The 72,089-nt window shown below is 34.5% G+C and overlaps 4 protein-coding genes across 9 annotated transcripts; all 4 read right to left on the bottom strand.

Annotated features, from left to right (window-relative positions):
- Positions 1–28,481: 28,481 nt before the first annotated feature.
- LOC111886121 (protein ENHANCED DISEASE RESISTANCE 2) lies at positions 28,482–33,799 on the bottom strand. Its single transcript, XM_023882357.3, has 16 exons — positions 33,547–33,799; positions 33,109–33,183; positions 32,956–33,009; positions 32,811–32,876; positions 32,645–32,735; positions 32,415–32,556; positions 32,204–32,299; positions 32,038–32,102; positions 31,079–31,150; positions 30,754–30,903; positions 30,341–30,660; positions 30,093–30,245; positions 29,862–30,005; positions 29,439–29,531; positions 29,133–29,234; positions 28,482–28,858 (listed from the first exon to the last, which is right to left on the bottom strand). Exons 1-16 carry the CDS (start codon positions 33,706–33,708, stop codon positions 28,766–28,768), a joined length of 1,878 nt encoding a protein of 625 aa, XP_023738125.1. The 5' UTR covers positions 33,709–33,799; the 3' UTR covers positions 28,482–28,765.
- A 13,678-nt stretch (positions 33,800–47,477) lies between these two features.
- On the bottom strand, positions 47,478–53,237 carry LOC111886061 (uncharacterized). Of its 2 annotated transcripts, XM_023882303.3 has the most exons (14): positions 50,800–50,935; positions 50,077–50,232; positions 49,883–49,994; positions 49,582–49,800; positions 49,401–49,484; positions 49,213–49,328; positions 49,019–49,120; positions 48,825–48,938; positions 48,669–48,725; positions 48,517–48,583; positions 48,275–48,328; positions 48,047–48,121; positions 47,932–47,967; positions 47,479–47,821 (listed from the first exon to the last, which is right to left on the bottom strand). In XM_023882303.3, the coding sequence occupies exons 2-14, from the start codon at positions 50,094–50,096 to the stop codon at positions 47,729–47,731; spliced, it is 1,149 nt and encodes a 382-aa protein (XP_023738071.1). In that variant the 5' UTR covers positions 50,097–50,232; positions 50,800–50,935; the 3' UTR covers positions 47,479–47,728. The 2 variants fall into 2 exon arrangements, with proteins under 2 accessions (XP_042757621.1, XP_023738071.1); XM_042901687.2 differs by lacking the exons at positions 49,883–49,994; positions 50,077–50,232 and having other exon boundaries at positions 47,478–47,821; positions 50,800–53,237.
- Positions 53,238–53,389: 152 nt separating this feature from the next.
- Positions 53,390–55,627, bottom strand: LOC111886083 (vacuolar protein-sorting-associated protein 37 homolog 1). Its single transcript, XM_023882320.3, has 7 exons — positions 55,437–55,627; positions 54,784–54,996; positions 54,601–54,688; positions 54,355–54,394; positions 54,222–54,268; positions 53,872–53,989; positions 53,390–53,778 (listed from the first exon to the last, which is right to left on the bottom strand). The coding sequence occupies exons 1-7, from the start codon at positions 55,448–55,450 to the stop codon at positions 53,615–53,617; spliced, it is 684 nt and encodes a 227-aa protein (XP_023738088.1). The 5' UTR covers positions 55,451–55,627; the 3' UTR covers positions 53,390–53,614.
- A 3,011-nt stretch (positions 55,628–58,638) lies between these two features.
- On the bottom strand, positions 58,639–67,745 carry LOC111885987 (helicase protein MOM1). Of its 5 annotated transcripts, none has more exons than XM_042901681.2 (13): positions 67,383–67,745; positions 66,371–66,889; positions 65,707–66,010; positions 64,722–64,809; positions 64,408–64,617; positions 63,122–63,292; positions 62,137–63,028; positions 61,972–62,051; positions 61,790–61,894; positions 60,528–61,709; positions 60,018–60,431; positions 59,720–59,942; positions 58,639–59,641 (listed from the first exon to the last, which is right to left on the bottom strand). In XM_042901681.2, exons 2-13 carry the CDS (start codon positions 66,879–66,881, stop codon positions 58,848–58,850), a joined length of 4,974 nt encoding a protein of 1,657 aa, XP_042757615.2. In that variant the 5' UTR covers positions 66,882–66,889; positions 67,383–67,745; the 3' UTR covers positions 58,639–58,847. The 5 variants fall into 5 exon arrangements, with proteins under 5 accessions (XP_042757615.2, XP_042757614.2, XP_042757613.2 ...); XM_042901680.2 differs by having other exon boundaries at positions 65,707–66,013; positions 67,419–67,745; XM_042901679.2 differs by having other exon boundaries at positions 65,707–66,013; positions 67,383–67,744.
- Positions 67,746–72,089: the final 4,344 nt, after the last annotated feature.

Below are 72,089 nucleotides of genomic sequence, written 5' to 3'. Positions count from 1 at the left end.
CATCGTCTGCCGCCACAAGTGTGGTTTGGTGTGTGTATGTGTAATTTGTGTGTGTGCATTTATTTGGACAATTCAGTGTAATATTGTATTTTGACTAGAATAATTAAGGAAGGTCGCCGCTGTGAGCCGCCATTGACCACCACTACCCGAGGTGGTACTGGTGCTGGATTAGGTGTCCAAGCCCAAAACTATAATTGGTATGTATTTGACCCGGGAGTAGCATGGTCCATTTAGGTTGCATATCACCAGGGCAATTTGATAGGATGGACTTTTGAGAAAAGGTTATTTATGATTTATTAATATATTATAAGTTCTAATATATTAATATGAAATCATATGATTTAATTAGTATTGATCAAGAATTAATTTGGAATTAATTTAGTGATCAAAAGAGACTAATTAAAACTATGGGGACTAATTATGGTAATTAGTGAAACATATGGATTGGACTATTGATCCATGTTGGACTAAGTTTATGTAAGGATACATAAATAGTTGGGCCACATGAACCATGGATCATAAACCCATGGGTATGAATTAGGGTTTACCCATGACCCTTGGAATCCTACACATAAATATGTTGCTCCATAGCCAAAATCGACACCACATGTTATTGGAGTTCATGAGCCAATTTTGGTGCTAAAAATACTCTCTCAAAAGTCATTCTTTGTCCAAGGTGTGTTGTGAACCATTTGAGGTGCAACACTTGGGGCACTAAGTTTTTAAATGCCAAAACTACAAGCTACAACCAAGAGGTAACTCTATAACTCAATTCTATGCAGTTTATATCAATTGTATGTTAGTTGTAGGCTTAAATCTTTGGAAACAATATTGCATGTATAATTATAGAAAACATAGATCCAAAGCTTTTAGGGTTGTATGTGCACCATATGATGTTGTACTATACCAAAACCCAACAGTGGTATCAGAGCCATGGGTTGTTTTCTATTATATTTGATGCAAATGTGTTATTTTTCCATTACTAAAAAGTTGTTTGACAGTCCTACTCGATGAGTCCATGCTTGAACTCGACGAGTATGATGGTTTTAGGCATGGAATCGATGAGTCCAGTATGGGGCTCGACGAGTTGCATGTCCAGACAACAAATTTTTGAGTTTTTTTGGCCTGTTTTGGATTATGATCATTACCACAAAATCTTTTTGTTCATAAGATTTGATTTTGTTGCTATGATAATGATTTTCATCATCCAAATAAAAGATAATTGTCATAGTTTCAAGATTTGTATTAGTTTATATGTTAGGCTAATTTCTTGAAATGTGTTTGATATGAATTATCTTGACTTATGAGTTTAACTAGATCATAGACAAATTGTTTGATTTTGTTAGTTAGAATATTTAATCAAAATGTTTTTGATGATATCCATAAATTGTCCTCAAGTTATGGAAAATGAAAAGTCGCATTTTTAAAAGTCATCTTAAATGGTTTTAAAGTTTTGCATAACTTGTCCTCAAGTTATGGAACATGAAAAGGTTTTCATAAATGTTTTTATGAACTCCATAACTTGTCCTCAAGTTATGGAAAATCAAGAGTCTTTTCATAAAACCAATATTAAACTCATAAGTTATGGAAGCCAAAAGTTTTGAAAAGGTTTTAAAACTTGCCCTCAAGTTTTGTAATTTGTAAATGTAAAGTCTAACTTTTGAAACATTTAATTCCAAACCCTAGAATTTTAGAAGTTTAAAATTCAACCCTTATACTATTATAATATTATATGTTTAATATTTATATATGTATAAGAACAAAGTTAGTCTTACTGTTAGTAGGCCTCATTTACGAAGTCGGTCTATAAAGGGGGTATAAGGTTACTGCCTATAAAATGGCAGTTTAATGGGTGTCCACTCTCACCCACCGCTTCCTTGACTGGTGGAGGGTCGTTAGCCAAACAGGTAGGATATGACATTAATTCTCATTATAAGTTAATGATAATTATAAAACAACTAAACTTTATTAAAATTCTCAATCTTAGTTACTTTAGGAAAAATTGAATATGGTGCTATCCCATGAAATTGCACTTTGCACCTTGTTAAGTCGTTAATGGAGCATGTGTGGTTAACCGACACCCTAATCTGGGACTGAAAGTGTGTGATAAAGGGTAGTTTGATGTTAATCATAGATCAATGGAGCGCGTGTGGTTAACTGGCACATTGATTAGGTGGTTGTAACATTGAGTGTACCAAGCTAATTTGTATGGTTATTCACACCTTGTTTGTGATCCTCGGCATCCTAGTCACAAACTTGAAGGGCACAATCGAGATTTAAACATGCCATTGAAAAGTTAAAATAATCTCAAAGGATCTAAGAATTTCAAACCAATGAAGACTTAATAATCATTTCGTTTTTCATGGTGGAAATTGGTAATCGTCATTTATCTACCTTCGAATATTTTACAGTTGGATTACAACATCCCTCTTCCGAATTGTAAAATATTATGTTGGGTCCTAGCATTAATATTTCATTTGGGTGTTATATTAAGGACTTAAATCAACTAACTTGAATTTCTCCCTTGTAGATGTCTACTTCAGACAACTATGGACTTCCCAAATCTTTTGGAATAAGTTTTCCTATTGAAGATGATGTTCCACGGTTGGATCGTGGAAGTGGAAATCATACTTCACTTCCTCCACCTCCTCCAATTATTCTCCCTAACCCACAAGCTCTATGTCTTGAAAAGTTCAAGGTCACTCAAGCCCTACTTGCAATGAAACATCAAGATGGAAGACCTGTGTGTACTAATGTCTTGGAGATGAAGTCACATAGTGACAGGTTGAGAGTATTGGGTGTCGTTGTCTCAAGGAAGTTGGCTGTTGACTGGGTTCTTCAATATAAAGTGAGTTTATTAAGAACTACTATGTGACAGACCACGACATGACCCTTATTGATCTTACCTATTTGCTTCTTGCTGCTGAATCAGCAATGATTTGGCGCACTGGAAAAGAATATTTGATTGGAAGATCTACTTCTCAAACTTCCATGGATATTGACAATGGTATCATTAAAAGTCCAGAAAAGATTTCTCTTCCCAATGGCAATGGATCGGCCATAGTCAACCCGGTTGACCAAATGGTAAAGAGAAAGGCTAAGTCTGAGATTGTCTCATGTGCCATTGCAAAAGAAGCCATTTGTTTCTACTGCCATTTGAAGGGACATTGGAAGCGAAGTTGCCATGACTACCTAAAAAATCTAAGAGAAGGTATAATCAAAAAGTTTGACTCTGCTTCAGGTAAGTCTACTTTCTAACTCTATTAAGTTCCTAATTGCTGATTCTTAATACATTATGTGACAAGGTTGCATTTTGATTTTTTGTAGGATCATGCAAAAGGAAGGAAACTTAAAGGAAGAGTATGTTGAATCTGGTCGTGAAGATGGATTTCAATCGCATGGTTCGATGAACGGATTTTAAGCTACTGCTTAAGAGTTATGATAGATTTATTAGAAATATGTATTAACATAGTTTTCATTTGTAATTGTATTGTAAGGAAAAGTTTTTTTTTCGCTTTTTATAAATAAATAAAATTTTGTTTTATTTTTATTATTTCTCCTTGCAATGGCATTTTTGAAAGTTAATTTTTCTATGTTTCTATGTTAGCAATATGAATTTGATTCTTTCATTTGTGGTACTGTCGAGAATTTGCCAAATAATGAAAGATTCTCATCATCCAAGTTTCAGTTGGATAGAAACTTGGAATCATGCAACTTGTAGTGTGTGGTGAATGAGAACCTTTGTCTTTGGGAAATTAAGACTAATTCCTTGTTCACATGAATATGTGAGTCAAGTGAAGGACTAGAGATTGGGTACACTTGTTTGTGTGCTGGTCAGGTCCACCATAAAGATCGATAAGACTATTCGTCATGATTTACTAAAAGTAAGTAAATATGGTTATGCTTACAAGTTTAAGTATAATTCTAAAACATTGGGAAAGTTTCAATGTATGGAAGAACAAATGAGAAGAATCAAAGTAGGCAGACAGATAAAACTTTCTCCAATCTGAAAAGATAAGAGAGTGCCTTAGTATCGTGTTTTATGATAATCTTAATGATTATGGAAAACCATATCACAATTGATTCTCTTAGGATATCTTAGTGCATTTGCATGGCTAAGAAGAGGAATCATGAACTGTTTAAATGGTTAAATCAAGAAAATGAGTCATACTTCATTCCAAAAACAAGTCTTGAAGTCATACTCCAAGATTGTAACCTTGAGTGATGTAATCTTAAGAAAGGTTTATAACACTCATCAAATGTAGAGTAAAATATTTTTTCTCTTGTACATTTGAAATTGGTAAGTTGTGATGTTTTGGATAAAGCAAAGACCAACTAAGACCAATTGTGTGAAATGTTTGTCTTGATGAGAATTCACACTAACTCTTGAATATCTGTTTGTCAAGGAATAGTTCTTGACAAAATAATCTCATATGTCAAGAAGTCAGTGGGAGTCTTAAAGATCTTGGAAAAGTTTCACAGACTAATTAAGAATAAAACCTAATTATTTATCACTAGCACACGACTTGAGGTTTGTAACCTATCATGTTGACATATTTTTATTTCTGTGCTCATTCCAGTTAACTATGCATGTGAGTTCTATGAGTTCTCAATTGTTTGCATAAAGCAAAGCACCTGGATCAATGAAAGTTTCACCGATCAGTCAAGGTGAGCTGCTTAACAACTTGGAAGATATGGTAGGCCCTTGTGCTACCAAGTGGCAAGAAATTAAGATTGAACAAGTTCAGTCCATCTGAGTTTGGATTTGTCACTAACCTTGTCTTATGATTATGGGTTGACAAATTCACATGGATAGGAACATATACACCATAAAATCTAAGTGTCATAAGGTTTCTCTCCAATTCATGAAAATGATTGTAAGGAAAAACTTTCACTAAGTAGATTTTAATAGTTAGCAATTGTGACATTTGCATTCTCAAATTCGATTATGATTACGGTATCCCTCTTCATAGTTCGAATTATGAGAAATGGAAAAGGTCTAAACAATTGAGAGTTATTGTTGTAAGTTCTAAAATTGTTTAGACGCACATGTGAGCTATCTAAGGAAAGGTGTATGAGTTTGAGAAGCCTAGATAAAGTCTTATCGAAGCATCTCGTATCAGAAATCTGAACTTTGGAAAGGAAGTCAATAAGTATTGATTTTTAGAAGTCTAGTTGATTTCTGAATACATGTCAAAGCTAGTGGGAGCATAAGTGTTATGCCAGTAAGATAATAATTATTATGTTAGTGGGAGCATAATTATTATGGAAAGGTTTGCAAGTTAGCAATGCTAATTATAGAAAAAACAAAAGGTTTCAAATCGCAAAGTTGCAAGGTTTGAAAGTTGTTTTGCTATAATTAAGAGAGAGTAAATTATACTTCATTTCAAAATCTAAAAACTTAGATTGAGTTTTTTAATCAAATTTAGTCAAATATATATGAATGTTATGTTGGAATGGTTCGAACTAAGGAAATTCTATATATGGAAATGTTAATTGCGTTCTCAAAATTTGATTATGATTACGACATCCCTCTTCATAATTCGAATTATGAGAATATGGCAAATAGAAATATTGCATCAAAACACTGGTTAAGTATCATGTCTTTATGAATCGTGTCCAATATGTTTCGGGTATAAGATCGATTACATGTGCTATAATATTTATCCGTTCTAAATTTTCCAAATGCCTATAACATTAAGAGGGAAAAAGGACTAGAACCGGATATGACTAAAGTGGTTAACAGTTGTTAAGGACAATCTAAGGTTCGCCAAGGATTGGTCGCTTGTAGTTAGAAGTATACAAATGGATGGACCATATTGACATATTCTGAAAAGAGGCAACTCTTGTTCAGAAGTGATAGTCAAAATGGGAATGTGGAAATGTTTTCATAAGTGGAAGTTATTCTTTAGGGATAATTTCATATATGTCCTTCTTAAACATCCAAAATATCATATTTACCCAACTTAATTTTTAAATATCATATTTACCCTTCGTAAAATTTCTAAATATCATATTTACCTTTCATAAAATTTTAAAATATCATATATGTCCTTTTTAAACATCAAAATATCATATATGCCCTTCTTAAATATCAAAATATCGTATATGCACTTTTTAAACATCAAAATATCAATGGTAATATCTAAAGTATCCTCCATCTACAACATAATAATAATCAACAACAACAAAAACTAAACAATCAAAATATACATTTCATAAAAAGGGTTAAAGATGAATCTTTTTGTCTGTCAATAGGTCGTATTCCAACAAATTAGAAGTTTCACATTCCATTATCATTGACGTAAGGATGATATTGTTAAAATTCTTAATTATTATAATAATTCTAAGGTATAAAAAATGATTATAAAATATTAAAAACATTATAAAAAGGATTTGGGCAAATATGATATTTTGAAGGTTTATTAAGGGTAAATATGATATTGAGAAATTAAGCTAGGTAAATATGATATTTTGAAGTTTAAGAGGGGCATATATGAAATTCTCCACATTCTTTAAATATATGTAAGATTAGGAAACTTAATGCAAGAAGGATGTTCAAAGGAATGTACTTTGAATTTGAGACTTCGTTTCCATGGAATTGCTCTCCATTGCAATGCTTTGTAATGTCTGTTGCCAAGTCTCTGTGATTTTTGTGCATAGTCATTACAAGAGGATCATTGCATATAAGTTTAGAATCTAACAAATTACAATAAATGTCAATAATTTGATATTCTTACATTTACGGTAAGGATTTGGAATTGTGAATTGAGCATCATTGAAATGCTGTCAATTGATCTATTTCACAAAGTAAGGATCATAGATAAACATAGTGTGCATGCTTGGAGCATAGGACAACTATTGTTTTAATTCAAGTATTAAGTTGATTATTCGAAACATTATACAATGAATAATGAGTAATCAATATAACACTCAAACGTTTTGGGGCCATATAAGATTAGTATTATTCTTGTGTTTCACTTTGCATGTTTTGACTTCCCGAATAACTAGGTTATTCAAATCATCTACAATCGATCATACTTTGGAAGTAGGTATTGAGGCAAGACTGTCATGAATGGGTATGTAGTTTGTCTAGGTGTTTTAGACATAGCACAAGTTTGCTGCAGTGTTCATGAGTGCTCCTGGAATAAGATTTGAGTATTGGATTCAACCCACGCTCATCTGAATCACTTCATGGATTTTATCACGAGTGATTGTGAGATGATAATATCTTATTGTAACGTCCCAAAATTCAAGACTAAAAATTTCTTTTAATAAAACATTACGTTAAGCGAAAACATCATTTCAAAACATAAACAGAGTATTAGTTTCCAAAATACATGTTCGTTATCAGAGTCAACATTCCCAGGCTGTCTAACTATGGGGTGTGCCATGCGATCACCCCGAGCTCTTCCCTCCGCTACTGGAAGTACCTGAAACCAAAACTGAAAATCGTAAGCACGAAGCTTAGTGAATTCCCCACCCTACCACATACCATGCATAACCCCATACTGCACATACTGGGCCACGCCCGCTATCCTGGGCCTCGCCCACTACCTCGGGCCTCGCCCGCTACAACGGCCCCGCCTGGCTTTGAGCCCCGCTCGGATACAGATCTGTTTCACTTAGGCCTCGCCTGTCACAGGGCCTCGCCCACTAACATATAATAGCACATAAACATATCATATCACATCACATAAGCTAAACACATACTAACGGATTTGGTCCTAAGGCCTCGCCTATCTCTGGGCCACGCCCTTGTCCTGCTACTGATGAGTCATGGAACCCCGTCCATACTCCTGCTGATAGTGAGGTACGGGCCCAACCCACCCTCACTCCTTCCCTATCTTGGGCCTCGCCCCTGATCTGCTGCTACTGAGATGTGGAACTCCATCCACACTCTGCTATTGGTGAGATACGGGACCTCGCCCACACTCACCTCCCTACCAGGCACATACAAGTATCACATAGACAATATGTATAAACTATCACATAAACCAATCCTTAGGCACCCGCCCTCTATCATTGGACCTCGTCCCGAATATCATACTAGCATACTGTGCCTAGGGCTAACCCTCGGGTCTTCTACTCATAACTACATGGGCTGGCATTGTGGCCGTAGACCCATTCATACAAAGGGAAACTCACATGCACCGGCTGAACTGGCTGATAATCCACTAGCTGCTGCCCGACCACTCACTGAACTCCTGCTCTACTAGCTTCCCAAGCTATCAATATCAATGCAACACTTAGTCAAACTGACCACGACAGACAACCAAATCAACTCTGGTCTAAGTCAAAGTCCTGGTCAAAGTCAACCTTCCAGGTCAACCCTACTCGTCGAGTCCACCTACTGACTCGCCGAGTTCACATACTCAGGGTCCTTCCATTCGCGACATGACTCGCCGAGTCAGCCCCTGACTCGCCGAGTCTACTGATTCCTGATTCTTGTCCTGCCCAACTCATTGAGTCCTTGCTCGAATCGCTGACTCGAGTCTTAACTCGATGGGTTTGGGACTACGCGACCTGACTCGTCGAGTCCAAGAGCAGACTCGCCGAGCACAAGGAAATCTTCATCCAACTCGCCGAGTTCATGCCCATCTTCATCCGACTCGATGAGCTGTTCATCCCACTCGTCGAGTTCCTTCTCATCTTCATGCTACTCGCCGAGTCCACTCGAAGGACTCGCCGAGTCTATTCAGATCTACATACATGCAGAGGACTTTTGAGTCATGCATGGACTCCAAACTATAGATATACCCTTCCCAAGCATATTCCCCACGCAAAGTTGAAAACTTTACGTGTAGAGATGGAGATCTAGGCAAAATGCACCATAAACTAGGGTTTAAGGCCAAGGGGCTTCAAAATCGACTCAAGGGCTGAAACTTTATGCTTCTCCAGTCCGTAACACACTTGGATCTGAAGTAGCAACTCCAGATCCGGCTTCTAACTCAAAATAATAACATTATGGCTAAAAGCCCCAACAACCACACATAGATCAAGGTGCAAAAAGGGTCCAGGAACTAGTTTATACCTCCAAAAGCTCAGAAATGTCTTCCCAATCCCGGATCTACAGCCCCCTTCTTGCACTCTCAAGATTCTTCTTCTTCCTCCGAGCTTAATGCACTCTTGAAGGCAATAAATGGCTCAATCAATGGATATGACGGCTAGGGTTTGGTATCCAGGGCTAAAGAGGCAGTAAGGAACCCTAGGAAGAAGATTAAGACGTTTATATAGGCTCCAAGTTCCGAATTTAGGGTTTTCCACGCACAGACCAGACTCGCCAAGTCACCTTGGCCGACTCGCCGAGTCGGTCACTTACTCCTCGACCCGGATCCCGCTCTGACTCGCCGAGTTCCTCCTTGAACTCGCCGAGTCGCCCCTTAAAATTAAGGTTTTCTTTCCTTTCTTGGCCTTCAAAACTTTGGGTGTTACAACTCTCCCCCACTTAAACTAAACTTCGTCCTCGAAGTTTGCTATGGCCCACCGCCTGCGATCTGCCTGCAATACCCAGCCAATTATCCCAACACTAGCTGCCTTCCTTCGCTGGCCTACCACCCGATCATTCTGACTAGCATCAAATCTTGCGGATAACCATCTCGGGTCAACCCTGACCCTGAACATTCTGGAAATACAACTTACTCAACCGATAATCCGTCGGGTACTCACAGAGTACTGCACTGAACCTATAGAGGTTCACCCCTTCTTCTTCTTGCATAATTCCTTGCCTTCCCAAGGCAAAACCCCATAACCAACTATTCATTCTGTCATTGTGAAGGCCCTATCCTCCACCAACTCCATCACCCCCGCTTTTACCAGTACGGGTCATTATCACCAGTATCCACTGGGCATTTCTTTCTACTATGGTTTGGTGCCGAGCACCTCATGATCAACTAACTGAATCCCACCATACGTTGCATACTCGCACTGCCCCTGACTGGCAATTCTGCTGCTCCTCTTCTGACTTCGGACGAACTGAGACCACCCTGGTCTCTACCACCCTATCAATGTCTGGGTTACCGGCTCCCACCGGTAGCTAGTCCCAACACCACCACTAGTTGCTCCCAGCGAATTCCGAAGAAGCTTCGACCCCTAAAACTGCTCAATCTATTCTGCTATTCAAGCACTACAAACCTGGGATCACCGATCCCCTAACTTGACACTAAGGTCCCTACTAGGTCCCACCTGTGCTGCTAAACTCACGGGCCTCGCCCACGGGTCCCACCCGCCTCTAACCTCCTAGTCGCACTAGTCTAACCACTCTCGCTCGGGCCTCGCCCACGGGTCTCACCCAACCATATCCTGGAGCGGCCTCTCCCAAGGTCTCACCTCTCTAGGGCTATATAGGCAAACTCCCTATCATTCTCATCCACTACCCATTCCTGACCCCTATCTGATCACTAGGAGATAAGGGCCTCGCCCCAACTCCGCTAACGAAGCTACTAAGGAATGCTACGGCTTACCCATAGTCTTACATCACCATCCATTGCTGTCTGCTAGTGAATGCTACGGCTGCCCCGTAGTCTTACAACACTTCCACCTAACTGCTAGTACAAAGGCACCCATGTGCCATCAGCTCTCAAGATCCTCACTCCGACTCCCTCGAGTCCTTCGGGCAATCCACAACCCGAATTCCCAATCACCCATTAACCATTACCGACACACGCAATAAATGATGGGGAGTTTCTCAAACTCCCAACCCTGAATCCTCAAACCATCAAACGCTGAACTACTTCCTTTCTTCTCGGAGGTCACGTACTCATTCTGGGTATGCGTGCTCCTACCTTTACACACTTGGAGGATTCTCCCCACTTCGATCCTGCTTACCCCTTCTTGCTCAGTACTCAAAAAGAAATCCCAAACCTTGCTACCATTCCATAATCGATCTTCTGAGGAACCCAAGCTCACCATAGCTAGGGATCTAACCAATCCATCTCTAACACTATACGACTCCGATCTAGCGAGACATACCAAGTCCCTCCCAGACATGCTACAGTTACTGCATCCTAGGCAACCTTCTCCAATAGAACCCATCCCTTAACTACCCATCCAATATCCAAGGTATGCAGATGGCATATAACTCGATCACAATCAATTGCTCAGAAATAAAATACTCATACCGATAATGATGCAGAACCATAACAATATAATCATGCACAAATAAAAGAACTGAAAACAAAAACCGTATACCTGCAACGTCCGGTGCTGATCGCGCCTCTAAGGTAGTCATCTAAAGAGCTCTGCCTCCTACCGCAGGCGCCTCTGCACGACCCTGACGGCCATCTGTGATCCTCAAGGTTGCAGGGGCGGGTGCCAGCACCCGTCCTGCCGAGAACAGACTGGGACACTGGGCCTTCTCCCTGAACTTGGCGGTGATCTCTGTCACAGTCTCAGCGGTCTGCGTCAAATCCTGAAACTCCCGTGCCAGCTGCTGCACCTCAATAATCGACGAAAACTCTGCTCTGAACCTGGCCAAGAAATCGCTCCAAATCATCGCGTCCAACGCGACATCATCCCCCAAGGCATGACCAATCTCCTCCCACCAATCTCTCGCTCTATCCTTCAGAAGACAGGAAGCGAGTTTGACCTTGTCCCCCTCGGGACATTTGCTCGAACGAAAAGCGTTGGCAACATCCGCCAACCATCTGCTACTAGCAATGGGGTCCCTAGCCCCATGAGAATCTGGCGCCCCGCAGGCCCTGAACTCTCGAAATGTCAAGGTACGCGCTCCCAACAAAGCCATCATCTCGGTACGGAAGGCTCCCAGCCTCTCATCCAGAATCTCCAGTATACCCTCCTTGACCTTGCCAAAGATCACAGGAGTCTGATCTAGCATACTGCATGCAACCTTGGCGGATATCAACTCCCTCATTCGCTCCTCGAGCTGCTCGGCCCCTGAACCCGAGCCTGATCCCTCTCTGGTGCCTGATCCGCCCGCTGATCTCTCTCGCAACGTCATCATGCTGAAACAAATAACACAACCACTATCGGAATACTCATCACTGATGCGAGACCACCCATACGCTACCAGGTTCCTGGTCTTGTCTCGGCCTTTCCCGAATCGAGCACGGATCCTCTGCTTTCAGTAATACGGGCCCATACTATCTTCCACATCTATCCGTACTTTCCTTAGGAATTGCTTCGACTCCACCAGGTCCCTTATCCACTAATACTGCTCCCAGCACTACCTCATCCAAGGCTTACCCTAGGGAAACCTTTGACTCAACTCAAACCAATCCTCAGCTGCTGAAGGTCTCCTTGGGATGCCAATTAGCCATCACCTGGATACCGTCACATGTGACGAGGCTCAGATAATCCTTCAAGTAAAAGACTCGTTCCTACAACGGTTGGACTCAGACGAGAGCTGTGCAATAGGACCAAATCCAACACTCTGAGATTATTCAACCCTGATCACATGTAGCGTGTCGTATCCACCTAATGGCTAACTCCCATCGCTCAGAATCCCACAATGCACAAAGCAAGCAACATTCGGACAAGGGAAAATCTAACCATAACATACTCAAGCAATCATATTCACATAGCAAGAATCTGAACTAGCATGCAACACAAAATCATAAACTCAGGCATAACCTAGACAGGTTATCCTACTACTGTCTAATCAGCACTATCATGCAGCTCAAAGCACAAATAACAGGCACATAAGGCATCATCCCTAGATCCTTAGTCCTATTCTAGCATGCTATTCTATCAACTGATAATCATAACATAAACTTGTATGGGTATTTTGGGGTACTTACTTGAGCTCGGCTGATTGCATGCACCACACCCCTTTTTCTCTTTTCAAAATTCTTCTCTTTCTGAATTCTTTTTGCTTTTCTAAAACTATTTTTCATTCTCAAAATTCCTTTTACAAAACTGTCTTTTCATTTTTGAAAACTTTTTATCCGACCCCTCAGTTTGATCTCAAGCACACCCAAGAGTATGCCCGAATCCCTCAAACCAAGGCTTTGATACCAATTCGTAACGTCCCAAAATTCAAGACTAAAAATTTCTTTTAATAAAACATTACGTTAACCGAAAACATCATTTCAAAACATAAACATAGTATTAGTATCCAAAATACATGTTCGTTATCAGAGTCAACATTCCCAGGCTGTATAACTATGGTGTGTGCCATGCGATCACCCCGAGCTCTTCCCTCCGCTACCGGAAGTACCTGAAACCAAAACTGAAAACCGTAAGCACGAAGCTTAGTGAGTTCCCCACCGTACCACATACCATGCATAACCACATACTACACATACTGGGCCACGCCCGCTATCCTGGGCCTCACCCACTACCTCGGGCCTCGCCCGCTACAACGGCCCCGCCGCTCCAGGCCCCGCCAGGCTTCGAGCCCCGCTCGGATACAGATCTGTTTCACTTAGGCCTCGCCTGTCACAGGGCCTCGCCCACTAACATATAATAGCACGTAAACATATCATATCACATCACAAAAGCTAAACACATACTAACGGATCTGGTCCTAAGGCCTCGCCTATCTCTGGGCCCCGCCCTTGTCCTGCTACTGATGAGTCATGGAACCCCGTCCATACTCCTGCTGATAGTGAGGTACAGGCCCAGCCCACCCTCACTCCTTCCCTATCTTGGGCCTTGCCCCTGATCTGCTGCTACTGAGATGTGGAACTACATCCACACTCTGCTATTGGTGAGATACGGGACCTCGCCCACACTCACCTCCCTACCAGGCACATACAAGTATCACATAGACAATATGTATAAACTATCACATAAACCAATCCTTAGGCACCCTCCCTCTATCATTGGACCTCGTCCCGAATATCATACTAGCATACTGTGCCTAGGGCTAACCCTCGGGTCTTCTACTCATAACTACATGGGCTGGCATTGTGGCCGTAGACCCATTCATACAAAGGGAAACTCACATGCACCGGCTGAACTGGCTGATAATCCACTAGCTGCTGCCCGACCACTCACTGAACTCCTGCTCTACTAGCTTCCCAAGCTATCAATATCAATGCAACACTTAGTCAAACTGACCACGACAGACAACCAAATCAACTCTGGTCTAAGTCAAAGTCCTGGTCAAAGTCAACCTTCCAGGTCAACCCTACTCGTCGAGTCCACCTACTGACTCGCCGAGTTCACATACTCAGGGTCCTTCCATTCGCGACATGACTCGCCGAGTCAGCCCCTGACTCGCCGAGTCTACTGATTCCTGATTCTTGTCCTGCCCAACTCATTGAGTCCTTGCTCGACTCGCTGACTCGAGTCTTAACTCGATGGGTTTGGGACTACGCGACCTGACTCGTCGAGTCCAAGAGCAGACTCGCCGAGCACAAGGAAATCTTCATCCAACTCGCCGAGTTCATGCCCATCTTCATCCGACTCGACGAGCTGTTCATCCCACTCGTCGAGTTCCTTCTCATCTTCATGCTATTCGCCGAGTCCACTCGAAGGACTCGCCGAGTCTATTCAGATCTACATACATGCAGAGGACTTTTGAGTCATGCATGGACTCCAAACTATAGATATACCCTTCCCAAGCATATTCCCCACGCAAAGTTGAAAACTTTACGTGTAGAGATGGAGATCTAGGCAAAATGCACCATAAACTAGGGTTTAAGGCCAAGGGGCTTCAAAATCGACTCAAGGGCTGAAACTTTATGCTTCTCCAGTCCGTAACACACTTGGATCTGAAGTAGCAACTCCAGATCCGGCTTCTAACTCAAAATAATAACATTATGGCTAAAAGCCCCAACAACCACACATAGATCAAGGTGCAAAAAGGGTCTAGGAACTAGTTTATACCTCCAAAAGCTCAGAAATGTCTTCCCAATCCCGGATCTACAGCCCCCTTCTTGCACTCTCAAGATTCTTCTTCTTCCTCCGAGCTTAATGCACTCTTGAAGGCAATAAATGGCTCAATCAATGGATATGACGGATAGGGTTTGGTATCCAGGGCTAAAGAGGCAGTAAGGAACCCTAGGAAGAAGATTAAGACATTTATATAGGCTCCAAGTTCCGAATTTAGGGTTTTCCACGCATAGACCAGACTCGCCGAGTCACCTTGGCCGACTCGCCGAGTCGGTCACTTACTCCTCGACCCGGATCCCGCTCTGACTCGCCGAGTTCCTCCTTGAACTCGCCGAGTCGCCCCTTAACATTAAGGTTTTCTTTCCTTTCTTGGCCTTCAAAACTTTGGGTGTTACACTTATATTCTTGAAACCAAGACATGTGAGTTGTAGTTTACAAATTGGTTGCACATTGATGTTTGTAAACGAACCAGTAACTTGGTGTTATAAAACATATTGTTGTGTGTGATATGATGAGTCGAAGTTTATCCATTCCTTTTACCCTTAGAGGGATAAAAGCGATATATGTGGGCCCCTCGATGATTTAGTGATGACAAACCCTAAGCGCTTAGCCAAGCTTGGACTGATTTGATTTTTTCAATTAGTCATTCGTCTTAAATCGAAAATCATGAAACAAAAGATGGACGGAGAGAATGATTATAATCCATGTCTCATGTCCATATGATATCTAGAATGGAGGAATATATGATCCCTTATCTAATGGATGCGTCATTGACTAGGTCAGAGTTCGACATCAGCTTTTAAGAGCTACGATTGCTAGTTAGGATTTTGGAGTCATAGTTGCAATAATAGTTATTAGACTTATCCAAGTGGGAGACTATTGGATTAGGTGTCTAAGCCCATAACTATACTTGGTATGTACTTGACCCGAGAGTAGCATGGTCCATTTGGGTTACATATCACTAGGACAACTTGATAAGATGGACTTTTGAGAAAAGGTTATTTATGATTTATTAATATATTATAAGTTCTAATATATTAATATGAAATCATATGATTTAATTAGTATTGATCAAGAATTAATTTGCAATTAATTTAGTGATCAAAAGAGACTAATTAAAACTATGGGGACTAATTATGGTAATTAGTGAAACATATGGATTGGGCTATTGATCCATGTTGGACTAAGTTTATGTAAGGATACATAAAGAGTTGGGCCACATGAAATGGATCATAAACCTATGGGTATGGATTAGGGTTTACCCATGACCCTTGGAATCCTACATATAAATATGTTATTCCATAGCCAAAATTGACACCACATGTTCTTGGGGTTCATGAGCCGATTTTGGTACAAGAAATACTCTCTCAAAAGTCATTCTTTGTCCAAGGTGTGTTGTGAACCATTTGAGGTGCAACACTTGGGGCACTAAGTTCTTAAAGGCCAAAACTACAAGCTACAACCAAGAGGTAACTCAATAACTCAATTCTATGTACTTTATATCAATTGTATGTTAGGTTTAGGCATAAAGCTTTAGAAACAATAATGCATGTATAACTAGAGAAAACATAGATCCAAAGCTTTTAGGGTTGTATGTGCACCATAGGATGTTATAGTATACCAAAACCCAACAAGTGGGTGGTGCCTAACTTAATTAATAATTAATTTACCCAAAAACTTAACAAATGGATTAATTAGAACGTGATTGGGTTCGAAGCCCTAATTAGGGTTTAGCAAACCTTAATTTTGGGTTTGTTGGTTTGGACTTATCGCGACCCGCGTTTTGGGCCATTGGAATAGAAGTATGAATTACACCCGATCACACCATATGATTTATCTAGTAGAGTGATGGACTTAATGGATTAAGTCCTTAACGGGTTAAGTAAGAAACACTTAACCCTAATCGTAGTTTTATGTGAAAACCCTAATTTGGCGTGGGCCTTCAGTTGGTCCTTTCTATTGGGCTACTGATTGGTTATCCACGAACAAGCACATGGACTATAATATTTGGATGGGCTTTAGGGTAAGGCCCATGTGAGGGGTTTAGGCCCAATTTGGAAAATTAGGCCATTGGTGGGCCATATTTGGGCCTTGATGATTATGAGATATTGGACCATCAAAATGCCAAGTGTTGGACCAAGAATCAATGGCTGGGCTTTACGGTAAGACCATGTAAAGGTTTGGGTCTAATTTGGAAAATTGGGCCATATGTTGGGCTTTGGTTCATAGTTTGACTTTTGGGCCTTTGGATTGGGCCTTGGGATTGAATCAAGCTAAGATGGGGATAAAGTAGTCTCTTACCCCAAGCATGGACTTATGGTTATGTATTGGAACTCAATTATTAATTGGGTGTTGTTTTGATGTTGACAGTTCGAGAATCTGTCAACCAACAATCATAGATTTATTCGCGGGACTTCAGCAGTTTAAGGTGAGTTTTCATCCTGTAGGAATGGGTCGAAGGCACCAATGTCGGCCTGTTTATGTATGTTAGCGTATGCCAGACTTAGGTCCGATGTCGGGGTTAGCCTGATGTAGATTATATGTTTCTGGACTTCGATCCAATGTCGGGGCAAGCCTGAGGAATGATTGTATGCTTGATGTCTTTGTGATTCTTGCATGTGTTTGTTTATATGTTTCGGGATTTGGTCTGATGCTAGGGCAAGCCCGAGGAATGTTTAACTTATATGTTATGTGTTATGTGTTCCCAGACTTCGGTCCGATGCCGGGGCAAGCCTGAGGAATGTTTATATGTTTATGTTATGTGTTTTTGTTATATTCTTGTTGATATGTTATATGTATACCAAACTTCGATCCAATGTCGAGCGAGGCTCGATGCTGGACTTCAGTCCGATGCCGAGCGGGGCCCGATGCCGGATTCGTCCGATGTCGGGCGAGGCCCAATGTAGTGGGCAAGGCCTAATGTATGTTATTATGTGATTATATGTATGATATATGGTAGTTTGGGGAGACTCACACTAAGCTTCGTGCTTACAATTTATAGTTTTGGTTTCAGATACTTTAGCTAGTAAGGGGAAGAGCTCGGGATGTCTTAATGGCACACACCACAGCTTTAGCCTGGGAGGAATTACTCTGATGTTTTGACATATGATTTTGATATATTGACGGATGTTATGATATTTTTGAGATACACTATTTATGACCTTTTGATACTTATGGTTTTTATTAATGAATTAAAATGAAATTTTTTTACTGTATTTTTGGGATGTTAGAGCGGTAGTGATCTGTAGATCCATATGTCTACTTGTACTTGATGGTTATCATCTAGTGGAGTGCCCTAGGGACTATATGTGGTCATGTAAGATATCCTGAGAACTTTTGATCTAGGATTTATTTCATGTTCCTTGTTTGGTTGTGGCTCTAGAGTATGATCATCTATTTGGGTGGCTATCACACCTCTGGTTACTTATGGTTACGCATTTCATGGAGGATAGCTGGTAACGGGGCAGTGTACAGTGTGAGGACTAGTAGGTGGTAGTGAGCTCTATGATTGTTGGTTGCATGTATTATGTGCCTACTTGATTGTTTGATTGTTTATATGTCGACATATAATGGTAGTGGGTTGAGGTGGTCCTACTTTGAGTTGTAGGCCAAGAGACCTGGTGTGGGCCAACTGTAAGTCGTAGGCACGGAGGCTCGGTAGGAACGGTTGGGTTGAGGCGGAAGGCCAACAAACCCTGGGCATTTAAGCCCGATGGCTGATTGGACCCAATGCATACTTGTATGTTTATCGTATGGAGTATTTTGGGGAAACTCACTATGATTTGTTCTTACTCAGTTATCTATGTTTTGGAGGTTTTATTAGTGCTCGTGGGAAGGCGAAGGCGGGACTGTACACACTCATCAGCAGCATTGAGGATTCCACATTTTCCATGATACTCTGATTTTTAATAAGTGTAATTTGGAATAAACAACTTTCATAATAGTGGATTTATAAATTGGGAATTTTTACCTTAATAGAAATGAAAATTTTGGGTTGTGAAAAAAGGGACGTTACAAGTAGGTATCAGAGCCCTGGTTTAAACGAATTAGTGGGACACTTATGTGAATCCAGTCTCAAACTAGGATATGAGAGTTTTTGTAGTAGGTTCTTGAAAAAGAATTTATAATAACAGGGTGGGGTTAAGGACATGGGATCGGTCTCTTATCATGTTCTTGTTTAATTGTTGGCTTGAGATCAGGAACGTGGACCTTAAGTTAACTTTGGTTTTTCAGGAAGATGCAATATGTACAGTCAACTAGAGCCCGAACAGGAAAGTGGTTCCCAGAATACCCATATTTGTTATGTTTGTCGAGTTCCGATTTTGTTGATATATGAATTATTAGAAAAGCATGCTAGTAATAGATAGAAAATATAGGTTGCTAACATATATCTAAAAGGTAATTGTTGATTTTTCTAAAATATTTCTCATGATGTTGGCAGTGAAACTCTTTTACCCCTAAAGAGTAAGATAGTAATTGTTGTATGTCTGGAAGAATAAGATAGTAATTGTTGTTTTGTCTAAAATCTTGCTAATGATGTTCCTATTAAGTTTCATATTTCATATCAACTTCTATTTTCCAGCATAAGTTTATGGACGCTCCTCAGTTGTAGACATGAAAGTAAAATAAACTTATTTCTTACTCTGAATATAATTGATAAATTTAGTCTGTTTAGTTTGAGAATATGTTACACCAAGCTTAATAGAAAATAATAAATACATAAACACAAGTGAAATAAACTTGCATCTATTTAGAATTTGTATTACAGGAGACAAAGATTCTCATCTCTCTTCTAATAAAAGACTCTTTTACTTGCCACTTGTCATCTTTTTAAACCCAAAGCATACCACGTGTCACTCTTTTAGACCCTCTACGTTATGTTTTCCCGCTCATGGATTTTCCTCTCAATCGGGTGTTTCAATCAATCCATAATTAATCTTCAATCATATCTCGCCCCAAATCTTGCCCCAAAATTCGTTCCTTTGAATCAATCTACAATTTAATTTCAAAATCCCTTACTTCATTTGGTTGTAAAATACATAAAACCTACTTTTTCTCCATCTCGATCTCGGTTGCTACAAAATTCGAGGCAAAGCAGTTGCCCATGGTTGGCCCTTCCCTTCCCTTCCCTTCACATTCACTGCAACCTCGATCCAGGTACGCTTCATTGACCCTAACTTACAATCTACGAACCTCTCTTCATCCTTCATTTTCTTTGAATGAATCTGACATTGTAATTCAAATTTTGAAAACATTCTCATCTTTTCTCTCTCTCAAATTCTATAAATATTTTGATGATTTTTGAAAGAAAAAAGTATGGGTTTGGTTTCCTCTATAAATTAACAGATCTCCTCTAAAGAGAGGTAAAATCATATGGTTTCGGGTTCAAGGTTTCATATATTCTTTACCAAGTGTGACTAATATGTTATTTTTTCTATTTAGCTTCGTAACACTCAACAACACAAATTGGCGCTGCCTTCTCTTCTTGAACCATATCTGTCATTTATTTATTTTCTTTTCACAGGGATTTCTTCATGGATCCGGGTCTACACCATGGTTTTAGTATTGGGTCTCTATCTCTCTTTATAAAATTTGTCTAACAGTGTTGTGTGTATGTGTGTGCTTGTATGCGTTTACAACTCCTGAAAAGGGAAGAAATTGAAGATGGAACTGTTACATCCATATCTGCTACTCCCCTGCTCTTCCTTCTCCCTCACGTACCACTTCCTTCACCACCGTCACAACTATATGATCATTATGGGTTTCTGAATTGTGGATCTATTTAGGGATATGGATCTGAATCTGTGAAGCAAGAAACTTTAAGAAGGTACATTTTCTGTTAATTGTTATGTATTTCTTGATCTAGATCTATATTGTTAGTAGTTATGGATCTTAATACCTATTTTAATCCTACACCAAAATTGTCACACCCCCAAACCAGAACGGCGGAAACGTTCGGGGGCGGAGGACGTCATATTTAGTATCATAACAGTTCATAGAAAGGAAATTACACACCACCATACATATTAAGGTTTCCAAAATGTTTACATAATTGTATTCGTTACATGTTCAAAAGATAAATACATAAACATCTTTCAAAAGATGTAATTAACGTCAGCACGTTAATCCTCAAAAGTTGATTTCCAAACCTACTTAGCGGTTCCCTGAGAATACAAGTTATTTCAAAGAAAAAGTGTCAACAATTAAGTTGGTGAGTTCATAAGTAGTGTTTTGAGAAAATGTACGCCATTCGAAAGTTCATGTATGTTTTCCAGAAAACGCGGTATTTTCAAATGAAAAGAGTTATGATTCGTTGGGTTGAAAATGAATGTATTAGATCCAGAAAATCCCATATTTTCCCTAATAGTTGAGATATGATTTGTTGTGCTTTCCAAGAAAAACTCTTATTTTCTTATAAAAGTATGAAATGCATATGAATGTTCGTGTTATAAGTTGTAAATAGTTGCACCAAGAAAATCCCTTATTTTCCTATTAGTTGTTTGTTTTAGATGCAGGAAAAACCCTTATTTTCCTAACATAACTGGCAGTCTCTAAGACCAAAAATCGCAAGCAACCGACGTGCTTAAAAGTTATGGCATAGTTTTATATAATAAAGCTATACGAAGATCGCACTTGTTAGATGAAGAATAGTTTTAATAGCTACTCGTTCATAAAAGCATAATACCATAATAATTGTATATCCGATGAGTTTTATAACCATACTAAACATAATATGGCTGTAGCGACGTTCTTCAGGCGTCGTAGCGTTATGACAAATTGTCACCCCAAAAGACGGACTGTAGCTAACAGTCAGGGCGCGGGATCATGACTTCCCGTATAGATCTATACACATTTGACACGTTCTCCGTACGGGAGACTCTGGTTATAGACAGGACTTGTAGCGATACCTTTTATCAAAAAGGCAGTGTTTGAAGATGTACACGTCTCATGGATTCTCAACTAAGTCTGTATTAAAGTAGTAGTTTTGTATGCAAAGATCATCCTTTCTCACAAAGTTTTGACAATGCATAAATCATAAGTTTTTTTAAAATGTATTAAAACGGTTTAACAACGAAGGATACTTTGGAATTTCTAAATACTTTGTATAAATCTAGTGCATGCAAAGTATGACAAAAGTTTTCACATAGTAGTAATAAATCACAAGTGATTCATTTGATAAAAACGAGTAAAGTGAAATTTTTGATGTAGAAGACAAGTTTGTAAACAAAACATATATATGTATATGGTTATATATATGTATAAGTTTTAAAAGATGATTTTGTATGTTTCGTAATTGTTGTTCATATTCTTACGTTTTTATTAGAAACTTTGCATGAAATAATCCTTAAGTTTGATACTAAAGACCTTTTTGTACTTATCACTTTTGTAAAAGTGGTAATTAAACATATTTAAATGATTGTGTTTTAACTTCCTTAATGTATAAACATTGCTTAAAAATGTTAGAAGGTGTTAATAAATCTATAAACCACTTTTGACAGTTTTACCCTTTACTGTCCCTGTTTTTAGAAAACTCATAGAAAAATCATCATAAGTCAAAAACTGAATCCGTCACCTCTAAGAGTTTATAAAATGAGTCTACTTTGTTCCCAATTTTTATTATGATTTTTAGTGGTCTCAAACTAGTGTGAAAATGAACATCTTCACAGACTGGTCCGAAATCACTTCTGAAATGACAGACAGTTTTATAAAAATCGCCATAAATTGTAGAAAAATCGTATGAACGCGTGCGAGTAGTCCTTAGAAAGGTATAAACTTGAACTATTTGCATATTGTGCAGTTTTGAAATATATTAAGTTTAAGATGGTCAAAACAGTCCGTGAACAGGACTCAACTTTTCTGTAGAAAGCTGTCATTTAAATTTAAGTTATGTTTAGTGTTCTAACTTGTATTCCCCCCCTTAAAACTTGAAGAAAACATGAAAATGTAGGGGTATGAACTCACCTTATGTGAATACTTGAAGAATGGAAGGTTGAAGATGAACTTTTGGTTGTTGGTTTGATGCTCCAAAACAGCCACTCTTTTGGCTATGTTGCTGTCACGAAAATTTCACAGCAAAAGAGCAAGAAAAATGGTAGTTTACTCACTGTTTTGAATCAATAATTTTGAGTATCATAACAAGTAACTTACAGGGGTATTTTTTGGTAAAAATATCAAGCAAAAAAGAAGGTGTAGATGGGTGAAATGGTGGCTGAAACACAAAAGGGACAGCAGCCCTTTAGTTCATGGTTTTGATGGCTTTGGAAAAAAGTTCTTGTGCTTGAAAATGAGATGAAGGTTGAGAGTAATTCCCTGGAGTATTGGCTGGTAAAATGAGGGTAAAATGAAGAGGAAATTTTGTGATTATGAAGGAGGAAAGGGTGGAAGAGGATAAGGGGACAAAACCTAAACTAGCTTGTGATGGGATGTGAGTTTAAGTGATGTGATCTTGTCTAGCCACTTGCTTGGGTGGTTGCTTAGAGATAGGGTTAGTTAACTAACTAACTACTAGTTATTTAGTTAGTTAGGAGTTCTAGTTAAGGAGACGGAAGGTCTTAATCTCGAAAATTAGAAGAGGGATTAAGAAGCATTCTTAGTAAAATGTCTTAAGTGATTAAACACTTATTAGTTAAGTTGGCACTTATCTCCACCAATTCTCTTATCTTAATTGATTTAGAAATCATATTCCTTACATGAAATCACTTTAAGTAATGACCCATAAGTAGTCATTCACTAGATAATAATACATATGTACAAATACATACATGTATACTTAGTATAAAATAACAATGTAGTTTTTGTGTATTTGAACTTTAATGTTTATGTTTTATTCTTTTTATTCAAAAACACTTAGATACATTTTAATTATACCTTATAATAATTCATTTTATATTTTAATTTATTTAAATATAAAATTTATTAACCATGTATAATTTCGTGACATTTAACCGGTTAACCATATCGTTAAACACGTTTTGTCACTTTGGTTCGTATATTTGTCGAATTTAGATCCTACACAACTATTAAGCACACGTTTTACATAGAACCTAACTTAATTATCAACTAGATACATGTTGATACAAAAATTAAGTTTGTTGCGTTCAAATGATGTTATATGCTAATTTCACAAACCGGTGATGGTTCGTAGCCATACATCATAACGAAATTTATCAATAGCTACTTGTTTTATATTTCACAGTAACTTATTTAAATAAAAGAGGTTAAATTCCTTCAACCATTCTTGATGAAATACTCATATTGCTTAATAATCAAAACATAGCATCGTACGATCGTTCCTATTTTTACCAATTGTTACAAAAATCACTATCTTTGAATTTATTGTTGATTTTATTCTCTGTTTCAGTATAGTAATGGGACCAAAACTTAAGGAAATAGATGAAGTTATAAAATTGATTCACTCTAAGTATTATCCAGAATTAAGAAAGTGATCACAAATTATCTTGGTCTGTACTTCCTTTTTGAAATATGTATTAAACAATATTTTCTTGACTTGAATACCAATTGTATATGTATAAACTTTTATTTCTTGATTTCTATTTTACTTGTAGGTGGTTGTTAGTGATCATCGTATGCAGGAAAATGGTAATTTGATTACCGACCTATTTCATTCATACAAGGTTTGACTATTTTCCTTAAGTAATTCACAAGGAACTGAATTCATTGCAGTTGTAAAGGTTACTTCAAGCCCAAACGATTCATTCCACATTTGAAAGTATTTCATATCGACCTGTTAAGAAAGATCATGGTTATGAAGGTAATTTAACTTTTAATAGTTCAGTTGATAAACCAACCTTTTGCTTATGTGGTGCATATGTACATCTGATTTGTGCATTTTTGTTTACTGAAAAATTATTTCTTACGTATTGTAGGTCCAATTATTATGCATATATCAAGATATTCTAAAAAAGGCTTAAGGAAAAAGCTTGCGGTCCAAACACTTTTTGAAAAGATGTTATATCTTTTAGAGTTAAAAATTAAAACAATCTTCTTTTACTTCTATGATTCTATAATCAAGTCATCTTTTAGCTTTTGAAGTTCTTTAGCATACTCTTATGTATTGCCACTAACATTTCTGTTATTTTTATTGTTCCTATCATTGATGTTATGGTATTCTTACTAATATAATGGGAGATAAGTAACAATTGATTGTGATACTTACTTTCTATTTGACAATTAGATTAAAGGTTCAAGGTTTATCTCAGATGGTTTTTTGTCATTTCTTAGACCGTTTACGTTATAAGCTTCTTGGAATGATTGTTGTCTACAGGTTTGTACACATTATAAATATCTCAACTTTTTTCATTTTTTCTTTTTTCTTTTACCTTTTTAAAATGTTACATTTCAGTTTGATTTGCCACTAAATGATAAGTTTAATTTATATTTTATGTCCTAAATGTGATTTGCCGCTAAATGATAAGTGACCAAACAACCAGGATTTTGTGAATCATAGTAATGTACTTTGAAAGTACATTGCTATTTTAGAGTATTAAGACATTTTTTCAAAAAAAAAAAACATCGTTGTAATAGGAGGAAATGAAACTTTAAATTAATCTAAATACATTTTTAACAAGGACATGACTATTTTAAGTCCATTTGCATATACTATAAAATATTTATTTGTTATTTTACTGAAAATTTAAAAATGTCTTATTTTCTGGAAAATTTAAATTTTTCCCTTTTTATTAAATAAATCCAACAACATATTGTAACCAGCTAATATTCTTATGCTACAATGCATTATCCATAATCAGATTACATTTTTATGCATTATGATATTTTTGAAGTATAGAATTATCTTTAATTTGTAAATACAATATATCAAATGGTGTAACTAGGAAAAGATGTGTTTGGAATCTTACAAGCTTCTTTCCACTATCCTTGAAGACATTTCCTAGGTCTGCAACACTTAAGTCAATCCAAATTACGCTACAACTTTTTGTTGACATTTAATATATATTTTTTATATATAATAATTATAAACATATTAAGCGTGGTTTCCACGAGTTATAACCTAGTTTCATAATATAACATATAACATTGTGAAATATTTTCATAATACAATACATAACATTATGAATGTCACATGAACGAACCCTTATGTGTTATTTGATTTGGTATATGATGCATTCTAGAATCTTGACATCAAGTTGGTGAACTGCCTAATGTCAGGAGAGATCAAAGATTGAGAATAATACATATGGTGGTCGGTTTGACCACGAGGCTAAACTTCTGATCATAGTTATCTTCTTTCTCCATAAGGGCTCTTTTGAAGAGTAAGATTCTCATTTCATAATATAACATATAACATTGTGAAATATTTTCATAATGCAATACATACCATTATGAATGTCACATGAACGAACCCTTATGTGTTGTTTGATTTGGTATATGATGCATCCGTAAGATATATGTAGCCCTTAATTTACTCTTCAAAAGAGCCCTTATGGAGAAAGAAGATAACTGTGATGAGAAGTTTAGCCTCGTGGTCAAACCGACCACCATATGTATTATTCTCAATCTTTGATCTCTCCCGACATTAGGCAGTTCACCAACTTGATGTCAAGATTCAAGAATGCCTTCCTTAACGACCAGTCGGGTTTGATTTGCTGACATGTGTTATCCTCATCATTTTTTGTCTATCCTCATTGTACATCCGTCTTTGAGGAGAGTGTTAATGTATCTCACATCAGTATGACATGGTCCTATATGGCTATTTATGTATGGATTCCTTACTTACCTCCATGAGAGTCCTTTTGGAGAGTGGGGAAATTCCAACATATATAGAGACATATATGACCATGTGACACTAATGTGTGAGACACTAACAACATCTAAAGCGTAATTATAACTTAAATATATGCAATCTTAGAGTTATATTACTTTCTACATACCAATATAAATATTACCAGTATTATGTAGCAATTATGAATGAACGAAATGGTAAAATTATACTACACCTATGATAAGAACTAAGGTAGAGTTGCAAGGCATAATAGTCTAATTATTGTATAATTGAATCAAAAGAAACTTACAAGATTTTCTTGACATTTGAGAGGTCAAGATCTCAATGAGCAATTGTTGTGCTTTAATGTTTAATTGCAAAATTGAATTGAGAACTGGTTGAATGACATAAACAATTACAAGATTTTCTTGGCATTTAAGAGGTCAAGATCTCTCCCATAGCGAATACTCACAAATTTGTTTTTCTACATTTTCCCATTGAACTTGTTGAACTGTTCAAAAAACATCCTCATGACATGCTATCGGAGGTTTAGCCGGTTTCCAACGTTCTTGTGAGATCTGACAAGGCTTTGGTCATCTTCTCCGAGGAGTCTCATCCGTTCATGATTTTTTCGGTGAACTCAAGATTTTGGGTCTATTCTATCATTATGTCTCTTTCTTCTCCTTTCTCATGAACTCAAGAACTCCAAAACATACATCAGATATGTTATGAACATATGCATACATAAACATCATATCATTGTTAATCGTCTTTAACCTCCGTTCATGGTGTTCTTAAAGAAAAAATGAAACCATTTATTGAGCAAAACTCGGTTTCTGAAGAATAAAACCCCAGAAACTTTGGTTGTTTGAAGAATAAAACCCCATAAGCGATTTCTTGAGCAAAACGATTTCATCCATGACAGATCTAGCAAGAACACGATGAACAAACCCATCAAAAGCTCTTGGTAGATCTGGGATTTTAGATTAAAGAAGATGAACAATTGATTTCTGGGTTTGAGTTCTTAAGTTTGAACAGAAAAAGATGAAAATGAAGAATTGATTTCTAGATTTGAGTTCTTGAATTTGAAAATCGAACACCCATATGGGATTATGTTCGAAACATTGATGATTCCTTCAATGCCCCTTTTCTAGGTCTCATCGTTTTCCTCATCTATCAAGTTCCCCAAGTTTGATTCTTCTTTCTTTTTTCCCCATTCCAATGATTTCCTATATGAGTTTTCTTCAATATTGTTTATCTTCCGGTTGATGATTCGATTTTTAGGCTTTTAATATTAGACATATTAGTTAATTCACGAGATTACTTTTGGATTTTGCTAGTTAATAAAACTCTGAAAACAACTAAGAACATAACTCGTATTTTGATACAATTGATTTTTTTTATTGATTCGAAAAATGTGGAATTAAGATGAACTTGTGATGATCTGATTGAAGTTTGTTGCTTCATATACATAAACGTTTGACCAGATCAAAATTTCAAAGTTTCTTCAGACATTAATCAAACAACGACTCTGACAACGATAGAAAGCACATCAAACGGGTCTGTAAAACCTAAAGACGAAGAAAGTCTTCATATGGGATTATGTTCGAAATTTGTTCAAATCTAACACACACACTCAAACGCAAATCTGAAATCATTTCTGATGAACTTGTTTTTTGATCGTTGTTCTTGAAGATGTTTGATCTGGGTGACGAGGTTGAAGACTTTCTGGAGGAAAAACACATAAATCTAAGTTTTTTGGTGTTTTCGGCCGGAGCCTCACCGGAGAAGATGACCAGAGGCACCGGAGTTCACAAGCTCGTCGGAAACCGACTAAACCTCCGATAGCAGGTCATAAGGATGTTTTTTGAACAGTTCAACAAGTTCAATGGAAAAATATGAGAGAGAGAGAGAGAGAGAGAGAGAGAGAGAGAGAGAGAGAGAGAGAGAGAGAGAGACTTTATTAAAGGTGAAATAAGAATACCGAAGAAGTCCACACTTATATCCATGGTTTTCTCTTTTAAGAAAACCTTTAAGTGATACAAGTCAAAGTGTTACAAAAACACAAAGTTGAATTACCATTTCAAATCTTCACAGAATTGATCACAATCATATACCTATTTACTCTATATGCAATTTACCAGTTTCCAATTTGGATTTCAAATTCCAATGCAATGATGAAAATCCATATTGTAATTGTTTAATTACAATAGGTAAGCATTTAGATCAAGGATTTGCCCAGAAAGCTTTTGAAACATCAAGATAGTTTAGTCTAGATGCACCATAAAGATGTTCCGGAAGCTCATCTTGTGTATTTGCCTGCATAAGTTTTATAAAATGTTAATGTCATAAACATGTAACGAATTATTTATTTTATTATTATAAAATACAAATAATTATTTGTTTTTTGGACAAAAATACCATTAAAATATTAGTATTTTATAAACATAAAGTTCCAATTGATTACCTTATGATGATACTTTTTTTAAAACAATAGTATTTTGTAAACAAAAATAATAATAATAATAATAATAATAATAATAATAATTCGTTACCCATTTAAGACAGTAATCAATAGCAACAACTAATTTACCTGTATCACAAACGCAGTTTCAGATATCAAACTACTAAAATAACTCAGACAAGTGCTAGCAACCCCCCTTGCAAGTGTAGATGATCCAACATCAATATCAGCCTAAAATGAGTAACACATTTTCATTAAATTTTTATTTTAGGAAACGTATTTTCAAAATCAACAGAGTCTATGTTATAAGTTTATAATCGGACCCAATTACCCAAATAAAAATTGAGTAATTGATTGATACTTTATTTGATTATAAGCTTATACAAAAAAAGATTACCATATAATAAAATTGACTTCGTATTTTAATTTTTTTACCTCGATGTAGTTATTCCCACGTATGTAGTTAACTTTAAGCAACTGGCCCACGAGACTGGCTCTACTAGCACTTTGCTTCACAATCCATGGCCCCTAGTAGTCCAAATCAACATCGAGTATAAATTACAAAAACGGTCCTTATGTTTTACACAAGATCGCAACTTTGGTCTATTTTTTTAAATCATCCTAATATTGTCCCCAACTTTGTTTCTTGTTTCAATGTTAGTTCATGAATAATGAAAAATGACCTTTTTTAAACTAAAGATAGTGATGAAGTTGGAAAGATTTAAAAAAAAAGTACCAAACTTGCGATTTCATGTCAAGCAGAGGGACCATTCTTGTGATTTGCTCAATCAACAATGAAAAAGTGTTGAAATGATAATAAAAGTGACTTAAACTTAAAACTTAAAACTTAAAACTTACCTTAGTTACATGAGGTAAGAGCTTAAATCTTGAATTCCTAAATGCATCATCTCCTTCTACAAATTTCTTTAGTAATGGCAAATCTTTGAGAGGAGTATTTGTCATATAGTAACAAGCAATATTATAAGTTGTTGAACCTGGAATCTGATCATTAATCACAAAAGTTAAATTACAATTGTGTCAAAAGTCTTTCTTTTTTTGTAATATAGTATAAAAGTAATCAAGAATGACCTGAAAGTTAACAATGAAGAAAAATTCCGGGCAGCCACGGGCTGCAAATTTCTGAACAATGCTGCCCGATCGGGCAGCAAGATTATCTTCCCGTTTATCTGATCTCAACCAATCCACAGCAATAGTTTGCATCAACGTGGTTTTTGCATGAATCTTGAAATTAAAACCCATATGCAAATAAACATAATAAATAACATTAAAAAAAATGTAAAACGTAATAAGTGAATATAATTCTCTATAGTCTATACCTTCTTATGGTCTTTGAAGTAAGTTTCACCACGTATTTGAAACAACGAAGGTTCTGGAACTGACCAACTGTTTGGTAGATCACCATTTTCATCTTTTGGAAGGGTAAATTTGTAATTACATAAAAACCCATCTTCTCGAGCTACCATTTCCTTACTTTCTAATTGATCATCGTCAAAAGGTTCTGGAAAATCAAAGAATTCATCTGATAATTCTGATTCTTCATCCTCCATTTCTAAAAATAAATCTTCGTTTTCGTTCTTTAAATCCTTTCTTTCAGATAAGTAACTCGATATGTTTGTTTTGAAGAATTCCCTCAAAGCTACATAGATATATAGATGGAAATTAAATAAGGTAGAATATATAATGATGATTAAAATAAAAAATAATTAATAATAATAATAAAGAAACAAACCAGCAAGTCTTCCAAGCATGTGAACTGAAAGAGATTGAGATTTTTGTAAATATTTATAAGATCTCCAAAGTTTCCAGTCAATATCAAGCATGTGTCTGACTACTGATTGTTTATGTTGATGATCAATAGGTGATATTACGTATCCTCCACCTGAAAATAGAATTATTAGATTATTATTTGCCATTTTAAGTATTTGTGGATGTATCTTTTGTAAAAGGGATAAGTGTTTTTATTAATTATATATAATTATATATAAGGAAGTTTTGACATGATAAAAGAGAGTGGTTGTTTGTTGTCGTGTAAAAAAAATATCATCATACATTACTTTTAAGGCATGCACGGACGTAGCCTTTTTGAGGGGGACACTTTTTGTGAAGTACAGAATGATAAAGGATAACTGCAAAAAAAAAAACAAAGTACACAAAAAAGAGTTATTTCCATTTATAGAAGTTGAGCATAAGTTATCTTAGAAAGTGGGGGGCATTCTTGGCACTAAAAAAGGTTCAAAATAGAAAGGTATTATTTATTTTTTTAAATTGTCCTAGATTTGTCAATCTTTTTTCATATATTTTCAAAATTTGTTCTATTTTAAGTCATTAGATAAGGCATCCATATCCTCAACTGGAGAGCTTATTTGTTAAGCTTTTTATGACACATATGTCATCAATCCATTTTTTCATAAATTTACTATTGGGCCCACCAATTTTATTTGTATCATTTATTTTTGTATAAGTTGACTATTTAACAACGGGTTGAAAATCTATGGGACCCACCATAAAATTCAATGCAATGGATTGTTAATTTACAAGCTTTCGTAGAAAAAAAAAAAAAAAAAAAAAAAACTCTTACAATAGGGAGTAAGTTTTTTAATATATTTTTTCAAAACAAAATTTCTATATCTAGAGTCCACACCTGAAAAATCTATAAAAAAGTCTGTTAATATTTTTATTTTCACAAAATTAAATAATTTTCATGAAAAATGATGTTATTTTTTTTTTTAATTTTTTTTTTGTGGAGACCATTGATAAAGCAATTTTGTAAAAAAAAAAATTAAAAGTATTTGATGATATATGGTCATTTTGTGATAAATGTTCAAAAGATGAGCCATTTGTGATACAACCTTCCTAGTCTTGGTTATTGTAGTGACTTGCCCATTTTTATTGTTTATTTTGAGATTTTAAGTTTAAAGTCATAAAATAACAGCATACTTTCAAATTTTAAATTAGTGTTTTTTTTGTTTATATAAAAGACATTAACCCTTTAATTAAACATATAGTCTCATACCATATGTTCCATCCTCCTCCCTACTCCAATATCTTTGCAACAATAAATCTCTTGGTTTCATCCCCCTAAATGTAAACATTCACGAATAAATTTATTTATGTCACATATAAACCCTAATAACCAAAAAAAAAAAAAAACAAATGCTACAAATAAAAAGACTACATACCAAGGTAACCAATCACCATTCAAATGCTTATGAATAATATCAGTTTGACCATCTATACTTTCAATCACACTACCCTTCTTCAAATAAAAGTCCCACCTACAACATATATACAAATAATCACACTTTTCATTAAGAAACATTCTTCATGTATATAACACTTTATGCATACATGACTTAATAAAAAAATAAAAATAAAAAAAGAACCGCTTACTCTAATCTTGTAGAACCAAGAGACATAAGTATTTGGAATACAACTTCTGGAGCTCCATCAATCACACTCATGGCAGCTATTGCGGGATGAACAACTTTATTTTGATCATATTCGTTTCTTGTTTCTTTAAATAGTCTGAGACCTTAATCAAGAAAACAACTTTTAACCATGGAAAGTAAGAGATCATAATAATAATTAAAAAAAAAAAGATTTAATTTTGTTAAGTTTACCATTGTGACAACCAAAGATTGTCCAGTAAGATGCCACGTCAGCTGCTTTATGATCTTTAATTGAGACTAAAGAGAGAGGATTTTGGGTCATCTGTATTTGATGGAAGATATTAGTGATTAGTGAAAATAATTAGTAGGGATTTTATTTTGAACTTTTTTTTTTTACCTTTAGAGATACTTTCTGAAAGGCTTCAACCCATTTTGCAGCTTCTTCAGGGTTTCTTGCTCCTAACTATTATATAAAGTTTAACAATTAGAATTTGTAGGATTTATAAAAAAGAATTTTTAAAAAAGTTATCGACTTTATGTACCTTAACACTAACCCCATTGCTAGAAATTCCACAAAGAGTGAAAATAAAGAAAACCTGCAAACATAGTAAAGAAAATCAAGAACATGAGGCTTTCAATTAAATTTAACTTTTTACAAATTTCTTTGATCTAATTAAAAAAAAGGATTTAACTACCTTTCCTCGAATGCTCTTTTTCCCACTCTCCATTACACAACTACAGGAATTTACAAAGGCAGTTCTAACAGGATCCTGGAACAACAAACCAAATTCCTCTGTAAGTTTTGAAGATTCTGAGTTTGCAAATATGGAAAATAAATTGTTAAAAACTTTGTGTGAAATGCATAATTCAGCAAATAACATGAACAGAGGGAGTAGGGTTTTCTTTTTGATGCTTGGTTTTGGAGGAAAAACAAAAAATCAACAAAACCCAAAACAAAATAGAGACTAGAGCAATGATTCATACAATCAGGCATAAAAGTAATCAGAAATTCCTTGAATGATCATCGTTTTGCTCTCTTCTACTAGAAAAAGGCGGTTTCAATTTCTTCGCGCCTTGAATCCATTTTGAAAACAAGAAAACTTAGAATGAGATAACGAGAAAGGGATACGAACATTATGGATGGAAATTGGGACAGAAGTGAAGCTTTTCAGAAGGTGATTTTGAAGAACGTAGTATCGTTTCCTCGAGTATTGAAATCCGAATTTGTTGGAGCGAATGCGATACAGCCAACCTTCCATGATTCTGATTTCATCATCTTTCGATGACCCATCCATGAGATGGAGTAGTCGTGTGTGTCTGAATTTTCAAGTTGTTGAAAAACAGAGCAACTCTGTTTTCTGCAGAGTTGTCGTTCACAGTCTGATCATATATGGAAGTGGAAGGAAGCCATTAAGTGACATTATATACCCGGTGTTGGATCCGATTGTGATAACTTTTGTGTGGGCCCATTGTCCTGCCATAAGGACTTAATTCACAAAGAAAGTCAACGTCTTTAATTTTGACCGTAACATGTATTCGGATAAAATATATCGAGTGAATTATAATTTTGGTAGTAGTTTTTATTTAGAAGTGTGACTTTCTTTTTATCATGGAAGTCTCGAAATCAAGCTTTAGTCATGCTAATTAAGTCTTAAATTTTTTGATTTTATCATCGTTTAACTATTTGAACAGGTTTGAATCGGTTTTTCGGCTTCACTTGTCAACCCTGCTCTCTGTGGATGTGATGTGGCTCTTAGAAGATGATAAAACCCTCTAGAACATGTGTATACCAATTAATATGATGTGACTCTTAGAAGATGATAAAACTCTCTATTGAACATGTGTGTACCAATTAATGTTGTTGTTTATCCCTTATGTTATCTTAATTTATTTACTTTTATGTTATCATCTCTACAATATATGTGTACCAATTGATGGTCTTTGTTATTTGTTTACTTGCCATAACAACCATAAAAACATGTGTAATCACATGCATCATTCTTTATCTCTAATAATATGTGTGTAACAATTAATGAAAAATCATGTGGGGGATGAATCAAAGAAAGAAGTAAGATAATTTAAGCCTCCATCAAGTAGTATAAGACTATTAGTGACATGGATGTTTGATGTTTACTTTTAAAAATACAACCACTTTTTTTTTTGGGTCATTTCATTAAACAATTGATTTATATCTCCACAAGGTAAAGGTAAAGGAAGACAATCACATATTTAAGTAATTTCTTTGGTTGAAAAGGAGATGTAGGAGACAAACAGAGCAAAACACTATGGGTGTGTTCAACACGAAACGTTTGGGATCGTTTAAGAGCTTCTAGCTTCTAGCGTTTAACAAAACGTTCCGTTTTTTAACAGAAAATATTGTTTGACACTACAAGTTTCTAGCGTTTAGTTTAACAGAACGCTCCAATTCCAAATGTTACTTCATGTAGCATTTAACAAAACGCTACAAGCTACCTGCTACACGTTAATTTTGCCGAACACGCCCTATATTTAGGGTTGTTCACTATTCGGATAAAACCGAATTATCCAATTGGACAATTTGGATTGGACTATTTAGTTCGGATATTCGGATTTTTGGATTGGTTTTTCAACAAAACCGAATTATTATTTTGGATTTTGGATTGATTTTGGTTTATAAAATAAGAACCGAATAGTCCAAAAAAACCGAATAAACATTTATTATTTATCTATTTATAATATATATTTATAGTTATTTATTAATTTTGTAATTTTTTTGTTCAAATAGGTACAAAACGTTTCACCCGATAAGAAAAAACATTAATATGCATTTTCTTTTAAAAGTTTTCTATCTATAAAATATTTAACTATAATATATCTTCTTATTAGTTGTTTATAAATTTCAAATCACAACTAAATAATTTTTCTTTGCTTCTTGTGTAACGTTGGGTAATATTATAATTATATATCATTTTAAAATGTTTCGGTTTTTTAAAAACCGAATTATAAAAACCGATCCAACCGAATTGTAATTGGATCAGATCGGATTGGATTTGAATTTAGTTTGGATTATTCGGATCCATGTTTTGAAAACCGAAATCAATATGGATTCACTTGATTGGATCGGATCAAACCGATCCATCCAAACGAACACCCCTACCTATATTGTTTTATATATATATATATATATATATATATATATATATATATATATATATATATATATATATATATATATATATATATATATATGGGTAAAGTGAATATACCTAACAACCTTATATAAGCTTAGGTACCTAACCACATTATACTACATTGTTTTGCATTATATTTTCATTGTAATCGTCTAAGGTTCTTAAACTTCAATCATTAACTTGATTTACTTCCAAGATTTTCAGATATTCACCATTATATTCTTCCTACACCATTTGATTTGTAACGGTAGTACATGAAGCCCACCAGGAGGTCTCCGATAGAAAGACGTCATTTGAAGGAAGATAATGGTGAAAGTCCAAAGATTTTCGAAGAAAACAAGTTATGAGGTTGAATTTTAAGAACTTTGGGTGACTACAATGCAAATATGATATAAAATTACGTAGTATGATGTGGTTAGGTATCTAAGCTTATATAAGGTTGTTAGGTATATTCACTTTACCCTATATATATATATATATATATATATATATATATATATATATATATATATATATATATATATATATATATATATATATATATATATATGGACGGTCCTAGAGTGGGGGCAATGGGGGCAATTGCCCCCACAACAAAAAAAATTCATTAAAAAATAGGTTTTTTTCAAAAAAATATATTTTAACCATTCAAAAGTATATATTTTGACTCATCAAAAAAATTCCCCCCATAAAAAAAGTTATAAAAAAAATTGTCCCCTCTTTGAAAAATTCTTGGGTCCGCCCCTACCTATATATATATATATATATATATATATATATATATATATATATATATATATATATATATATATATATATATATATATATATATATATATTCTCATTAACCATTTTTCAATAAAACAATCAAAAATTCGTTAAATCATCAAACTAGCCATAAATTTCACAAAATGTAATTTGAAATCTGATAGGTGCCATTTGTGAAAAGATGGATATTTTTAGGACAACTTCCGTTAACTAGGCAATAATTACTTTCAACCTACCATATTATTTGTAAATGCAACAAACAATATTTATTTATCACCTACGATTTTATTTGTAAATGCAACAAACAATATTTACTTATCACCTATGATTTTATTTAGTACTATATAAAATGTTTTAATCATAAAATTTTCTAATTCATTTTAAAACGACTTAGTCTAAAGTTGGTGTTTGGCATTGCAAAGAGAAACGCAGTTTCTGGTGGCCCGAATGAATCATTACCAACTAAGATGGTTGATTACATATTTGAAGTGATGACACAGGCCGAAGAAGCCAACCGAAAGGACTCAGAAAAGAGCATGATACTTAATGAATGTAGTGACGTTCTCTCAATATGGAAGAAAAATAAAGAATGGGTAGTTGATACTAAGAAAAAACCAAAAGTTGTAGAAAATTGGATTGATGGTTCGGATATGAAGATTAACAAGCATAAGGTATAACAGAACTGTCATGCAGACGTTAGAATTAGAAAACATTTTATTGAATGCGAAAAAGCATTGTATCCGTTACAGATTCCTGATATATTTGTCAAAAATAAGTTTGTAATCAATGTAATGATAGTGTAATATGTTTGCAATGTTATTCTATCGTTTTAAATCATTATGGTTTAAGTGATGAAAATTAAGATTAGTACCATTTATGAAAATTTCATTTTTTTTTTGTGCAAAGTATAAAAAGTAATCAATGCAAATATATCAAAGTCCTAAAAAGCTCGTTATGGCTTCGTCATGGTGCGTCATGACTCCAACGCTTGTATTTGCCGCAAAGCTTTAACAAAATGTCGCCTTAAGTCATATATCTATATAAAATTGAATAATAGAATATATATATATATATATATATATATATATATATATGTGTGTGTGTGTGTGTGTGTGTGTGTGCAAAATTATCGCCTTCAGTCACGCCTTATAAACGACGTAGCTCGCCATGACTCTAAAAAACTCGAGGCTTGACATTGCCGCCAAGTCACGCCTAACTTTATTTAAAACCTTGAAATATATATTGCACATGTGTTTTATACACATAAATTTTATACACAACAACTATCATAATAAAATAGGATTTGAAAAAGTATGATGATCCATGCATAACATTTTTTTGTCATACACATCAATTTATGTTTTATATAATTATATAGTACAACCATCTAATGCTTAAATTTTTATGTATGACTAAAAAATATTGTATACAAATCACTACCCTTTGAAAAAGATTTCCAATAAATACAAGTCATCTTATAATGAAAAGTCATAGCGAGTGTTTATGTTGTAGTTAGTGTAATCAAAGGACAATCTAACATCAACTACTCTAAAAACATACAAAGAAACTCATTAGGGTCCCGCTTATTGAGACAAACGCTCAATCCACACGAAATTTATAATGATAGGTCAACATGGTAAACATGCATTCATCCGATAGTCGTTGCCATCTACACTTACAAAGAGTCCATTTTGAAATTTCTCAAATGTTCATTCACATTTAAGCCACTCATAAATGCCCCCAAAGCAAGATTGTGGTATGTATCTAAATTCATGCTTTCAATTCGTAGCTCTCCTATTATCCAACATTGACTGATATTTATAGGATAATATATTAGATCAACAATAAAAAATACAAAAAATGAAAGAACTGACCAATAATCATAAAAAATTAGTAGTCAGGTTATGTGATAACCAGTAACATGGGGCGTGTTATACCCACGTGGCGTACGTTACCACATGTGAACACGCCTCCCCTACGTGTTATGTTACATGTTGTTGTCCCCGTAACATCCCATAATGGGAGAAAATTCGACCTTTTGTCCTTTCATTTTGAAAGTTAGAAATTTATTTTTATTTTTATTTTTACAAATTTACATATATAAATAACAACCTAATTTAACATTTTGTACACAACAACTTCACACAAACACTTCTATTTCTCAATATTCTTACATCCATTGTAACATCTCAAAATTCAAGATCAAAAATTTCATTTTTAGTTAAGTGATTATAAAACCAATAGTCTAAAACATCCATAGTGTCATCCCATGTCAAAACCAATATGTCAATAATCAAAACATGTCATAATAAAACAACATCATAGTATAACTCTCAAAGATCCCATGTGCGAAAATCATGGTGTGATGCGCTGCAATCATACTAAGTCCTTTCCTTTCGAAGAAGAAGTACCTGAAACAAAAACTAAAAATCGTAAGCACAAAGTTTAGTGAGTTCCCCATCATACCACATAATCACATACTGCCAAACATATATGGGTGCCCGACCTACCATGTCAAGCATATCTGGGTGCTCAACCTACCCTGTCAAGCATATATGGGTGCCCGACCTACCCTCCAATATATATTTCAACCGGTTACGGGGTCTATTTCACCCTTACTACTACTACTACTACCACATAATAACATATCATAAACATATTGTCAGACATATCTGGGTACCCGACCTACCCTTCAGTGTATTCCAACCTGTTACAGGGTCTATTTTTCCCCTACCGCTACCACATAATAACATAGCAAATGAGCACATAAAACATAACATATAGTGGCATATCAGACAATTATCACAAAGAAAATCATCTCTACTACAATAACTACTAGTGGGCCGGCATTGGTGCCTTCGACCCACTCATACAGGAAGGTAACTTATCTCGAAAATTGGAATGTAGCTGAAAATCCTCGACTCCAAATGTCAACCAAAATCAAGCTCCTAAACATGAAAGATTTCCTTAATTACCCTTTCATACTCATAATCCCTTATGGGTCAACTTTTGTCAAAGTCAAAGTCAACGCTCCGAGTTGACTGGACTCGTCGAGTTTGACCTTTAACTCGTCGAGTTCTCAAGAATCATAAAATCATGGAATCACGATCCAACTCGTTGAGTTTTCCTCCAACTCGCCAAGTTCCTCCTTGACTCACAGAATCGCGATATCCCGAGTTGACTCGTCGAGTTTCTCTTACACCTCGTCGAGTCCCTCTTTTTCCAATAGAGTCGGGACACTTCCAGTACAACTCGTCGAGTTCTCTTATGAACTCGATGAGTTCTTCAGTCTGTCAACTTTCTTAATGCATTAAGTCCCTATTCTTCAAATCAAGGCCCTATCTTTTGGATCCAAGCTGGAAATACATCTAAAAGGTTAAAGTTTCCAACTTTACCCATTAAGAACCTCTCCCCAAGACATGAACTCAAACTGTAACATACACGTTCTGAAATTGTGTATTGTTATTATTAAAAGTGAATAAAATTGAGTGTTGAGTTCTAACAGATAGTTTTTACTAGAAATGAAGTAAAACTCTGTTTAGAATCACTCATAAAATATTGGAAGTCTTATAAGATTCCAATTAATAGCCAAATAATGAAAATTTAGCGAAAATATAAAATTAGAAATAAGTAAAATTTTATTATTTGATGTTGTAGAGAATCTCGTTAGAAGTGTTTAGGCGAAAACCTTGTCGAAATCCAAGTTGTAACGAAGAAGTTATGACCAATCGAAGATCCACGACAAAACCGGCACGACGCCGAATGATGTGACAAGTGAGTTTTTGATAAACTAATTTTTATCCTTAGTAATCTAAATTAAAGTCGTAGTATTCGTTAAACCGAGAAGTTCGATAAAAAGAACGCCAAAATCTGACTTCGTATGAAGAAGTTATGATTTTTCGAAGTTTCAGCTTAGCAGTAGACAGCTAAAAACTCAAATTTTAGATCGAGTGATTTTTAGCCGACACAACCTAAACGAGAATTGAAGGTCTCGTCATTAGTAGTACAATGGTAAAAAGTCTGATGAAAACGGATGTCGGATGAAGAAGTTATGATTTTTTAACGGATTTTCCTGTCCCAGTCTGTTAAAAATAATAATATTAAAATTAAAGTCAAAATTAGCCGACGAAGTCTAAACGAAAGTTGTAGAGCATAATTTTAGCTACGCGTGCATATAAAGAACGTCAAAAACGGAGCTCGTATGCGAAAGTTATGGATTTTACAAGATTTGGCACAAAAATCGAGAAATTTCGCATGAATAGTGTTGCCACGTCACCTCGCATGAACAGTAGCCGCTCTACCCGGATCCGACACGTGTTGCCTTCCGATTCGCCCAGATCTTCGGCCCAATGCGCGTCCGACGCGCCTCGCATCGCTGGAGCCAGTCCGAGCCTCGTTGCTGACTCGCCTTCCCCCTTCGCGTGTCTCTCTCCCTCGCTACCACCGAGCTGCTTCGCTGAGTCACCCTTCTCGGCCGAACCTCGCATGCGATCCAAGTGCTCGCTTCTCATTGCCTCGGATCCGAGCCTTCGGATCTCCTCCCTATAAATACAAGGCCTGCAAGCCTTGCCGAGGAATTTTAGACTTTTGCCATTTTTAACCCCAAAATCAATATTTTTGTTATTTTGACATCCCCCGAAGCCCCGATATCATTTTTAGCACCCGAAACACGCCCCGAAATTCCCGAGAAGCCCGAAAAATTTATCTTTTCGGTTTCGACACTCTACCTTCGCAGAGCCCGGTTTTCAAGAAAACTTCTGGTTTTCAACGACGAAAGTCATATTTACAGCCGAAGTGCTGCCCAAATTATTATTTTGACCCCCGGTTAATTCAAAGTGAGTTCAATATATAGGAACCAGCAAATGTTACTATTCTGTTTTCACATGACATATTACTTCATTAAATAAATAAAGAAATCATTAACCATTTTTAAATAAAACCAGCAAATGTTACTATTCTGTTTTCACATGACATATTACTTCATTAAATAAACAAAGAAATCATTAACCATTTTTAAATAAAACCAGCAAATGTTACTATTCTGTTGTCATATGACATATATACATGCAACAAAAACATAACAAACAAAAGGGATACAAGCAAAATCAAAGACAATAAAAGAGGCCAAGAGGGTGTGCCAACCTTCAAAAGCGATGGAAATCCGAAACCAAATCCGTGCACCACAATGCTGGAAGTGTAAGTGCATCCTTGTTATCCAAACGGACATAACAACATCAAAAAAAACGCTAAACAAAGTTGCTGACTTTCATTTATGATTTTATTATTTCATTCAACTTTGTAGGGCCTTAATATATCATACACACACAATCACAAAGGGTGAGTACATTAGCACATTTATAAATCTAGATTGCTAGAGGATGTTTATGTTTAGGTTTTCCCTACATACACTCATGTGTATAGACTTAATTAGGATCTCAACAGCCACTAAATATTTGTTAAATATGAATATTTTTTTGAAGGGTGGTAAATTATATTAAATGATGAGCTCTAGCCAAATGCTAGAAAGAAAATATTGCAAACCAATGCAAGCTAAAACTAAGTTATGTAGCACTCCAATTATTTTTAGCTTTTCTACTCTTATTACCGATCCATAAATACGACATATCAACAACATTAGATATCATACAAATAAAAAATTGTAGGAGTAGTAGACCCAAAAAGCACAAAGTTTCGGTAATTCCGCAAGCTCTAAAAAGCAATTAGCACCACCACATCAAAACCTTCCATTGACCTTCCTGTCAACTGAAATCATATATATATTGTTTATTCAAATTGAATAATACACATGAAAATATATGAAGTAAAATAATACACAGATGTATGATGTATTATATGAAGAAACTATATCAACATAAATATCTATTTATATATAAATTACTCATTAATTTTGATATTTTGGTTTTTTCAATAATACAAAGTGTAGAAAAAAAAAAGCAATTTACAAGAAAGTCATTATATTATCATATAATTTTGATTTTGACACCATTGTTTTACTTAATTATGTCATCATATTTATAATTTTGACCGGCTTTCCATGTTCTTCCGGTAATCAATTTTCTTGTATTGCAATAAAGTAAATAAGTTTATCAAAATTTTGATTTTGACACCGAGTTTAAAATTGTATGAAAGTCACTATATTACAACAAAATTTGATTTTAACATCGAGTTTTTTTTTTCAATTATGTCGTTACATTTACAATTTTGTTGGAATCTCCTGAATTGTTCAATTGGTTGACATTATAATAAAATTGTAAATATAATGACATGATTGAGGAAAAAAACTCGATATCAAAATCGCGATTATATGGTAATATAATGACTTTCTTTTCAATTTGAAACTTTATGTAAAATTCGAAATTTTGATAAACTTAGTGACTATATTGCAATTCGGAAAAAATGATTACCATGATAACATAGAGAATTAGTCATTTGGTTGATATTGAAACAATATTGTAAATATAATAACATAATTGAGAAAAAAACTTGGTATAAAAATCAAAACTTTGTGGTAATATAATGACTATCTTGCAATTTGTTCAAAAAAAAAAACAATGATTTTTCTGGTCCTTTGGATGTGGAAAATTATGTTATTGGAATCTAAACCTTGTTCTCAATTTTTTTTCCTTGCAGTTTGTCCAAAAAAAAAACATATATACGAACAAAACATATATAAACAACCATTTTATCTGACAAATGGTTCGTTTTTGAAAGTTATTTCATTTAGATATAAACAAAAACGGAGGTGTAATTGAAAGTTGAAACGGATTGCATTAAAGTATGGGTGTGCATCAACAGTCAACAATCAACAAACCTCCCATACCATCATATCCATTAAATTAAATGTGCAGCACAGCACAGAAGTTTAAAGTTTCATAAATCTGCCCCATGCAACTTTGAATTTAATATCACAAGAATCTGATATCATAATTCATATGATGTGTTAGCCATGTTACAGCTGGCCATCCGCCCAAACACGGCGGCTGTGCATGGGCTGATTTGTACTTTTCGCCGCCGACACCAACTTCAGATTCAGATGGTCACAAGTCACAAGTAACACGTAGCAACGGCAGATAACCATGTTCATTCATTGCCTGCCCTTTAACGCTTCATCATAAATTGATCATAATTCTACCTTGTATAAAATATTGATTCATTAAATAATATAATATATTGAATTCCGTTCTAGATTATAGTAATAATAATATATTCAAGTAGTGAAATAAAAATTGATTTATAAAACAAAAAGATAAACTATACGGGCGGAGACAGATGATTAAGAGCTAAGTGCATGTCAACATATTCTAAAATATAAATTGAATAAAAATAGGTTAATTTTGTATGATACTTATTGTTTATTTGAAATGTTAAGAAATATATATGTTGCATGTCAACATATTCTAAAATATAAATTGAATAAAAATAGGTTAATTTTGTATGTTATTTGTTGTTTATTTGAAACGTTAAGAAATATATATGTTTGGAGGTGGTGATGTTCAAAACCGGGTGTCAGAAATTTTGGATATTTACGATAGTAGATATTGACATGTGAATCTGAAATTTGTTAAAGAAATAAAATATATTGCTATAAAACAAAAAAGGTAGGTTTAATTATAATTTTGGTTACTTTTATTTTGAATATCATTTTTGGTTTTAATGGTTTGAAATCTTTTAGCTACCACATGTGTAACCTAATTGTTTGGTTTAGTTTGATTTTTGTGGTTGTTCCGTTTGAGAATTATATATTCAAGAACAAATCATATGTTATACACATGTTGATTTTAAAATATGCGATTTGATGGAATTGTTATGTATGTAAATTTTATGAGAGCATTTAAAAAAAAAGCTATCATTGGTTTCTTCACGTTATGCGTTACCTTTGTTTTAAAATAAATATGATCAATTGAGGTCGTAACTTTTTATTTTTAAAATTAACTTGTAAAATAGAACAAAGACAAAATCAACCTAAAAACGGTAACCTCAAGTTTCATTCAAAGAAAAAAACTAAAAAAATCATGATAAAGGAAACATAACAATTTAAAACCTCAAGATGTCTCTTTAACTTGTACAAGGCTATCTATTTTGCTTTCTCTATTAAGATATGATGGATTTGAGAATGTAAAAGCTTTTTATTTGTGATAGATTGATAATCAACTGTTAAATAAACATTTTAATTAATTATAGTTATTTATTTACAACAAAATTTAATTTATTTGCTAAAAAAAATTCCTTAAAGGCAAAGCTCCTCTGTTGACTTTGAATATAATATTCGAAAAGTAAAAATGGGTCTTGAAATTTCGGATTATTAATGGATAGAGACATAAAACTAACCCGTTTTTTTTTAAATAAATCATATTCCATATGATGTTTGATCGAATTTCACGGATGATATAATTTTTTGTTCCGATTCTTTTGATTATTCGCTTTATTTTTTAAAATTAAATAAAATTTCATTTTGTGTTTTAGAAATTATATTGTAATCGTTCGAACAGAACGAAACATATTTTAAGTAAAATCGATATATATATATATATATATATATATATATATATATATATATATATATATATATATATATATATATATATATATATATATATATATATATATATATATATATATAGTTTCCATCAAAACCATTGAAAACCCTCACCCACAAATACATATGGGTGGTTGTCTTGATGGAGAAATGAAAACAATCTATGTTAGAAAATTGGATAGGGTTACAGTGGAGATCTGGATATCCTTTGAATCGTGTAAAATTTTTTTGAGCTGATATTTCTATTTTATGTCTGAGTTATAAAAAACTCGGTCTAGGATAATCCCAATGTGACACACGAATCTAGGCACAGAAAACGTAAGTCAAATTGTTAAAAAAATTTGACTTCGTCTGAAGAAAACGAGAGCTAAAAAAGTCGTATTTTCTCCTCAAGATGAAAGTCGTTTATATACAAAACGATAAGTATGGTTTTGTTTTGGAGTTGGCCGTCATGGGTTGTTTTGGAAACAAGTCAAGGGAATCCAGAATTAATGAGAAAATCAATGGTTTCCAAAACTGATGATCTTAATCAGTTTTACATAATCACCCTCAAGAATTCAATTTTCCATTATGTACCCACTTGTAAAATACAACATTAGACCAAATAAGAAAAAACATCATAAATGGTCCCTATGGTTACCCACAATCTGAAGTTTAGTCCCTGTGGTTTAAAAACCTCATAGATGGTCCCTGTGTTTTCAAAACTTTTGATGATTGGTCTTTATTGCTAACTCCGTTAACTTTTGTCCGTTAATTGAGGGGCATTTTCGTCATTTCACACCATAGGGACCATTTATGATCTTTTCAGTTATTTTTTTAAAAAAAAGAAAAAACTAAATATAATTATTGAATATATAAAATCTCTCTCTCTCTCTCTCTCTCTCTCTCTCTCTCTCTCTCTCTCTCTCTCTCCGAAAAACACAATCGAATCTTCATCAGATGGTGGTGTTAACGGGTGGTGGTGGTATAAAGATTCAAACCAAATTCAATACAAGTGCACGTCCTATCTCTTTTCCAGATTCATACACATCCATACAAAGATGATTTTTTTATAAAGATTCAAACCAAATTCAAAACAAATACACACCCTCTCTCTTACGGATTCAAAAGCCAGAAATCAGGGGAAAGAAATCTCAGCACCAATCAACATGTTTGCATTAAGCAGATTAGGAGTAGAAACAAATGAATAAAAAATCAATTCGTTATCATATCTTTTGGAAGGCTTGATCGTAGTTATTCGAGAAAGGGATGATCTCGGAAGGGTTTAACCCCACACCCACCCTCACTACCATTTTCTCTCTGTTCCTCTCGTATCTTTCTCGTCTTGCAGGTCCAAATCTAGGTAAATAGCCCTCTCCACCCCTACTCCCCTCTCTGCTTCGGTAATCCCCATCTCTATTTTGATTTGCCCCCATTATGAACAACCATTTTCAAACCTCAAAAATGTATGGAACCTGGATGGGGAGACAAACACGAGGTTGTAAGAAGAAACCACAAAACGAGGCCAGAGCATCTTCATATTTAGAAATAAAAAATGAGCCTGGTCGTTATTGATCGAGATCAGACTCGAAAAGGGGTGATGGACTTATGCAACAAACGAGATTTATGTTTGGATCTTCAATGGTTGAGTTCCTTCGATGGCAGAAACGATCTTCAATAGATGAGAATTAGGGGCGATCTATCGGCTATCATCTTCATATTCAGTTGAGATCCATTGTTTTTATGCATCGTATGAAGTTGTCGGAACCCTAGCCTTCATCCTCACCGTCACTACCGACATCGTTTTCAACTAAAATCCCTAACAGGTCCCGACGCTTAATACCTACAACGATACAAGCTCCTAGAAGGCAAAGGGATGGAATTCGAGTTTGACAATAGAGGAGTGAAGCATAAGATTAGGAATGAGGATGAACAATTGAATTAGTTGAAACTAATTGAACTAGTGGAGAGAGAGTGAGGGAGAAAAAATAGAGAGAGAGAGATTATATATTGAGAGAGAGAGGGAGAGAGATTATATATTAAATAATTATATTTAGTTTTTTCTTTTTTTAAAAAATAACTGAAAAGATCATAAATGGTCCCTGTGGTGTGAAATGACGAAAATGTCCCTCAATTAAAGGACAAAAGTTAACGAAGTTAGCAATAAGGACCAATCGTAAAAAGTTTTGAAAACACAGGGACCACCTATGAGGTTTTTAAACCACAATGACTAAACTTCAGATTTTGGGTAACCACAGACCAATGTTTTTTCACCAAATAATAAGGAAAAGGGAGCATTGAATGGAAGCCCACAAAGTAATTAAAGCCAAGTAATAGACCTAAAAAAGATTCGAATCTGAGTGCAAAAGAATACAGATTACCATAAAGAGCATCTCACTGGGTGAACTATATAAACTTCATTTTAAATGCTGAACGACTTATTATATATACAAATATTAAATAGATAAAGGTTGAAACGTTTAACCTCAAATTGGACGTATTACACATGCTCTTTTTATAACATTACGTTGCATTTATTTCCTTAGAAAACACATTCAATGGATTAATTACAAAAAAAAAAATGTGGAGTTTAATTCGTTGTAATTTAGTAATAAAATTCAGTTGTTCTAAAAAACCATATAATTATACATTTCATATATATGAATAATGCATAACATATAAAAATACAACATTTTTGCTAAATCTAAGATTTGGTATTTGTAAACATAACTATATATATGCACATCTATCCTCACCTAATACTACATCGCATAATGCCGCCTATATCTACATTAATTACAAAATATATTTAATTAACCTTTTTTTTTTGTAAAATGTTTATCTATCTTTCTCTTGTCATCTTAAGATGAGCTCTATCTGCCTTCACAAGCCGATTATGGAATTGGATCCACTCTCTTTTGCACCTATTTCTTACCTATCATTTTTATTTTTCAAACAAAAACCAAGATAAATATTCTTCTCTATGATATCATTACCTTAAACATGTTAAATATGTAACAAAAAAAAAATTATATATTTACTTACCCTTTGCCATCCATATTTCCCATTCACAATTTGACCCTAAAAACACACAACCGACCACATTAAAATGAGATTAAATGACAATTTTACCCTTATATCTCAAAAAAATGAATTTCACCTGAATTCCAAGTGTAGGAATGACTTGATGAACGATCCATTGTGAATCTACCACACCAATTTTCTCATGTGCAGGCTATCACAACAACCAATTATGTATTAATAAATATATATATTTATTTATTTTTTTCACTTGTGTGTTGTCATTTTTCCAAATATTATTTATCCAGACAACACTTTACATGAAAAGGAAAAATGCATGGAAAGGGCAAAAAAGGAATTAACAAACCTCTACACATCTTCTAAGAGCAAAATCCAAACCCCATCCATGCACCAAATCATTCTCCATGTCCATAAAAAAACCCCAATATTAGTATATATTACAACAACATTTAAAAAATATCTTGAAATAGCAACATACTTACATTTCTTTACTAATAATAGCAATTTTACCAAAAATAGTAATGTAAATAGATTTTCCTACTTTATTTGTTACATATTGCTATTATCAGTAAAAAAAAATATTTTTACCTGAATCATATGCCACACACACCACCACGCTTCCCTAGAGAAAACCGGAGCCATAATCTCTACAAATCTGAATTTTTTTTTTTTTTAAATAAAAAAACTAGTTATAATTCCATGGAGAGAGAGAGAGAGAGAGAGAGAGAGAGAGAGATTACGCTGCACATGGAGGTAAATGAGGATCAATGCACCATCCAGGTCTTTCTTGTGTATCCCTGTTGACATCGAAAAAGAAAATTAATATTATAATATTTATATTAAAAAAATTAGGAAATTAAAAAAAATTTTAAAAAAAAAATGGAGAACGAACATACTTGTGAACTTCTTTATCACCTCTTCTTTTTGTCATTTGCCATGTTAATCCATCATTGGGTTCAAGCCCAGGTTGAGAAATCTCCAAACCATGTTTTTTAACTAACTCCATATACCTTCAACAATCAACAATTTCATATTACTATAAATATAATAAATCATTTATCAGCCAAAATTTATAAAAAAAGAAATATACTTGTCCCCATTAAAATGTTCTACACCAAGATCTTCATCCCATATAAATATATATTCATAAGCTGCCACAATATCTGGATGCATAAACCTCTTTGCATACCACCTATACAAAAACTTATTATTTTATTTAAAAAAAACAAAAAAAAAAAAAAAACAAAAAATGTAATTTTTTTTCTTTTAATGAAAATTACATACCATTTGGTTTGTCCTTTTACACTGACATGAATTGCATCCTTTGACCACTCAAACTGATCCCATTCTGTTGTTCGACCATCATAGTGAAAAAGCAAGATTTGGAAATCATCTGAAAACTAAAAAAACATTATTCCCAAATTAGCCTTGACACATTAAACCCAATAAAAACAAAAGGTGATTAGTAAAACCTTTTTTACTGAAGCATCAATGTTATCTCTTTGATCCCAACCAACAGTGAAAGTCACCAAGTATTTTGGTTTCTTCTTTATATCCTTATAAATCCAACACATTATAAATAAGTAAGTAAGTAAGTAAGTAACAATTAATGAATGTCAAACTAAGGGTAAAATTGTCATTATGTAAACATACCTCACCAGGATCACCCCATAATCTTCTTAAATATAAATCTGTTTGTGGGACCACAATTCCTGGAGGTAATGACTCAGCACCACGTGGATTTTTAGGAGCATAAATCTGAGGTTTTACAGGTTTATTAAACGAGTCAAGATGTTCAAGGGCAATATGGTCAAAAGCCCTTGATTGATATTCATTCATCATTGACAAACGACTGCTTGAAGGTAAGTTAATCTGTAAATTATCAAAGGAAAATCAAATGCAATATAAGTATATGTATATCCAAGATTTTAATTTTAAATTAAAGTAAGTTAACCTTGGTAAGAGCAACATATGGAAAATGAACCCCAATCAAGTATCCAAAGATTACTCCCATAATTGAAGTTATAATTAATCTTGCATTATCATTTGGCTTCTTTACAATGTTTCTGTATAAAAAATTTAATTATAAACAAACCAACAAGATTTGAAATTTTGAACCAAAGTTTGGAAAAAGTATTTAGGCTTTACCCTCGATGAATGTTTTTCATTGTGGTAAAGAAAGGCCAGATTTAGGGTTAAAGAAAGCACAAGGGAAATCCAATAGCATGAAGAGTTTCTAAAGAACATACAGCAAGTTCCCAAAGATATAAGAGTGTGAAACAGTTTTACTAAGAATGGAAATACCTGAAAAAACATGATTAGGAAAAAGTCAGTATTGGTTTGCAATCTGCATATGATTCAAAGTTTATGGGAAGTTTTTATCCTTTGTTAAACCAACAAAAGATGGAAGAAGAAAGAATTTTTTTTCTCAAATAAGCAAACAACAAGGTTTATAAACAGAAAACGATTTGTCTTGTTTCTGCATATAGATTAGCACCATTTCATCGAACTCAAATCAAGTGTCCTCTTTTGAGTTCAAAATTCATGTCTGGAACTTCCCTATTTTAAAACTAGCATGAATCGTATTTGCTTTTCCCCTTTTGATATGTTAAATCGAAAATTTAAGCTTCAACTTCCAATTATAGTAATTTAAAGTTGAAGAAACACAATAACATCATGGAAAACAACCAAGCATTTTTGCATATCACGTACAAACCCTAATCACATCTTGTTGGTGTAACAGAAATCGATCATATGAAATATTGTGGAGGAACTTGCACCATTCATTTGAAACGATTGTATGAAACATTCATACAATCAATGATATAACGCATGCGAATTCAAAGAAATTTCGGGTTAGAAGATGCTTACAGGTCTGAGGTCTCCACGATGAAAGGGAGAGAGAGAGATACGTCGTCTTCCTGTGAGATATTGGTATGGTTTTGGAAGGAAAATTTCCAGGGATTTTGAAAATGTTTTTGTTTTAACTTGATAATGTATCATAATTTGCTTACATCATGATATTGGGTATGTGGTGCCTCCATTAACGTTCTTCGTGAAGATTGATCGCCATTTTTTTTTTGTAATAGGCAATGGGTAATGGCCGATGTGCAGGCGCGAAAAGGTATTTGGATTTTTATAAGAGAAATTAAATATACAAATACGCTATAAATATTATTTGAAATAGAAACATGATTTAAGTCAGTTTCATTTGAAATTTAAGTTTTAAAACTAATGATAGAAGTTTATAATAATGTAATTTTTATTTTTTTAATCGGGTTTTTTATTTGGTTATAAAAAGATATCATGATTTTTAAAATTCATAGTGAAACTAAGACTATCCACGTATCGGGCCTTTCAAAGAAATTTTGCAATGTCACTAAGGCCATCCACAATGAGAGTTGTATAAGAGTTTAATAGAATAAATGCGAATATAATATAGAGGAGAGAGAGTGTGGAGTTGAATGATCATTAAACGGTGTAATGGAATTGTAATTGAAAATTTATGAATTTTTTAAGAATTAAAGTAAATATGTATATTCTTTTTCCTACTTGGCAATCCATATAACTATACAAAGTTTAATACATTAGAGATGGTCTAAGCATATATAGATTGCCACCTAGGACTTCATCTTTGAATATTTGAAAGACTTGCAAGTTACAAGTAGGTTTATAATATTATTTTAATCTACAAAATCATATGTCGCTCTTTTTTGCAAGATGTTAAATTTGCACTAGTGTAGATGCTCTAACTACATTCCTTACGTCTGTACTTTTTTTGTTGATCTATATTTTAAATACTTTCAAACATTTATGAATATATAATCAAATAAAAGAGTTCGTTATTAGATAACAATTTATTATAAATATGTGGTGTCTATGTAACTTATTGTATAAAGTTCATTCGGTTGGTTAAAGTGAAGATCAGTTGGGAAATTATAAGAGACGTTGGAATACTATAAGATCCCAAAAAACATATATGTTTTTTATTTTTATATATACAAAATTTATTTTTAAACATGTTTTATGTTATTATATCCCTTTAGCTCTCCAACTAAAGGGATTCTACGATGTTTAGCATTGTGATAAGATAACCACATAACTCATAAGGGTATTTTCTTTTCCTATTTATCAAAAATTAAATCCAATTGAATGTTGGTAGCTTAATGAGGACTCGGGGGATTCAAATTTTCGGCTTTAAATATAAAGCAACTCTTAGCAAATACTATTTTGAATATCGACAATATTTGTATCCTCATATCAAACTTATTGGCTCCACGACTTATTTTATAGTCTGACAATGAAAGACTTGTATGACAAGAAAGTCCATTGAAACTGAATAGTAAATTTTATATGGTGTCTCTTTATGTTGGCTATGATATAAGGATCTGAATGATGGTCGAGCAAGAAAAAACATGAGAGGAAGATAAAAGTAGCAAAAAGGAAGATATGGTGGTGGACATGTGGTAAATATTGTGTGAAGTTAAGATGCGTTTGATGTGAGTTCTAACTGAATCCAAAGAGGGGCTTGGTCCAAAAAACCCAATTTGGCATGTTTGATATTACTTCAAAACTATTGGGACTCAGTCAACACCAAGACTCAGTCTATGAGAAAGTTTAGATTCTTAGGTATCAAAAATTGCACCTCTTCTTTCTTCTCACAATAGCAAGTCTTAGGCTGCGTTTGACGTGCCACAACTAGCTGAAAAACTTGTTTATTTTTCGAGTTTTTTTAGGTTATCATGTTTGGTAAGCCAAAAAACTAGTTTTTCAGAAGCTTTTTTACAGACTTTCCAAATATACCCTTAATTAATTATAAAAAACTTATTTTGGAAAATACCCTTTTATGTAATTCTATATCTTTCATCTAACTTATCAACTAGTTTTTACCAAACGCTTTTTTTTACAGCTAACTTATCAGTTAGCAACTAGCATTTTAACCATCAGCTAGCTTTCAGCTATCAACTAATTTTTCAGCTAGCACGCTAAACGCAGCCTTAGTGTTATTTATTTATTTATTTATTTGCTTATTTTATACCATAATACAAACCTTTTTGTGACAATAACAAGGAATAGATAAGTAATTTTTTATATAGTTTCCATAAAAAAATTATTGTAACTTACATAAAAACCATGAAAGCAAGCTATGTGTACATTTAAATGGCATTAACTAATCGACCATAGATTTAAGATTTGATAACCTTACACCATGTCTTCTCACCTTTATTTTTTAAAAAACACTTCTTTTACGTGCTCATCTTATTTCATTCACAATTTCAGTTTATAATAATTCTCAAATAAACAGTTAACTAACATTTAGAATCATTTTTAAACAAAATGGTACAACAATCATTTTTTTCTTCATATTTTCAATTAAACCAAAAAAGAAAAGCCTTTGTTATCCAATACTTTACCCATACATTACTTGGGGAAAAAAACATCCCCTAAAATTCCATAACAATTTCAACACACAAGAATCTTGGAATTTTGCTTTTTAATCTCATAAACAAGTCAAAAACCATTTTATTTTTTCTTGACAAATCACCATTGGTTTTTTCTTCAAATAACTGAAACTTTGTGTTTACAAAATACACCATTATTTTAATAGTTTTCAACAGTGTTTTGTGAATAAAAAAGTAAATAGTTGGTTTCCAGTTTATGACATTCAAACCTGTTAAAAATACGATCAACCAACAACACTAGTCTTGGCTGCAAGATAGGTAAGAGACTGTTTATGATAATTAATCCGAAGTTGTTTATACTTTTTAGTAAAAGTCACAACATCAATCTCCTTTCCAAGAAGCTGTTCATGTAGCATTTCTGATTCCTCATCTGTTTTATTCATACACTCTGAAAGTAAAATCACCATTAATATATATACATCATCAGATTACTTCCCAAAAATGACAAATAATCAATTTTAAATATTTATTTTATTTATACCTTGTAGCTTGTTTAGCAAGGAATCCGGGGAGTAACATTGAAGGAGTTGGGTTTTTTTCTTGAGGTCATGTAGCTTTTCTTGAGCAGATGCTAATTCCATTGTTCGTATGATCATGCACTGTAAGTGTAACACCACATGAAGTTATCAAAAAGGAATCGGAAAGGAATTGGAATTTCAGGGAATAAAGGAAATGTGTTTTGGTTGGTTATAATGAGGGTATTTTGGTCTTTTAATAAATAAAAAGAAAGAATGGAACTGATTTCCATTGATTTAGCAAACAAATATAGGCCGTGGTGGAATGGAATTTGAATTCCAGTTATATGAGTTTTAAGTGCCCTGAAAAACTCACCTGGTTCCTTAATTCAGTTATCTGGGGTTCTTTTTCCAAGTTTTCTCCTGCATAAGGGTATTTTAGACATTTGGTAAATAAATCCATGGTTAAATATTCAGGTTACTAATTTGATAAAAAGGCTAAAACTTACTAGCAAGTTGCAGGGTTTCTTTCTTAAGCTCATCTCGTACCTGGTTTTAAAAAAAAAAAAAAACAAATATATGTAAGAGAAAGTTACAGGAATTAGCAATGTTATACTTGATCTTTTTACTAATATAGGCATTGTTATTTCTCACTATTTGTCCAATATATAAAAGATAAAAATAACTGGGAAACTAAATGAAAACATCAAGAGTTTAAGAACTTGTGATTAAAAAGATAAAAGTTTGTTACTTACATTATTCTGAGTTCTTACAGGATCAATTGAAAGCAAGAACTGTTGATAGGCTCCTTGGTCAGATAAAAGCCTCCGTAACTCATCAATACTACACCAATCATATAATGCAAAGATTAAATACACAAAAATTCAAAAAAAGTAATGATGGTTGAAGAATGTTAACATGTTTGAAAGGAAGGGTACCTTTTGTCTTGCAGATATACAACTGGAGATTGAGTTTCATGAGATGATAAGTGAGATCGATCTTCAAGCCTTTCAGTGTAAGTGTTGGAATTGATGTCATTAGGAATAGGAGAGCCGGATGAACTTGGTGGACTAGCAGATGGAGGATACCATGAATTGGTAGTACTTTCCTGTGGCCTTGGAGAAGAAACTTGTTGCTCTTGAGGAGAACCCCTGAAGGTTAGAAGCAAACATTACTTTGATGGTGTATGGATCATAGTAACATTAAATTTACAAACAGTTGAAAAACTAGGTTAATTGTGCTTATTTCGTTTTTCATAACCAAATCGAAGCATAAGAAAGAACATAATTTGATTAGAAACTTTACAATTATGGATGTGCAGCTAAAATCTCTAAAGCTCTAATTCGATGTCATCCGTCTAATCCAAAACTACTGGTAAATCAAAAAATTAAGCACCATCGAGTGCAACTACATGGTTTGAAATTCCGATTGGAGCAAAATCAGTTAAAAACCCTCAACTAAATAGGATTCAACACCAGACCTTGAATCCAAGCAACAAAATGCACTACCTAATACCGATCATTCTATCTAAACACCAAAACCTAAAAGCATCCTTAGATTGAATTAGAAGATAGGGGAAAATAATGATTACCAGAACTTGAACATATCTGTCAGAGGCCGTTGATCTTCCAATTGTTGCAGTGGTAAAAGAGCTCACGCTGAGAAAACGAAACCAACACTCCAACACAATGAGATACAAGGAAGAGAAGCGATCGCCGGAGGAATAAAACTGACGGATGTAAAATTTGGGGTTACGGGAATTGTGTGCTCCGATAATGTCTCCCCGGTTTGCTGATTTATACTACGAAGATGGAGAGAATAGTCAAAGCGACATTTTCGTCGTCAACTTCGGAGTTACAACTTTCAACCCTGTACTTTCTTTTTTTCAGTTTTGCCCCTCAAAAGTTTACATTTGTAGTCAAATATTTTACCATTGACGCACGGATGGTCCCTGTGGTTATGGGTTACTTGCACGCTTGGTCCCTAGAAAGATTTTTTAACTCAGACCATCCCTGAAACTTTAATTTGTTACCCACCTAGTCCCTCAATTAACTTCTCCGTTTGTTTAGCTGTTAACAGCCCCCACATCGGGGACATTTTTGTCCTTTCACCTTTGCAACAACTTAAAAACCCTTCCCCTTCGTCTTCCCCTTATTTATTTTTTTGGAAAAAACCATTCATTAATGGAGGATTTTAGGGTTCATCCTTCATCTTCATGTTCTTCATATTTCCGGTTCTACCCTTGTGTTGATAATGGTTCTTTGAATGTAGTGTTTGATCTGAAAATCTTTTGTGGTGTTGATGTTTAGGATATGATTGTTGATTGGGTTTCTTAGCTGATTTTCGTTTTTTTTAGCATAGACGGTTTGAAGTTGTTTTCGATGTTGACGATATTGTTAGAACATGAATAGTTATATGATTTCGTTAGTGAATCAAATGAGGATTTCGAAATCAGATTGATGATCGAATTTGAGTTTCGATGGAAACAGTTTCGTTGAACTCGATCTTGAACATACTTGAGGAAGAGGTAGAGCTTCATCCGATTGTCATTCAATGGATAAACCGATTGAAATTTTACCCAAAAATCGATTTCGTCCCAAGACATCAGATACATGGAGAAACCGGTTAAAATTTTACCAAAAAAACGATTACGTATAGTTTCAGCATCAAATTCAACTTTTACATTCATTCAAAATTTCTGAAATCAACGTTTATAATGGGTATCTATACAACTCATACCAAATTCACCCCAGAACATCGATCCTCAAAATCATCAGTTACTTGTTTATTTACATAATCGATCCAACACATATCATAAAACCACTCACAAGAACTCCAGTATCATGACGGATTCAAGGTCTTAATAAGATGTATTCAATCACTTCGATAGATAAGGAAATGGTATGATCTCTTCATCAAAGTTGCATTGTGTTAGATTGATCTGAGATGAAGAAATTATACTCAAAAAGGTTGAAGTTGTTGATGAATTGCCAAATAGAAACCACGAAAATTTAGGGTTTGAAGATGAGAAGCTTGAGGACAACCTTCGGTATGTATGAAATGGATGGAATCGATTACACCACTCCCTAGAGCTTAAACATGATGTTGAATCGACTCGGTGAGTCGAGAAGTGTAGATGAGTGTGTTTGTATGCTTAATCGATTTGATCTCAATGGAGATGGAGTTCTTGTTTGTTTGAAATTGTAGTTTTAAAGGGAGTCGAAATGGATTTGATGCTTTGATGATAAATTGATAATACAAATTTGATGGGTGTGTGTTTTAATTGAAGAAAATCGAGAAGTAGATGCGATGTTTATATTGGTCAAATTTTGAAAATTTTGGTCAAACCGATTAAGTGACTTTGCTATCTCATTTTCGTTTTAATATTTTTAAAGAAAGTTACATTTAAGCCCATCCAAAGATGAAAGGACAAAAATGCCCCTGATGTGGGGGTTGCTAACAGCTAAACAAACGGATAAGTTAATAGAAGGACTGGGCGGGTAACAAATTAAAGTTTCAGGGATGGTCCGAATTAAAAAATCTTTTTAGGGACCAAGTATGCAAGTAACCCATAACCACAGGGACCATCCGTGTAATTTTCTCTTGACATATATGATATAACTAATAGTCTAATATAGCAAAGAAATCAAAAGTCATAGTCTCAAAAGCAATAGATTTACTGATATATAGAAGAATAAGAAGATGAGTAAATGTCTGGATCTTCTATAAAACTTATCTGTCCAACAAAATCAATCATTAGCCAAAGAGAATCTTATACAAGATAGTAAGGTACATTATGCCAAAGGATTGGTCGAACGGGGGAATGCCCAACAAACCTTATCTAGGGGTGTCGAACGGGTAAAATTTTCGGGTTTCGGGTAGAACCGGTATTTCCTTAGAAAAAAAATACCTGATACCCGACTTATATTGTAATTCGGGTTTTTGGGTATTCAGGTTTGAGAAAACATGTTCCAAAATAATATTAAAGTAATTTATTTGTTTATTACAAACGTTATATCTCATATTTTGTTACTTATATCATCTACTCTAATAAATAAAAATATTTTTGCCACATGTCACATTCTCATTCATTTTGCTACATGTAAATTTATGGTAATTTTAAATTATTTTTTATTCCACATGTTATTTTATGGTTTTTCTATTTTATTAAATTTCACATAATATAAAATGTACTAATAAATATATATCAATTTCATTAATGAATTTTCCTTTTAATTTCAAAATTACCAAGTTAAAGTTTTATTAATTTATTTTATTTACTTATCTAAATTATTTGTTTAAATTTAAAAGAGAAAAAAAAAACACTTTAGTTTTTATAATTCAATATTTTTTTCATTTTTCTTATAAATTCAAACTTTTTAAATATTTAGAATTTTATATTTAATTTTTAATTTAAATAAACTCATGTAATACATGGGTTTCACATCTAGTAAAGATAAAATTTCGATCTATTCACCTATCATCTTGACCTCAATTAACTCATTTTAACCGATTTTTATCATTTACAAATTCAATTATAAAAATAGTGTGGTGTTTTTTTTTTTTTTTGATGAATATTTAACTGAAAAAGGAGTTAAACGATATCAAAATAAAGTTAAATGACATAACTATTGCATGTTTTAAGTTTATAGAAAAACCATCTGATCTACAAGAATATCAACATAACATAACCTTGTACTAATCACACCATAAAACCAGCATTCGTTTCGTAATCCTATCATTAGTTCCATGTAGCACTCTAACATTTGAACAATTCTCAAAGGTGATCATAGTTTTCCTCTCAAATATCAACGTCCAATAACTAGAAAACCATGAAAGTCTACAAAGAACCCGTGGTTAACAAGCTCAAGCAAGGGGCCAAAACAAAATTTCAAAAAAAAATTACAACATTTGATTTGAACTCCTCTAGAATAGAATTGGCCATTGCCCATTACAACTATACGCACATTCTTTACAAAAGATATATATAAATATAGTTAGTCTAGTCATCATCCGACAAGCAAACCAACTCAAGACCCACTCCTCCTCCACTTCGTGGTGGTGGTGGTGGTGGTTGTGGTGGTGCATTTTCATTATCCTCGTGGAAGATATCAGTTAGGTCCACTAAGTTATACTGAGCCCCTCCTCCACTTGGTGGTGGTGGTGGTGGAACATGAAAAGCTTCCGGAGGTAGTGGCGGTTGGGTATTTGGGGGGGTTGTGACATGCTGACCTGGCACTGGCACCGGGACCATCCTCCGATAGGGTGTCAATTCAGGAGATGCTGACGTGGAAGGTTTATAAGGTCGAAGATGTGGGGCCGGGGCTCGGATATCACTGTTTACCAAAGGTCGAATATGTGGGGCCGGGGAGCGAATATCACTGTTTACTAAAGGACGAAGATGTGGGGCCGGGCCACGTAGACTTCCGGCTGACGGGGTGACCGGGGTGATGTTGGGTGGTGGTCTGGTGGCGGTGGTGGGGGTGACTGGGGTGATTGTAGGCGGCGGTCTAGTGTTTGGGTTGATGTTAGGTGGTGGTCTGCTAACCGGGGTGACTGGGTTGATGGTAGGTGGTGGCGGTCTGATTACTGTGTTGGAGAAAAGAGCCGCCGGTTGGTGGACTATTTGAAGTGGCGGTGGCGGTGGTGGAGGCGGCGGCGGTGATGATGATGGCGGTGGCGGTGGTGTCTGCTGTCGTCCAGATGATTGGCCAGGTGAAGATGAAACAACACCAACGGAAACGGAAGGTCTTACTGAGAATCTATGGAGTTGTTGCATTAATCCAGGTTGAGAGACTGGAAAGAAAAAAAAAAAACAAAAGGGTAAATATGGAAGAAAAAAGAAATTATATAATTATGAGGGCATAGGCATACCTTTCTGCATTCCTGGCCCAGAATGATTGTGATCTTGACACTTGGCCCTAAAAGCCTCGGCTAAAATTCTATTCATCATAACTCTGTTAACCGTTGTATCAAGTTCCTTCTTTCTTAACTGAAAAGCTTCTTCTGCTCCTTTAAACTTTGCTTCATATTTTAGATTTATTTGAGCAATCATGTCTGCTATTTCCTTCTCACATTCAGATTTCATCCTTTGTTTCTGTATGTATACACACCCAAAAACATGAAATACCAAAAAAATAAAATATATTATAAATTAAAATTAGAGACTAACCGTATCTTCATAAAACTTTGTAACATTATCTCTATGGGCAAATAACCGCTCCAGTTCAGCTTGAAGTGGATCACCATGATTTGGTATCCGTGGAGCCACTGCCACTTGGTTAGGAAGATCAAACAGGTTTGTTACAGGCTGTGCCTGTGATGTGTTCTGATTTGTGATTTCTGGTGGGTTTGAATTCTGTGTAGAAACTTGTTCTTCTTGTTGCCCAGTTTGTTGGTTGTTTACTGTATCAGGGGCGTTTACGTCATTTTCACAAGTGGTTTCATTGGCTGGCTGCGTATCGGTTTGATTCTCAGCCATTGGATCATCATGAGGCTGCTCTTCTGAATTAGGATCACCTTGTGCTTCTTTCTCTTGAACTCCAAGGTCTAATAGTTGTTCTAAAACAGACTCGTTTTCAGTTTCCTGACAAAACCAAACAAAGTTTTTTTTTTTTAAGTGACCATTTTACCCTTCTGTCTAAAGTTGAATTTGAAAGACTTGATCATGTGATTAACTTACCAAAACTGTTGGCATTGGAGGATCTGGAGGTTGAGAAGCAACCAACTGAACTGAGGGTGTATCGTCATGTGGTACACCTGCAGACGGTTGATTGCTGCTACTGGAACCACATGAATCATTCTGCTCTTGCTCTTCAACAGCATGTGCTTCATCATGTTCTCTGATTTCATCGCCACCTGGCACTCCCGTTTCACCAGTGTCATCAACACGATCTGCCACCTCAGCGCCATTACCCTCTCCTTTACTATTATTCTCTTGGTTCACATCAGCTTCCACAGATTCAACATCATTGACAATTCCATCACCTTCCTGAGCTGGAATTTCTTCAATTACTACCCCCGCCACGTCATCAACAGTCTCATGCTGACATGGCGGAACTTCTACTTCTACTTCTACTTCAACTTCTACTTCTGCTTCTACTACACTTGACGACAACACCGTTGCATCAACCATTTGTTTTTCCGAGGTATGCGAACCTGTTGACTCGATGTCATCACCTATGCCCAAACTACCCCTTTCTTTGGACTGATCCTGAACCCTACCGCCATCCAATTCCAAGGGCGTTTCAGTCATTTTATCACCCGGATTCCCAACAGAAACTGAAGTTTCAGGTTTAGCTGCCACATCAGCATCCACGTCATCAGCCAGGAGTGTTGCCTTGAGCTCTTTGAGGTGAATATCTTTATCTCTTTCATGTTCTTCAATTTTTTTCGCAAATTCTTTGTCTAATAATCTTAACTTCTCTGTTCTTTTGGAAGGGTTCTTATGCACAGTACGAATAATAGCTTTCTCCACTTTGTACTCATTTTCCAAACATGCCCTTCTGTCATTCCATTCCCTATTAAACTCCTCCATCTCTTCACTTAGCTTTTCCGTAGATTCTAAATTTTCTGCAACTGATACCTCAACATTTTGATTCTGTTGACTTTCAGTTGACATTTTCTGGTTGGTTGACTTTGACTCTGTGCAGATGGCTTGAGGTGGCGATTTCAAATCTTTTATTTCAACATGTTTCTCTTGTGTTTCTGTTTGGTTTAAGAAATCCTCTTTAGCTTCTTCAAGCTTCAAGTGAACAGAATTCACCTGTTCTTCCTTACAATCAAAATTCAATTGCTTTTTTGCAAGGTCAAAAGACTCCTTTCTATCAATTTTATGTTTTGCAAGAGAAGCCCCAATCCAACACTGAAATGATGAACGACATGATTAAAATTAAATACATTAATAATGTGAAAAATTAGGGATTTAAAAAAAAAAGTTCATACCAATGATATCATGAATGCCTGTAGAGTAGTTTTATCCTCCCTACTGACATTATAATTCTTGAGAACAAAATCAAGAAATCCATCCACTTTGTTCTTGACATCCTCCTGTATTTTTATTTTTTTAAGCCAAGAAAATATAATTAAAAATGTTACATTTGCATTATTGTGAAAAAGTAACATACCGGAAACTTTAGGATTTTACAAAGCTCATGCACATTGGGATGTAGAAGCTCAGGAGATGATTGAGACTCGTTATTGCCACCTGAAACAAGATCTGAATTATTTACTTACGATAAAAATCAATGCACATAAATTTTTTTTTTTTAAAAAAAAAATTGTTAATTTACCTTCATATGCCCCTCCAGTCCCCCATTCTACAGGCCTTGAAGCAGGAGACTTCTTCCGCTTCTTTACAGCATCAGCAACAGGGGCAATTGTGTCCGATGATTCACCATAATAATGTGTTCTTTTCCTTTGTCTTGAAGTTGACACATGTACAAATTTCCATTGAGGGTATTTTCCTTCCAATAAATTTCTCCAAAAAACATGCGGCTGTTCTCCATCAGGCAACTGATTTTTAATCTCACCACAGGGCATATTTCTATTCCCATAATACCCACAGGTTTGAACTTTGGTGATGATTGACTTTTCTCCATCCTTATTTTTACCTTTGTTGGAAAGTATATACAAAAACTCCTCCATTACATCCTTCAACAAGTTTCCTTGAGATGAAATATCCTTTCCAGATTCTCCATGAAACTTCTCCAAGTTTTGAAACAAATCTTTGGCTCCCCACATTAACAAAGCATCACAAGTCAACCTACTTCGCTTACTATCAACAGCAACATTCTGTTGAGCGAGTTTTAAAATCTTTTCTTCAAGTGTGTTCTTGGAATACAAACGAAAAATCATTATCTGTTTTTGTTGTGAATCCGAATCGATTGATAATTTTCGAATATCGTTTGCTGGATTGAGATCACTATCGAATATGATTACAATGTCAACTGATGATAATTTGATGCTTGGTTGACTGGAGCGTTCTAGTAAAAAGATGAATTTATTTGGATTATTGTTGAAGCTGTTAAAAGCTGCCTGTTTTGATTTTTGAGCCATGCGGGCCCCGTCCACACGTTCGTAAGAGTCTTCACCAAATCTTTGATGGACAAAATCGTCCAAAATGTCGCCAAGTGTAACAGGAGGAGTATTGCTTTCGGTGGTAACTCTTTCAGGAACTGTAGGCTGTTTGTTTGTTGGAAGAAAATGTAAATGTCAATATATATTTTTTTTAAATAATAATAATAATAATAATAAGTGAAATTATTTAATTTGTACCTGAAAAAGGATGACAACTCTTAGTTGGCGTTTTTTGACCTCGGGGAGAATTAGGTCAAGAAAGTGAAGTTTGCCACTTGCTTTAAGACCAATGTCATAAATCATAGTTGGTTGATCCTTTGTGATGGATTTTTGAAGATCTTTATCTGCTGTGTATGGGTGATTACAACACTTCAACATGAAAAATAAGATTCATTAAATAGTAAATATATACATCTGATAATCAAAAGACTTTTAAAACTTTATTCATTAGCAGTTGGCACACACAATATCTAGATAGAAAAATTCTCATATGGGTTAACTAAAAGATAGATACTAAACTATTGTAATGTTATATAATTTAAAAACAATTTATTTGGTCTTTTTTTATCTTGATCATGATTATTATTTTCAAGGTAACTTATGTTTTTTAATTTTTTTTACTTACAACTATTATTATTTTTGATTAATTACAAACTAATTCTTTGTAAATTTTCCTTATTATAAATGAAAATAAAAAATTGGTATCGGTTATTGTTTTCAAGGTTAGTAGGTAACTTAATATAATTTTTAATTTATGTTATGTATAAATACTAAAAACTTTTAATTAATTTAAAAACTAATTCACTGTAAATTTTCATTATAAAAAAATATAGTTTTGGGTCTAATTTTGTGAATTTGGCATTTTGATTTAGGTTTTACATTTAACATTATATTAAAAAAACTAACTATTTAAAAAAAAAAAAGACTTTGGACAATTATTTTCAACTTTATTTAAAATTTTGATTTATGTTTTAAATTTAACACCATATTTAAACTAACAAATTAAGTATGTTAGATAAATATTATAAAGTGGTAACATTAAAAATATACTGTTTTACACACAATTTAAATAAATAAACTATGTATATTAGGGTGAAAATTCAAGAGTTGGCATATAAATTTAGAATAATAAAGGAGTTTAATGTAGTAGTTAAAAGATAAGTTGAAAAGTTATGGCAGTTTTAAATGAATATGGTTCAAGTAGAATGACATCAATTATATACTTATAGAGAAATAAAATATCTCCTACTTTTTCCTCCTACCATTTTCAGATGATGATAAGTGTAATAAAAAATTATTAATTCTATTAAATATGACAAGTGTCACAATCTTAAATGAGCAGGAAGATGGTGAAATCATTATTCCAAATTGTTTTCTATAAAGTTCATAAGTCTTAAACTATATCATATCAGATAAAAGGCATAATGATGCTAATCTGTAAATGAGAGAAATAAAAATATTGAATTAATGAAAGAAAAGAATACCTTGCGGTTGGATTTAAGAATGTTATGAAGAGCCTCAACACTATCAGTTTTTGAGCCTGAACGAAGAGCCATTCCATCAGAAAGTAGAGTAGAGCAATACTGTTCAAGCTGCAAGTTTGATATCTGAACAGGAACCCAAAATTCTACAAACTTTGCATTATTGTGTTCTGTATCCTCCATAACACCACCTTCTTGGCATGTCTTTCTAACCTAGTACAAACATTAACATAACAAATTTCCAAATAATGTTCCAAGGGTGGCTTTACATTTACAGACAATACATGAAAACAACATGGATTGTAGTATTCACTCACCTTGGAAGTAGATGTCCCTTGTAAATCTTTCTCACATGTCTTGTCATGAGACTCAAGTTCCTGTTGATTCTTTGAATCATTGTTGATCCTGCATCATAAAGAGTAACTAACATCACTTTGTTGAATGTATTTAGTTTTATCATTAATCATTTATGGAATGAATTTGAAGGAAAGAAAGGATTGGAGAAGGAAAAGAATTGAAGATCACCAACCAATTATATAAATATAAAGTCACCATGAATGATGTAAAAATCTTTTGGCCTAGAATCAGGATTAAAGAGTGATAAGGAAACTGACTAGATTTCTAAATTCAAATTTTCATGTTTTTTGTCATTACATGGTCTCTCTCTCCTTTAATAGGTAGGTAAAAGATAAATGACTTAACAATTAGGAAATCCATTAAGATTAGACTCTTCAACTAACCTGAAATAAAAAGATTTTAAAAGTCATAAAGACTAGACTTTTCAACTTCCTAAATAGTAAAGCCACTTAAAGTACAATAAATACTAGACTCTTCAACTTCCTAAAAAATTAAAACAACCTAAAAGCTATAAAGCTTAAACTTTTACTAAAAGCATTGAATATGGCTTTTGGTTTCCCAAGCAAATACTTGCAAAATAAAGTAGAAAGCAGATAATAGCAATATAAGCTGAAAGTAATGAGGGGACAAGAGTAAGCATGCCCAACTCAATCCCCATTCACTAGCTATAAAATACCAAAATTACCCTTCACTAGCTAATGTAGGCATAATAGACTCGTATTCCGTAATCTCTATATTGAAAAAAGGAATAAAAACAATACTGCTAATCAGCAGTATACAGGATAGCTCTATGAATTTCCAAGACCTCAATGGAATGACCAGATAACTAATGCGCAGATGTTAAACACTCGGTTTCATACGTGAAAAAGAATCTAATAGAATACATGAATTCAGCACATACTCTAACCCAAAAAGGAAAGGGGCGAATGTGATAAGTACTCATACCTTTGCTCTTTTGAGCATGCAAGGGAAGTTTCATCATCACCATGCTTCTTGCACCCTGATGATGGTGATTTGGGGGAGATTTGGTTATCATTATCTTCACAAGCATCAACATCAATATATTGTGTCGACATTTTTCCATTATCATCTTGTGAGCATTTGCCACCAATTTGTTTTTCCCCATTCCCACTTTCAGTAGTATTATCATCTTGTGAGCATTTGCCACCAATTTGTTTTTCCCCATTCCCACTTTCAGTAGTCCTACCACTTTCAGCTGGTGTGTGTTGCACATCTGAATCATGGCCATCTTCTGTGTGCCAATAAAGAAAAAAGTGTCAGACCAATTCATTCAGAATCTCATAAGCATACAGAAGAAACATAAACTAAGAAGGTTACCTATAAAATGAGACTGCTCTCATGAAAAAACTTACATACCGAAAGCCCTATAGTAAATTAAGGGTGTGGTCCATTTGTCATTAGAGTGTAATTACTATTAAAAGATAGATCAAAACAAGTTTTGGGTCTTTGTAAATTTGGGAGATTGTATAAAGAGAAATATTAGTAATCAAATTGTCATCTAAAGAAAGAAACTATGGACAGCTACTAATGACAACAAGTTATCATGATAAAACATTAAAAAAAAAAAAAGATGTATAAACTTATGCACCTGCTTCAATTCTTAAACGCTGAGGTTTGAATAAAGCTTTATAACCATGAACAGTCATCCTCTTCCTTTTCCTACCACCCACATCTGGATCCTGTCTTTCATTTTTGTTATCTACACTAACATCCTCTGCATCTTGATCTTCTTTTGAACTGCTTGCAATTATCTCTTTCTTCTTGATGTTTTGTGAAGCAGTCACCTCAGTTAACTTCTTTGATCCTGAAGAATCTGGTGAAACTTGTTTCTTACTTCTATCAGACCTTCTCAAAGGACTTGGCCCCATCTGTTCTTCAATTTTATCTTGTTTCTTCTTGATTGGAGAAGAACTTGGTGTTGCATGGTTCTCAATTCGTTCAGACCTACGAGCATTAGACGAAGGACTTGCTGTTGCTTGTTTCTTTGATGGTGTTTCTCTGCCTGATCTTCTTAAACCAGAGGCATCAGCTGATCCTGAGAGTGAAGCAGAAGATGCATCTTTCCTCTTTGACTTTGTATTTCCATCTTCCTTTGCCATTGTGGCAACTGCAAATGCAAAGATCCATCAACACGATTATAAACAACAAATACACGCAAAATCCAGTACATGAGTTGCACGACCAAACAAGAAGTTACAGCATAGTAGAAGTATCATCGGTAACCTTTCTCTACGCTTCTAACTATTAGTTTATTAAGAATCCGGTGAATTTGTAAACAGAATGGTGAGATACTCATCGATTAAAATCCCCAATATTGTATGCAGAGTTAGAGACAATGCACAGCCCAAAAATGCAGTAAATAAACACGGGAAATCTAACATACATGATACAACATGTTTAACTAGGTACCACTGAAATGAGCGAAAAAACCAAGTGACTTACACATGTGAAGTATAAGTCCTTCGAAGAGGCACGAAACTCAGTAAATACATGTAACGAAGAACTAATTCAAGCTCCATTAAAATTATAGAAAGTTAGATGGTTGATAACATCCAGAAAGCTAGGGCATATATATCTAATTTCGACGATGAGATGCAAACCTGGAATTCTCAGATTAGGGGTTTAGACGATCGTACATGCATCGATTATTTTTTCATCTGGAGTGAAGATTCTACGGCGTGGAAATGGTTCTCCGACGATAGAAAACGAGGGAAGCGGAGGAAGATGCCGGAAATCAGAAAACGTCTTCAGCTTCTGCAGGAAAGTAGCAGAGGATTTTCAAATTACAATTTTGCCACTGTACTTAATTGGATATGAAACCGATCCAACCCAACTTTTCAATTAAACAAAATTAATTTCTCTCTATCCCAACTAACTACACAGGATCCAATCCAATACAACTTTTCACACTCTATTAAAAATCCAACACAGACAAATTTTTCGTTAAATAAAATATAATTTGTAATTATCTTTTATAAAAAAAAAAAAAAAAAAAAAAACAAATCACACCAATTCATTAACCATTATCCAATATGTAATAAAAAAAAATAGGTGATGAACCAAAATAGCCCCAAATTTTATAAATAAATGCCTATAAAAAAATGTTCACTTATCTGTAAAAAATTATGTTTTTTGACAAACAAAATATTATTTTTCCACATAAAAAATGTCGTATCATATCTTTGATTGAAAATATGTTCATGGGTTGAGAAAAATATATAATGGGCATGTTGTGGACCCCTATTTAAGGTATAAATTTTTTTATAATCTTAATCTTTTTTTGTTGGGTTGTTATGTTAATTTGCAATAACATAATTAATACAGGTAGGGGAAGCAAACATAGATTAAGCACCATAATCAAGTCTGATGACATTATTCACGTATTAAAAACAAATTTTATTAACCCATAAGAAAAGTTTAGAATTACCTTGTAATGAAAACTAGTGAAGATGCATTCAAACCATAACCGTCTAATAGTGTCGTACCCATTGACTTCTTACATCAAGAACATAAAACATTAACACCTTTGGAGAGAGACCGAACGAAATCGATTAAAAGGCTTCTTGAAGAAACCTAGTTGGACTTGAGCAGCCAGAGGAAGGATTGTTGGAGGATATTTGAATAGGATGATGGTGGAGAACCGAATTTCTCTTGGATCGTTATTTTCACCCTATGTCTGGCTTACAGAAATCGAGTCTAAGATAATTCAAGATGACACTTGTGCATCTAGACACATAAACACAATCCAAATCGTCAGAGAGTTTTGAGTTCGTATAGAAGAAGAAAAGTTGAGAAGGGTCTGAGGCTCAATAAATGAGTCGTATTTATCCTTGACTGATTAGGGTAAATCCTCTAAATTAGTTATATAAATCTCGAAATTAATGACATAATCAATGGTTACCAAAATTAACAAGATTGTCAATTTTATCATATTTATTACAAATCTCGAGATTAATGACATAATTAATGGTTACCAAAATTGACGAGATTAGTTAATTTTACCATAATTACTACAAATCTCGAAATTAATGGCATAATCAATTGTTATCAAAATTGACAAGATTTGTCAGTTTTACCATAATTACCTATTAGAATTCGGATTTTTCATAATGTAACTAATTATGTCGTGCCTGTTTAAAACTCGATCTTATAGGTACATGTCGCATTCACCAAACATATAATATAGAGTACAAACGATAAGCCCCTTGGCTCACACGCAGTTCCAATTACACAAAATGTCAGGTGACACTAAAATCACCAACAATCATCTCTTATTTCAGTGTAACCCATTAACTAACATAAAATTATCTAAATAACCCAAACCAATACATAAATGAAAATATCGAAACGATTAAATTCCCATTTTAGTATCAAACAATTTAAATACTTGAGAATCAATGTGTTCTAAAAATTGAACCCTTCAGCCCAACTAAATACATGAAAGTAAAATACATACTAGTTTATTGAACATTCTAATGAAATACAACTTGACACTATTATAAAGTCGTGTGTCCTAATTCTCTCATGATTGTATCAAGGCCAAGTCCCCAACTTTTTGAAATGCGGCTACACTTCACAATCACATAGGTAATTCCTTTATTTCATGTATATGCATATACATTTTATCAAAGGAATTATTAAGAAGTTGTACTTCAGGCTGGCCAACTTGTAAAACCAAACACATACCAGGGATGTATACTTCATGTGTTCCAATCTATAAGTGTGAGCTTTTCACATTGAATTCAACTCCTAATGTCATATTAGAAGGTAATTGGGTGTCTCACCATTATAGAATTAAATGGACTTGAATCTCATCCCTATAACAAACTTGTGCACTAAGGCTCTTGTCAGACCTTTAGTCAAGTGATCTGCCAAATTTTGTTGCAATTTCACAAACTCTACCGAAATCACACCATTTTATGATTAGTTCTCTAATCATACTATATCTAACATCTAAGTGTCTACACTTTCCATTATAAACTTGGTTGTAAGCCTTAGCTAAAGCGGTTGCATGATCACAAAGGATATATATAAATATATATATATATATATATATATATATATATATATATGTGCTATTGGCTTTGACCAAGTCCTCAGTTTGAGTCCGGACACACCCAAGAGTGTACCCGAATCCCTCAAACCAAGGCTCTGATACCAACTTGAAACATCCCAGAAGTCATGACCAAAAATTTCTTATTAAAACATTAATAAACCATAAGTATTAAGTCATTTCAACCATCACTACAGGATTATTCAACACAACAGAGTATCATTTCAAAACACTTGTTCATTTTATCAGAGTAAACAATCCCCGGCTAAAACTTCTTTGGTGTGTGTGTCATGCGATCACCCCGAGCTCTTCCCTCCGCTACCGGAAGTACCTGAAACCGACGTTGAAACTGTAAGCACAAAGCTTAGTGAGTTCCCAAACCTACCACAAACCAGATACGCATAACCATGAACACATAACCATGTACTGGGCCCCCGCCTGGCATCAGGTCCCACCTGGTATCGAGCCCCACTCGGTATACATATTTGTTTCTTTTAAGCCATGCATGTCTCCGGGCCTCGCCCGCTAAGCATATACAACATATAAGATAACACATAACAATAAGCTAAACATACTCTACTATACTCCTGATTTAAGGCCTCGCCTAACTTGGGCCTCGCCCCTGTTTTGATACTGATGAGTCATGGAACCCCGTCCACACTCCTACTGGTAGTGAGATAAAGGCCCCCGCCCACACTCACCTCCCTCTTAACTCGAGCCTTGCCCCTGCTCCACTACTAATGAGATACGGAACCCCGTCCATACTCTGCTAATGGTGAGATGCGGGACCTCGCCCACACTCACCTCCCTACCAGGCACATACAAGTATCACACAGACAACAAGTATAATCCTTCATGCAAAAATTCCTCGGGCACCCACCCAACATTGAACCTTGGTCCGGAAACATACTATCATCTATCGTACTACGGGCTTACCCCGACATCGGACCCTTGGTCCTAAACCAATCATACCTATTCATGCAAGAATCACAAGCACCTCTAGCATTCTAACCTTCCTCGGGCCTCGCCTGGCATCAGGTCGAAACCCGGGACATATACAATAAGTGCCTGGGGCTAACCCCCGGGTCTTCCTACTATACATAATCATAACATAATGGGCAGACATTGGTGTTGGATTAGTGTCTAAGTCCATAACTATTTTGGTATGTACTTGACCCGATGGTGCATGGTCCTTTTGGGTTGCCTTCACCAAAGCAACTTGATTGGAGAAATAAATAAAGAGAGAGAGGTTATTATGATTTATTAATATGTTATAATAATAATATATTAAAGGAGAAATCATATTTGTTTAATTAATATTGGTCAATAATTAATTAAGAATTAATTTTGTGATCAAGTGTAATTAATTAAACTAGAGGGGCTGAATTGTAATTATATGATAGTTACAAAATAAGGTAAGGATTATCTTATATATATGGTGAACGAATTTGAGGTGATAATCACTTAGAATTCAACTAGGATAAGGGTTTCTAAGAGTTATCTTATGGTTGCTTGGTGGACAAGCAACTAGATAAGGATAAGGACTGAAAACCTAATTCTAACCCTATATAAAGACCCCTAAGGCCTTAGAATTCGTGTACTTCTTCCCAAGAGGATCTAAGGACAAATTTTAACCTCCCTCCTCTCTCTTTATACCTTCTCCACTTGCTTATGGTGTTTGTAAGCCATTAGAGGAGTGACACTTGTGACTCTCAGCTTTCCAAGGTCAATTCAAGGAGGAATTGGATTGTTATTGCTATATAACAATCAACGTATGTTCTTAAACCTATTTACATGTGAATTCTGATTTCCATATGCTAGAATTAGGGTTTATAGTCTTGGATTCAAAGCATGTACAATAGAGAAACCTAGATCCAAGCTTTAGGGTTTATATGAGCACATAGGATGTCTTATGACCAAAACCCATCAATGGTATCAAAGCCTTGATTGGCTTCTATTGTATTGATGCTTGTTGTAACTGAAAAATTCGATTTTTGGTGTTTTGGAGGCTGGACTCGCCGAGTCCATAGCTGAACTCGCCGAGTCCAAGGTGACTCGACGAGTCCAGGCTTGACTCGACGAGTCAACTCGTCAGATAGAGCTTATCTCGGGATTTCTTGCTGTTTTTGCATTGGGATAGTTACCTTATCATATTAGATCAATATTAATCCGATTATATGATATATTTGACTTTATTTTTGATCTAATTGAAGATATTTATCAATTATTAAGATAATCGTTTCCTTATAAGATA

Source organism: Lactuca sativa, chromosome 1, assembly GCF_002870075.4.
Source record: "Lactuca sativa cultivar Salinas chromosome 1, Lsat_Salinas_v11, whole genome shotgun sequence".
In the NCBI taxonomy this organism is placed as follows: domain Eukaryota; kingdom Viridiplantae; phylum Streptophyta; class Magnoliopsida; order Asterales; family Asteraceae; genus Lactuca; species Lactuca sativa.
Note: the sequence above shows the minus strand (reverse complement) of the source record. Positions and strands in the feature narration are given on the sequence as shown.

Bases quoted from the DNA above. Each gene is read 5' to 3' on its own strand.
- LOC111886121 (XM_023882357.3), bottom strand. From the start codon at position 33,708: ATGGATGGGTCATCGAAAGATGATGAAATCAGAATCATGGAAGGTTGG. The intron at 32,557-32,644 runs GTAAACTTAACA...TTCTTGATTAAG, and splicing joins AATCTTTGGTTGTCACAATG to GTCTCAGACTATTTAAAGAA. The intron at 30,006-30,092 runs GTCATTCTTGAT...ATTAATGATCAG, and splicing joins TCTTCATTGTTAACTTTCAG to ATTCCAGGTTCAACAACTTA.
- LOC111886061 (XM_042901687.2), bottom strand. From the start codon at position 50,931: ATGATACATTATCAAGTTAAAACAAAAACATTTTCAAAATCCCTGGAA. The intron at 49,801-50,799 runs GTAAGCATCTTC...GATAATTTACAG, and splicing joins ATCGTGGAGACCTCAGACCT to ATTAACTTACCTTCAAGCAG. The intron at 48,939-49,018 runs GTATATTTCTTT...TGATTGTTGAAG, and splicing joins GAACATTTTAATGGGGACAA to GTATATGGAGTTAGTTAAAA.
- LOC111886083 (XM_023882320.3), bottom strand. The intron at 54,269-54,354 runs GTAAGTTTTAGC...ACCCTTATGCAG, and splicing joins AGAAACCCTGCAACTTGCTA to GAGAAAACTTGGAAAAAGAA. The intron at 53,779-53,871 runs GTATAAATAAAA...TTTTACTTTCAG, and splicing joins CTTGCTAAACAAGCTACAAG to AGTGTATGAATAAAACAGAT.
- LOC111885987 (XM_042901680.2), bottom strand. From the start codon at position 66,881: ATGGCAAAGGAAGATGGAAATACAAAGTCAAAGAGGAAAGATGCATCT. The intron at 63,293-64,407 runs GTATTCTTTTCT...TTCATGTTGAAG, and splicing joins TTCTTAAATCCAACCGCAAG to TGTTGTAATCACCCATACAC. The intron at 61,710-61,789 runs GTATGAACTTTT...TCATCATTTCAG, and splicing joins AGGCATTCATGATATCATTG to TGTTGGATTGGGGCTTCTCT.